Source organism: Nicotiana tabacum, chromosome 18 (genome assembly GCF_000715075.1).
Source record: "Nicotiana tabacum cultivar K326 chromosome 18, ASM71507v2, whole genome shotgun sequence".
NCBI classification, from domain to species: Eukaryota; Viridiplantae; Streptophyta; class Magnoliopsida; order Solanales; family Solanaceae; genus Nicotiana; species Nicotiana tabacum.
The window spans coordinates 154020251-154092339 of record NC_134097.1 but is presented as its reverse complement, the minus strand read 5'-3'; the positions used below and the strand labels follow the sequence as shown (position 1 = coordinate 154092339).

At 39.9% G+C, this 72089-nt stretch overlaps 1 long non-coding RNA gene across 1 annotated transcript; it reads left to right on the top strand.

Annotated features, from left to right (window-relative positions):
* Positions 1-43204: 43204 nt before the first annotated feature.
* Positions 43205-56883, top strand: LOC107808122 (uncharacterized). The gene is made up of 2 exons (XR_012702411.1): positions 43205-43888; positions 52349-56883. It is a non-coding gene; the product is annotated as an uncharacterized LOC107808122 (long non-coding RNA).
* Positions 56884-72089: the final 15206 nt, after the last annotated feature.

Here is a 72089-nt window from a genome sequence, read left to right as displayed (position 1 = left end):
ACTGTGAAAAGACCTTCTGGTATCTTGGATCACGTGTTGATACAGGTTGGAAAATTTGTGCTCCCTATAGATTTTATGATTCTGATTGCAAGGTGGATGAAGAAATTCTCATAATTTTGGAAAGGCTATTCTTAGCCACATGGCAAGCTCTCATTGATTGTGAAACTGGGGAGCTCAAGATGAGGTTGAACAATGATGAGTTAACATTCAACGTGTAGAAATATATGAGGCAACCAAGTGAATTTGCCAATTGTTCTCTTATTGATGTTGTGGATGTAATCGTGGAAGCGGATGATGAGACATTGACTATTGAGGATCCTTTTGCTGCATGTCTTGTAAATTTAGATGAGGTGAATGGGGAAGAATTGGCAGGATGGGTGCTGGCTTTAAAGGGCAGAGGGTTTTGGGATAGCACACTTGAATTCGAGCCCCTGCACTGAGAAAACAAAGAAACTCCTCCAGCCAAGCCATCCATAGAAGAACCACCAAAGCTGGAGTAGAAGCCACTGCCCACCTATCTCAGGTATGCGTTCCTAGTACCTAACTCTACTTTACTTGTTATTATCTCATCTAGTTTGTTAAATGTGCAGGAGCAATAGCTTTTACAGGTACTCAAGGAGTACAAGACTGCCATTGGGTGGACCATGGTAGATATTAAGGGGATCAGCCCGGCATATTGTATGCATAAAATTCTGCTGGAAGAGGGGCACAAACCTTCCAGGGAGCACCAAAGAAGGCTGAATCCAACCATGAAGGAAGTGGTGAAGAAAGAGGTGATTAAGTGGTTGGATATGGGAATCTTTTTCCCTATCTCTGACAGCAACTGGGTTAGCCCGGTGCAATGTATTCCTAAGAACGGTGGTATGACGGTGGTCAAAATGATAATAATGAGCTGATCTCTACAAGAACCGTCATAGGCTGGGGAATTTGTATGGACTACAGGAAATTAAATCTGGCCACTATCACGCCCCCCTTTCCCTTTTTGATGGGAAAGTATGGGTTTCGACATTTATGGGGGTAGTAACTCATTTCCTTTTGGGAATTGGGTATTTGAAGAGTCGCCACCTAACGAATTATGGTGCGTTAGGGCACCTAGAGCGATTAACTCTTAGATTGGTTTGCATTACCAGAGCTTTAGGGTAAGGGCTCGAGATAACCTTGAGGGAAAGGTGTTAGGTACCCCTCTTGGTCCACAATGGTGGGTCCCGGCCGAACTTATACTTATGAATTAGTCCTTTAGCAGATAAGTAGTTGAAACAAATAAATAAAGCATGTTTGGCATTGTATGACTAAAATAATAATACATAGAATTTGAACAAGTTGTGTGCATAAAAAGAAAGTAAATTTTTTAAGCAAATGAGATTTGGAAAGAGGGGACCTAGGTTGGTTAGCCTATAGGATCACCCCACTCAATGCCCGGTAAACACTCCTCAATAAGGGGCTACACGTGACATTAGCGCATAGTTATCATATCACATTCTACCCAAGTCCCTCCCCTTGGTCATAGCCTAAAGCGTTCTAATAGATTTGACAATGTTCTATGCGTTCACTACCCATCCCATCCTTGTGTTCCTGGAGGTATTTTAGGACCTCTAAATTTGGGCAGTTCTAGACAACCCATAAGGTGTTTTAAAAGGAGAAAATTCTAGGCGACATGCAAGAACAATTAGGTCTGCATATAAAACAAGTTAGAGGCTCACAGTTACCTCCTCGAATATACTACATAAATGCACGTCTTCAAACAACATTCAAAGAGAACAAATCCTAGAACATGATATCTAAGCGAGCAGAGGATATAAAGTACCGAATTAGGCCAATTTGTAAAGGATCCTATTTAACTTGCCTACTTATTAAACCTGTTAAATCTGAACAACTTTAAGTAGCAGAAACAGTATCAGAGTTGCAGAATTTAAAATCGCCCTATAGGCTTGCCTAAACGCAGAACAGTGATATCCTAAGAGCATAACTACGTTGATATAGTAAAGCAGTGAACAATTTTAAAACAGACTCTTGAGTTCCTATAGGCATGTTGTCTAGTGATAGTGAAGGTAGTACTTGAAAGAATTCGTTTAAGGAAAACAAACCATTGATTAGGCTAGTTTTGAAGTAAAACTATCATGAGTTGAACTGACTTATTGATTTTTTATTCTATAGGCAGAATTTTCTGATTTTTAATTCCGATAGGCATGGTATCTAATTGTTAAGAACTGATGTTAGAAACTTATAGGCATGATATCTAATGAAAACAAATGTAAATACCCGTTGTAACAGAACTGAACCTAATTACATTCTATAAGTATGGTATCTACTTATGAAGTTAATTTTTAAAACCTATACACATGATTTCTATTATTGGAACCAGCTAAACCCTATAGGCATGATTTCTAGCATTGTAAGGCAAACATAATAAGTATAAAATCCTATAGGCATGGTTTCTACCCATATTACCCCACAGATATGTAACTACCCACCCCTTTTCACTAATCACCCCAATATTCGCTTACAAATAATTATTACAAACCAGATGAATGAATTACATAAATAGATAAAATAAAAGAAGAAGTTACACTATAGGGAGCCTGCCATAGGCCCAAATAATTTTACCAAGCCTCCAATAGCCTCAAATGCCAAATTCCATAGACAATATCATTTTCTAGGTGCGTTAGAGTTCCCTAAGGATCTCAAGGATCCCGGGCAGTGCAAACACCTAGAATTTTTAACCAGAACTGAGTAAGTACAATGTGGAAGTGATAACTCCAATGCATCAGAGTTCAGAGGGATCTCATAGGGATCCCAAGGTAGCCATACACTGGAGGGGCAAAACTTAAGGATCTAAGAATGAAGTGAGAGTGCTTGACATGGTTTTGGAAAGATTTTAGCAGGAAAGTAGAGTAAAAAAGAGACTTAGTTGAAATAATTTGTAAACAAGAGAGTTGTTTAGTAAAACAGCTTTGAAAAAAAAAATAGTTGTGTAATTAAACAAATAGCAGGTCAGTCAAACAAGTTTAGCAACACTCAAATAACAGCCCTTCACACAGGGGAATGGGAACTGGGGACACATAGAGCACATAGTATACATGAGCATAGCAGTTCTTGTGGGGTTTAAGGGATTGGGGGATAACTATTGGTACCAACACAGTAGGAGTTTTAGAAACAATCATAGAATCAGCCATTTAAAGTGACAGATTAGTTTTGCATATCAAACTGGATAACATGTAAATAAGCATTCAAAACAGGGTAAAATCATGTTGAGATAGACCACTAGAAGGGGGTAGAACATGTTCTGAAAGTCCCCAAGAAGGTTAGACTAGCATGCTAGATGAAGCAGTAATGTAAACATGTCAGTTGTATGTTGAACAACAGAACTATAGATTGAAACAAATTAGAAACATGATAAACTGAAGCAGTAAAAAAACATATTGGTTTTGGGACTTGGATTGAAATAAGAACATACCAATAGACAGATAGTGAACACAAAGTGAGGAATAAGAGATCACAATAGTTAGCCTTGGCTTGCAACCGGTTAACTCAGAAAAATAGCCAGTAACCAAAGAGAGAGCAGAAAAGTTTTGAGTGTGAGAGAGTTTTGAACTAATGTGTTCGTGTGTTTGTGTTAATGAGAGAGGATGTATATATAGAAGTTCGAAATTAGGTAAAATAAGGCAAGAATCACAATTGTATAGTAATTATGGAAATCAGAACCAATTAGAGCAAAATCAGTACAAGTACTCCCATAATTTAAGGGAATCAATTCAAATGGTAAGAACAAGTAACAAATAAGGAAAGAAATCAATGTATAGACAAAGAAATAATTCGAACATAGTAGGCATAGAGTAAACCATTAGGGCTAGGTTCAGAAAAACTCTAATTAAGGAGATAGTCAGTAAGAATCAAGTACCAATGCAGCCAAAGTAAGGGATTCAATCAAATTGAGTAGAAAGGTAGGGATCAAAGGTCTAAAGGAAAGTGTTCAAATTAGACCAAGAAACAGGGAATTCAGAATCAATCAAAGAGAAAGTCATGCGTCAGTGTTTAGCATATAAATAAAGTAAGACATAGATAGTCAAGAGTCGACATAAAACTCTAGCAAACATGAGAGTCAAACAATATTGATTCAATGAGAAAGAGGCAAGTTTTGAAAAGTCAAGATGAACACAAACACATAGAATCAGTGTAAGTTTAGTCTAAGAGTCTCAGTAGAAATATATCAATGCAAGATAGTCACAAGCGATCACAAAAACTCAAAAAAATGAGGACTGGTCAGTCATGCTAATACACAGAACCAAACAAAAGAACCTTGAAAATTAGGGCTTTCAACATAGACGAGTTAAAGATGTAGTAAACTCATAGAATCAATCAAGTCATGCAAGAAATAGAAGTTTAAACACAAAGAATAAGTTAAACAAGGTTTTAAAAGAAGTTCTGAAAACCCTAGTTTTAGAAGAAGACGAAAAACACTTGAAATCACATGATTCTTGTAAAGAACCTTGAGGATAATGTAAAACATTCAAGAAACAAACTCAAATCATCCTAGATCTAGACAAATCTAGGAGGTATAGAAAAGAAATTAAGGTTTCGAAAGAACCCATATAGAGATGAAGAAACATGTCCAGAAATCCAAGGATCGTAGCAAATATAGAATGATCTTGCTTGAAATCACACTGGAATAGCCAATAACAGGCAGGAGATGAACCCTAGATGCAAGTCGGCATGGCCATGGGCCCTTGAAGACCTTAAAGAATGTAAGCATGGCATGAGAGAAGCCATTGGAGGCTTAAGAGACGATGAGAGGTCACCGGAGATGACCGGAGATGGGAGGTCGGCGGTTGGAGATTAGGGTTATGCTGAAAGTTTTTTGAGAGAGGAGAGGATCTTAGGGCGCCAGATGTAGAGAAATGATTAGGGTTAGGGGGTCGTTTGGAATTAAAAAAGGAAAGAACAAATGATGGTCGTTGATATTTTAGATCAACGGCCACGATCTGATGGGTTTTGGGTCGGGTAGGAAGTGTCTGAGGCCTGGGCGGGTTATTTAATTAGGAATTGGGCTGGGCTATTGGGTTGAATTTAGGTTAAAATTGAAATACAATTTGGCTAAGTTTTAAATAGTCAATTTAACTCAATATAATTTATAATAAATTATAGATAATTTCTAAAACATAATTTAGAGTACTAAAATAATTTAAAATAGATATTTAATATTTTAAAAATATAAAATATCATTTTATGCATATAAATATAATTATGCGTTAATAGGGCTAGTATTGCAAATATATGCAAATTAGTCTTTTAAAAATGCAAACGCAATTATAAAAAATGCAAAAAAATACTTATGCACTATTTTGGCCTAAATATATGATTTAGATGGCTAAACTACCACAACAATAATTAAAAGGACAATTATTGGAAATTTTATAAGTAAAAGGGAAAGAATTAAATCATTTTAAAGACTTTAAAATTATAGAAAAATTATAAAAACCATGTGCATGCTTATATATATATATATATATATGCTATTTTGAAAGTATATATGTCTATAAAAATATATAGGGAAAATGGGGTATCAACAGCCACCTGGAAAGACCACTTCCCACTTTCCTTCATTGATCAGATGCTTGACAGACTGGCAGGGAGGTCCCATTTCTGTTTTCTGGATGAGTACTCAAGGTACAACCAAATCTCCATTACACTAGAGGACAAAGAGAAGACCTCATTCTCATGTCCATATGGAATTTATGCTTTTCGGAGGATGCCTTTTGGCCTATGCAATGCACCCGTCAAAAACAACATATGTCTTAGCTGGAGATGTATTTTCGGTGTCTAATGACCTAATTGATAGTGATCTTGCTGTGTGCATATATTTACGGATGATATCGTCATGTCATATGTGCCTGTGTTCAAAGAAAAATTATAAGTTCTGTGAGGGGGAGGTTGGTTCGTGCTTCATCTGCTAGCCTTCGCTTTGCTCCATCCTGAAAGCCTTTTGAGTTCCCCTAAGTGACACCCGACTGTTACAGAAATAGCGTTTTCGAAAAAATATGCAATTATTGATAAAAAATAGAGTTATTTAGAAATATGTTGATATATTAAGTGATTTTTGATGACCCAGTGACTATAACATATCTCAAAGGTATTGCAGCACAGTTCGGTAGATGATCTATGACTGTTTGCGGATAATAGGCCTTGCTGAATCTTCTTCGGAATTTTGAGATCCTTCTCAAAATTCTGCCCCAGTTTCTTAACTGACTTTCTGGCATGCGATGGCGTTGGCTGGACTTGCTCCGGAATTTTGAGGGTCTTCCTCAAAATTCTGCCCGAGTTTCTGGGCTTAGGGGAAATGTGAATTTTATTATGATATGAGAGAACCCATAAGGTTACCTACGTATCCCCTCTTAAATGGGAATCAGGTCAAAAGTAGTTCAATTTCATTAGAAGAGAAATGTAAAGTAATTTAGGCATAGTATCTTTTGACTGTGTCTGAATTGAATGGTTTTGGCCGGACTTCTCCGTCCATTTCTACAAGTACGAGTTCTCCTCCTGTTAGTACCTTGTTAACCATGTATGGACCTTGCCAGTTGGGAGAGAATTTCCCTTTGGCTTCATCTTGTTGTGGGAAGATCTTCTTCAGCACCAGGTGGCCTAGTGCGGACTGTCTCGGTTTGACCCTTTTGTTGAAAGCTCTAGGCATTCTATTCTGGTAAAGTTGGTTGTGACATACTGTGTTCATCCTCTTTCCATCGATAAGGGCCAATTGTTCATAGCGACTCCTTATCCACTCTGCATTGCTGAGTCCCGCTTCCTGTATGATTCTTAAAGAAGGAATCTCCACCTCGGCTGGGATGACAGCCTTGGTACCATAAACCAACATGTAGGGAGTTGCCCCGGTTGATGTGCGAACCGTGGTGCGGTATCCCAATAAAGCAAAAGGTAACTTCTCATGCCATTGTTTGTTGTTCTCCACTATTTTTCTCAGTATCTTCTTGATGTTTTTGTTGGCGGCTTCTACGGCTCCATTCATCTGAGGTTTATAGGCTGTGGAATTCTTATGCTTGATTTTGAAAGCTTCACACATAGTTTTCGTCAGATCACTGTTGAGATTGGCGACATTATCAGTAATAATGGACTCAGGAACTCCAAATCGTCAAATAATATGATCCTTGACAAAATCTGCGATGACTTTCTTGGTTACAACTTTGTAATATGCAGCCTCTACCTATTTTGTGAAGTAATCAATGGCTACCAGAATGAACCTGTGTCCGTTTGAAGCAGTGAGCTCAATTGGACCAATAACATCCATTCCCCAAACGACGAATGACCAAGGTGAGCTTGTTGCATTGAGCTCGTTTGACGACACTTTTATCATATCGGCATGCACTTGACATTGAAAGCATTTGCGGACATACTGGATGCAATTCGTTTCCATGGTCATCCAAAAGTAACCTGCCCGGAGTATCTTCATAGACAAGACAAAACCATTCATGTGAGGGCCACAGGTCCCAGCATGCACATCCTCAAGTAGCTTAGAAGCTTCCTTTGCGTAAACACATCTTAGTAAACCCAAATCGGGATTTCTTCTATACAAGTTCCCTCCGTTGTGGAAGAAGTGATCTAATAATCTTTAGTGTGTGCGTTTCTGAGGTGATTTGCATGCTCCGGGTATTCTTCTTTTGATAAGTACTCTTTGATGTCATGGAACCAAGGCTTTTCATCTGCTTCTTCCTCGACATGAGCATAATATGCCAGCTGATTATGGATCCTCGCCAAAATGGGGTCAATGTAATTCTTATCTGGATGTTGTATCATATATGACAAAGTGTCCAATGCGTCAGCAAACTCATTCTGAATTCGGGCCAAATTTCGGAGTTCTATCTTCGTGAACCACTTTCTAAATTCCAACACATGATGCAGATATGGCAATATCTTGGAATTCTTGGTGGCCCATTCTCCTTGTACCTGGTGCACAAACAAATCTGAATCACCGATTGCCAGCAGCTCCTGAATGTTCATGTCGACTGCCATGTTGAGTCCTAGTATGCAGGCTTCATACTCTGCCATGTTGTTGGTACAGAGAAATCAGAGTTTAGTAGACACCGGATAATGTTGACCCGTTTCTGATACCAAAACTGCTCCAATGCCTAATCCTTTGAAATTTGTAGCTCTATTAAAGAACATCCGCCAACCGTCATATGCTTCGGTAATGTCCTCCTCCCCCATGAATGACACTTCTTCATTAGAAAAATATATTTTGAAAGGCTCGTATGCTCCTCCCATCGGGTTTTCAACAAGATGATCTGCCAATGCTTGTCCCTTGACCGTCTTTGAGTAACATAGATGATGTAACTCACTTAATAGTATATGTTATTTAGCAAACTTCCCAGTAGGCATGGGTTTCTGAAATATGTACTTAAGAGGATCCATCCTGGATATGAGGTATGTAGTGTAGGCACATAAGTAATGCCTCAACTTTTGAGCTATCCAGGTCAAAGCACAGCAAAGTGTGTTCAAGCAGAGAATACCGTGCTTTATAAGGTGTGAACTTCTTACTCAAGTAATATATGGCTTGCTCCTTTCTTCCTATCTCATCATGTTCTCCCAAAACATATCCGAAGGCTCCATCTAATACAAATAGATAGAGTAATAAAGGTCGTTCTAGTTCTGGCGGGACCAGAACTGGTGGTGTGGACAGATACTCCTTGATCTTGTCAAAAGCTTTTTGACAATCCTCTGTCCAGATTGTTTCAGCATCCTTCCTCAGCATCTTGAAGATGGGTTCATATATGACTGTGGACTGTGATATGAAGCAACTGATATAGTTGAGACGTCCTAGAAAGCTCAACATGTCCTTTTTGCTCTTAGGTGGTAGTAACTCCTAAATAGCCTTAACTTTAGACGGATCCATCTCGATCCCTCGACAACTGACGATGAATCCCAATAATTTTCCTATGGGAACCCCGAATGAACACTTTGCGGGGTTTAGTTTCAAATTGTACCTCCTTATCCTGTCAAGGAACTTTCTCAGGTCCGCTATGTGATCTGCGGCCTTCTTGGATTTGATAATAACGCCTTCCACATACACCTCAATTTCTTTGTGTATAATATCATGAAAGATGGTTGTCATGGCTCTCATGTAAGTAGCCCCAGCGTTCTTCAGACCAAATGACATCATCTTGCAACAATATAAACCCCACGGTGTGATGAAAGTTGTCTTCTCTATATCTTCTTCATCCATCCAAATATGGTGATAACCAGCGAAACAATCTATAACGGATTGGAGTTCATGCTGGCGCAATTATCGATCAAGATGTGTATATTTGGCAGTGGGAAGTCATCCTTGGGACTTGCTCTGTTTAAATCCTGATAGTCAACACATACTCTGACCTTCCCATCCTTCTTCGGAACTGGCACACTATTAGCTAACCCGGTTGTGTACTCAACCACCATGAAAACTTTGGCTTTGATCTGCTTGGTAGCTTCCTCCTTGATTTTCCGGCTCATGTCTGGTTTGAACTTTCTGAGCTTTTGTTTTACTGGCGGACACATGGGATTAATAGGTAGCTTGTGAACCACTATGGACGTGCTCAAGCCAGTCATGTAATCATATGACCATACGACGATATCCTCATACTCTTTTAGGAAGCGAATGTACTCTTCCTTCTCGGTTGGTGACAAGTGAATGCTGATGCGGGTCTCCTTGACGGTCTCGGCGTCTCCCAAATTTACTGCTTCGGTCTCATCCAGATTGGACTTCGGCTTATTCTCAAAATTTTCAACCTTCCTAACAATTTCCTCGGGTATCTCATCTTTTTCCTCTGAATCACTATTCCCTTGTTGCGTTGCCTCATTACATGTCACAGTCACTGGTTCATCAGGAAAAGTAATAATAACGTTGTAGAAAGGAAAAATATAAAGATAGTAGTGAATAATAAAGGGGAAATGCATTTGATTAAAACTGAAAAATCATCCAAACAAAGAACGGCTCGACGATTCGAGCATTTATTTTGAAACAAGTAAAGCTTAAAAAAAATTACGGGAAATCTTAAATGCCTAGAACGGATATAGAAGTAAATTCTGCCAAGCTACCCAGGGACTCGGCGGGCTCGGGATGGTGTGGCGGTCCAGTTCCTGAGAACAACTCCCTTCTTCACAGTCTGAATAGTGAGGCCTTCTTCTTCCTCCTCCTCCACCTCCTCAATTATGGCACTGCAGTCCATGTCTTCATCATCCAAGAACAAATTCTTCAACCCAGCGAATGCTTCTTCTTCTGTAGTACCCCATATCACATCAGCCTAGTGAAAAGCTTGTTCCAAACGTGGCACTGGCTGCTCAAGAGGGTAATACGGTCCACGCCATGGAGGCAACCAATCCCTGTACTCTTGCCATGTGTACTGGTATCCGAGCCCAAAGGTGGTACCATGATTTTTCAGCTGTATTGGTTTAGTGATACCTTGAAGGTTCTTTCCCAACCCTTTTCCAGGTTCATACCCAGACCATACTAGTATGCTCTCTATTTTGTTACTTCACCACTTATTCTTTTCAACGGTATTGACCCGTTCAATGTGATGATAGGTTTCCCCTCCTAGCCTTCTTCTATGTCCAATGGCCGGGATGGTTTGACTAGTGTAGATGTGGTTACTTCCATCTCCGTGGATGATTACCTCCTGTCAGTTCCATTCAAACTTCACGGCTTGATGTAGTGTGGAGGGCATGGCTCCAGTGGAATGGATCCACGGTCGGCCCAACAGAAGATTATATGAGGCTGGTATCTCGAGCACCTGCAATTCAACGTCAAACCAAGTTGGCCCTGTGAGCACCTAATTTTTGCCCTACATGAAAATAACTCCTAAAATAAACCAAAAATGATTTTTAAGGGATTTTAGAAGTTTTTCTTTATTTAGTTGCATTTCATACATTTTTAATATTTTAAAATCATATAAAAATGATAAAAAAAAATATCACGTTTTAATTTCATGTCATCTTAGGTCCAATTTGCATGTAGGAATTAATTTTATTAAGAAAAATCACAAAAATGATCATTTTTACATATTTAGCTTTTAGTCTTGAGAAAGTAGTGTTTCTATTTAGTTTTAAGTTAATTAGTTGTTTTAATAGATAAACAATTTTAATTTTTTACAACTTAGATTGATTTAGGATTAATTTAGGATTTTATTAGATTGCAAAATCAAAGAAAAAGAAAAATGAAAAAAAAAAAGATTTTGATTTAGTCTTCCTACCCCAAAGTTAATTAGCCCAAATTCATGACCCAATCCCTTCAAGCCCAAAACATTGAGCCCATACCCATTCCCCATTTGACCTAACCTAATTCCTACCCCTATAATATAATGCTTAACTTCTAAAATCAAAAAATATACCTCTAGACTCTAAAGACTAAATCCGCCCTTTTCATAAAGGAGAGCCCCGCCGAGCGTGGCTTCTTCTTCCTCGATACACAGTAAACAAAAAACTGAAGCCACAACCGCTGAACAGAATAGAATAAAGAAGCCCCCTCCCCCATCTTCTTCTTGAGCCCAAACGAGAGAAACAAACCCCTCTTCTTCATCTCGTCTCCATCTTCTTCAAACCCAAAATAGCTATAGACGCATCTCTGGCTACTTCCAACAACGATCCGCTTCTGCTTCTTCCCATTCATAGGAGCTTGCCGGAACATGCACACACGCGGTCACATACAAAAATAAAAATGGGACAGAAATTAAAAAGAGGTCCTTGGTTCTTAGAATCTTTGAAAAATCAGAAAACTAAAACAAAACAAAAAAAGATATATGTCCTTTCTTTTTTATCTCGATTTTAATTTTCTAAAAACCATGGATTATGGTTGATGTCGTCTGAGGTCGTGGTTCGAGGTTGCCAGTTCGAGGTTCGTCGTGATCGAATTTGAGTGAGCCGATTTCAGTCAAAGTTTCTTTCGTTGGTTCCGATTTAAGGCTATTTTTGCATCCTTTTTTCGTTCAAATTTCGTTGTCGGGTCTTGCACACAGTCAGTTCGAGCATATCTCTGTAATTTTTTATTTTACTCATTTAAAAGAAGCAATCCCAGGTTCAATTCTTATCACTCTTACTTTTATTTCTGCGTCAACTTCCAATGTGATATGAACAACATGATACTTATCCATTGTCTCCTTATTCTTCGTTTAAATTCTGTTGGAATTATTATTCGCTAGAGTTGTTTGGGTGTTTCATGTTTGGATTGTTTGAATAATGTATATATCTCTATGGGCCATGAGATTTGTGATTGAAACAGAATTAAAAATTAGCTTGAATTGACATTCATCCATTCATTTAGTTTGTTTTATTTCTACTTTTCTCCCATAACCGCTAATTGTTTTAGGCACGACTTAGTCTATTATCACGATTATGTATACATTCGCGTAACATAATTATGAATTTCGTTCTAAAAATAAATCGAGGTATGCGTTCGCGCAACTTCGACTAAATTTTCTTAATTAATTAATAAATCGTGATTAATTGTGGACACGTACACGTGACATGATTTTTTATGCGCCAAATGAAATGAGTACACGTACGTGTGACTCAATTCTTTAATTATGAATAATTAAGAAATTAAAAGCGGTAAAAAGGTAAATACACATAGGTCCTAAAATGAGTAGTTAAACAACTTAAGCCAAGTATAAATTGCTAAGCGACCGTGCTAGAACCACAGAATCCGAGAATACCTAACACTTTCTCCCGATTTAACAAAATTCCTTATCTAGAATTTCTGGTTTGCAGACTTTTAAATAAAGTCAAAAATTTCCTTGATTTGAGATTTAAAATAAATCGGTGACTTGGGACACCAAATAAACTATTCCAAGTGGCGACTCTGATAAATTAATTAATCTCATTTCGATTAATGTCACTTTAATTGGGAAAACTCCCATATACCCTTTCGGGTGTAAAAATGAGGTGTGACAGCTCTAGTGACTCTGCTGGAGATAAGAACACAGAATCTCTGGTTCAGGGTTCAAGACTTCGAGCTTATTAATGTGATATTTGGCTTTATTGTTGATATTACTGTATTTTGTGTAACTAATATGCTAAATGTTGATTTTTACTGCTTTGATATTGTTTGAATTATTTATAAATTGTTGCAAAACCCTCTTCTCCGTGTCTCTTCTACAAAATAGTGCACACGTTTGCGTGGCCCACTAATCTATTAGAAGATATACCAAATAGAACGAGGCCGGGCAAGCAACAATGCTGGGCAGACTTTCGTGCTCCCGGTACGTTGCCCCCTCTTCGACTCGAGTTTGTCCACTCGGGTAAGCCAGGTTTAGAATACAACCCCAAGTTTAAACTTAGAATAACATAACCTCATGCCGGATCCATAGTATGAATGTTTTATTTGCATCACGTGCATTTGACCTTGGGGACTTAACACAGGGGTTGGGTCCGTCTAGGATAGGTGTACCCAAAAATAAAAGACCGTCCTGATGCATCCTACGTGCTATATGAATATTTATTTGTTAAGGATTGCATGTCAACCGGATAGGAAAAGAAAATCAAGAGAAAAACCAAGAGTGAGGTAGGATAGAAAATTCATCCAGTTTTAAAAATTCCGGTATTTGAAAATGCCTCAAAACTCTGCTAAACTTTTTGAAAAGAAAGAGAGGAAAGGAAAAAGTATTTCAAGAAAAAAAAAGAGTGAGTCAAATATCTTGTTTTTCCAAATATGTCAAAAATGACCGAACTACGCAGATTTGATTCTCACCGGATGTGGGATACGTAGGCAACCCAATAAGGTTCGGTCTCAATTTTTACAAAAAAATAATAATCAAATAAAGTGTAGTTTAGGGCTTTGGTCAAAAGAATAAGCCGACCCAGCTTTGGTTGTGTCTTAAGTCGTTCTTGCCGGGATAGCCTTAGATTATCTTTCAATTGTCGAAAGGTTATTTTCGTGAAGAACGGGCAAGTCTGTCAGTAAGGTGTCTTTTTCCATAAAATATCTTCCCCCGGCCTCAAAATTTGTTTGGAATTGTGAAGGGGCCACGTTTACAAAAACAACCACTTTTGCTAAAGTAGCATAGGAGGGTCATTGTCCGTTGATTTTGTTTTAGAAATTGAAAACTTGTTTTACAAAAGAATTCCACAAGAGTCAACCCTAACCTTAACCCTCCATAGGTACAAATGAATACCGTCCGGAACCCGTCACAATTGGTCATAGAACAGGCTCAGCTTCAGCTCCGCATGTGGTGGAATGATTTACATAAAGATGGTCAGGATTGGGTAAAAAAGCAGTTGGGTGCCCTTATAGACATCATGAAAATCGAACCCTAGGAGGATCTAATCAAAGCTTTGGTAACCTTTTGGGATCCTATCACAACGTGTTCCATTTCTCGGATTTCGAGCTCACCCCTACTCTGGAGGAAATGGCCGGATATATTGACTTTGGCCAGGACTTGAGGAAGCAACAACTTATATTTCTGAGGGCTCCCTCTGTGCACAAGTTCTTTGATCTTCTGAATATAAGTAAGCAAATGAAGAAGGCCCATATAAACAAAGGATTTTGTTCCTTCTACTTCTTGTACTTCAGGTTCGGGCACTCAGCTGGGTTTGAAACGCATGAAAAGGGATTAAACAACAAACAAGATAAGAGCCTCTGGCAAATTCATCGTCGGTTCGCTTTCATTGTGGCATTTTTTGGGATTATGATCTTTCCGAATGCATAAGGGACAATAGATAGTCATATGGCCAGAATTGCACAAATCCACACTACCAAGAAAGATCACACACTTGTCCCGTTAGTGGTGGTAAACATTTATTGTGTAAATCCGAGGCTCAATTCTTTGAGGGTTGTAACATTCTTCTTCAAATGTGGTTGATCGAACATCTCCACTATCACCCCAAGTTCATGAGTTATGGTTCGGACGGGAACAACTTCATCAAGCATTATGAGGAAAGGGTGGAAGACTACAATTCTCCAAAAGGGTTGGAAGCTTGGATTTCCCACTTAAGGACTCTAAAGGCAAGTTAGATTGAATGGACTCTAGGATGGCTTCCGATAACGGAAGACATATACATGACAGCTTCAAAAGGCTACTTGATGATTATGGGTCTAAGGAGTATCCAACCATATGCACCGCAAAGAGTTCTAAGGCAACTGGGAAGATATTAAGTGGTACCCGAAGATGTAGATTTGAGTACCCAAGTCATTGAGCTACACCTAGAAGCAACACTACCTGAAGCTTTAGTCCAATAGGATTGGAATGGTTGTCGATATCTGAAAAGTGACACCCAGGTACCAGATCTTGCGAGAGGAGAAGTGGATCCAAATTATGCTGCGTGGTTTAAGAGAAGGTTTTGTGCGAGTAATGAGCCGGAGCCCGAGCCTGAAAGGCCCGCTAAAAGAACTCATGTTCAGGCTTTTGATGATAAAATCCGGGAAAGGTTGGCCTGGGGAGAGAAGGAGAAAAAATATTAAGTCACCATTTACACTTTGGAAGAAAAATTGAGAAACGTCGTATTCAATAATGATATACAGGCGCAAGTAGGTGAAGGTTAAAGGAGAAGGTTTGCCTAAGTAAATGAAGCTCTTCCGGCCCAAATTTGGAGAATGAAAATAGCAGCTGAGAACCTTGTCAGAAGCAGAAAAGATGAAAATCTCATCTACAGCCTTACACAGAAAGTACGTGACTATGAGGACGATTTGCAAAAGACTGAGGCCGAGCTAACAAAAGCCCGAACAAAGTTGGCTAGAAATGTAGAAGAACGAGCAAGTTTCGTTCATCAGTTGAAGGAAAGATATGACAGATGGGTCATGGGCTGGAAAAAAGAGCTTAATAACCTTAAGGGTGAAATGACTAAACAAGCCAAGAGCTTCAAAGCCAAAAGGGAACACTGCTACGCTTTGATGGCACAACTTAAGGAAGACCTACAACATTTGCAAGAGCAGAATCATACGGACACCCAGGTTTTGGAGGCCAGATCTCAACAGATTGGGCGGTTGTTACAAGAGAAGGGCATCATCAGGGAAAGTGTTAGAATAATCGCCGACTGCATTGTGATGAAGTGCAACGAGTGTGAGGACATGACCATGTCTATGTTCTTCGCCACAGTAATGATCTTTGTTCGCCAGATAATGGATGATCTCTATCGCCTCTAGGAAGACATGGCACGTAGGCTTGCTGCAAGACCAACTGGTGTACCTAGGGCAGGATTGGAGGCACTTATGTACTCCTGATTATTTTTTTTTCTTTTCGAGTCTGTATTTTCATTCCTAGAGTCTATTTTAAATCTGTTTTAGTTTTTCAATTCTTAAGTGTGTATGATCAAGTCTTTGTAATAGAGAAAAATTAGAAGTTTTTGTTTTAATGAAAAATTTGAAAAAAAAAACAAAAAATTTGTTTATTTATTTATCCTTTGAACTATATGATGATCTGATTCATGTTGCGTTGTGATACATAGACAATCCCCATTGGATCCGGTCATGATTTTAAATAACTCGAATAAAAGAGGAAATAAGAAAAAGAGAGAAAACAATGAGAGAGTGCAAAGAAAAGAGAGCAAATAATAAAAACGCCAAAAAGAAAGGAAAGATGCAAAGGATTGGGAGATAAACCAAAGCCAGGATGAGACACACAACTATTGCAAAACATGTAGAAACACATTTAATTGTTTAGGTGCATTGCATTCCCCAATGTGCGATACCCTATGTGTTAATTGTCTCAAACTAACCGGTTTGTTGTGTCTCCTATTGAGATTAGGTTCTGTTCTTTAAGGTGGTTGGTTTTGTGGTAACCTTGATTTGCACCCATACTTTACAAGGTCCAAAGGAAGTGTCGAAATGATGTCAAAAATTCAGCTACCCCCTTAGATGATAGCCCGTTGTCGGTGATCCCGACGTCAGAGTCAGCAACTACTGAAGAGAACAAGGCACTGCACCTCTGCATGTTGGAAATGTGGGAAGTTTGGTCTAACGGTAGAGAGCCGACTAGTGCAATACCCAGTTTCCTTAAACTGATTCCTAAAATGAGTGGGACCTCCAACATCCCCATAAATTACCCGACCACCCATTCGGATACCCCACTATCTCAGCCCATTTCACCAGAACGCCTTCTGAGGTTTTTCCCCAGGCTCTGGTTTCGAGAGTGTCTTCTAACATATTCATCGCACCACCAACTTCAGCTACGATACAACCAACCTTGCCCAGGCCATGTTTTGAGCCATCATCCTTTACTTTCCAAACATCGCCCTATCCATCGGACATGGCTCATTTCACCACCAATTCTTACCCTCAACAACCTCAATATAAGTTTACCGCAGGACAAGAGAGAGCTATAAAGAATCCCGAGCAAGAGGAAATCACTCAGAAAATGAGAAGCATGGAACAAAGCCTCAAGAATATACAAGCTTTAAGTGGCCAGAAGAGCGTATCCTACGCTGATTTATGTATGTTCCTGCATGTTCATCTGCCCATTAGTTTTAAGACTCCCACGTTTGAAAAGTATGATTGACACGAGGACCCCATAGCCCACTTCAAGAGGTATTGCAATCAATTACGAGGGGCAGGCAGAAGAGAAGAACTCCTAATAACATATATCGCTGGCACATATGGGATGATTTGGCTCGAGATTTTGACAGGCAATTTCAGTACAACATAGACATAGCTCCAGACAAAAATTCTCTATCTAATCTCAAAAAGAAGTCTTCGGAGAGCTTTCGAGAATATGCTATCAAATGGCTTGAACAAGCTGACAGGGTGAAACCCCCAATGGATGAGACCGAGATTGTCAGTGTCTTCCTGCAAGCCCAAGAGGCTGATTACTTCCAAAACATGATGTCCGCTATGGGCAAGCCATTCGCGGAAGCCATAAAGATTGGGGAAATGGTAGAGAATGGTTTAAAAACGGGTCGCATCCTGAGCCAGTTAGCTATAAGAGCTACTTCTCAAGCAATACAGAGCAGGTCAGGGGGAGCGACAAACCGAAAAAAGAAAGAAGAAGTGGCAATGGCGGCTTCAAGTCTGAGAAACCCCCATTAGCCCCAAGGTTACTTCCCTACAAACACCCCGCAACATTATTATCCTTACCATGATGTGGCTTATGCTATGACTCCCCAGCCTTATACGGTGATGTATGCCCAGCCATAGGCTCGACCACCATAATAGTTTAACATAAACCGAGCACCACCTCCTAGAAATAACCCTCCTCATTAATCTTCATATAATCCTCGTATCCCACAAAATAATTTCCCATATAATGCTCGTGCCCATGATCCACCTAGCAGAACAAATTTCACACCCATTGGTGAGTCGTATTCCAGCCTCTTCCCAAAGTTGGTCCAAATGGGTCTGTTGCAGCCCGTACCTCTAAATAGGGAAAATCTAGAGTTGCCCTACTACCGACATGGTGCCCAATATGCTTCATTCAGGGGAAAAGGGCATGACACTGAGGATTATTAGACCCTAAAAAGAGCGGTTGAAAATCTAATAGAACAAAAATGGGTATTGGTAAGGGATGAAGAGGTCCCCAATGTAACCAACAACCCATTACCAGCTCACAACAATAGGTCGGTTATTGGGATGATTTGTGAAGACAAAGAGTTTGACCCGACTTTGAAAGCTATCATTGTTATTGCCGATGTTGAAAAGAAGCCCAAAGCGGTAGCAAAGCAAGATAATGATGAGAAGAAGAGAAAACCCATTCCTCAAAGCGTTGAAAAGGTCGTGGAAACCAAGACTTGGGCAGTTCCTACTAAAGATGCCATTCTATATGTTCCCAGGGCACCTAGGAAAGAACAATTTGTGTTGAGTTCCGCCAAAAGGTTTGAACAAAACAAGGTCATGCTGATAATACCGAAACTGTACGTACCAAAGGGGATTTATGTGGCACGGGGGCTGGCAATTTCACCCAGGCTGACTGAGCCCGTGGTTATCAGTTGCGCACCACAGTAGCCCATAAAGGATCCCATTATCGTCCCCTGAAACTACAATAAAGCGGTAGTGACGTACAAGGGAAAAGAAATCACGGGGGAAGTGAATGAAACAGACCCGTCGGGGAAGTATCTCAATCTAGAAGAAGTTAACAATGCCAAACAGAAATGTTTTCCACTTAAAAAGCTAGTCAGTGCTGAAGAGGTAGAGGAATTCTTCCGAAAGATGAAAACTATGGACTACGAAGTCATTGACCAACTTTGGAAGTCTCCTTCCCAGGTCTTGCTTTTGTCTCTACTCATAAGCTCGAGTGAACATCAGAAAGTGCTGATAAAAACCCTTAATGAGGCATATGTTCCGGCCAAGACCACTGTTGAGCAATTGGAAAGGATGGCGGAATGATTCTTTGAAGTCAACCAGATTTCATTTAGCAGAAATGACTTGCCCCCGGAAGGGACCGCCCACAACAAAGCTCTTCATTTGACAGTTAAATGTGAAGGTTACTACGTGAAAATATTCATGATAGATGGAGGATCTGGGGTTGACATCTGCCCTCTCTCAACTTTGCAAAGAATGAAAATTGGGACTGAGAGAATCTAGCCCAACAATGTTTGCGTTTGCGCATTTGACGGCATCAAGAGAGACACAATAGGGGAGATTGATTTGATCTTAACTATCGGTCGTGTGGATTTTGAAGTGACATTTCAGGTCTTGGCATGGACGACACCTCCTACAACTTTCTCATAGGAAGGCCTTGGATCCATGCGGCATGGGCTGTACCTTTTACTCTACACCAAATGGTTAAGTTTGAACACGAAGATCAGGAAATTGTGGTTCATGGAGAAGATGAGCAATCAATTTACAGGGACCCGTTAGTCCCATGTCTGGAGGCTAAAGAAAGTAGCGAGAACATAGTCTACCAAGCTTTTGAGATTGTGGTCGTAGACCAATGTGAGGAAGGAACCCCGTGTCCTCAACTTTTTTTGTCCAACGTATCAATTATGGTTTCCAGTGAGATGATCAGGCATGGCTACAAGCCCGGGAAAGGGCTCGGGGCATTTTTGCAAGGCATTACAGAGCCCATCACTTTTACTGCCAGTAAGAACTTCTTTGGTGTCGGTTTCCAAGCTACAGAAGTCGATGTGAAATGGGTTAAAGAACGTAAGAATGACGGGTGGGTTCTACCTCAGCCGGTCCCACATCTCGCCAGAACTTTTGTTAACCAAGGTACATAGAAGAAGAAGATGAGGCCTTCACGAAGAAATTGAGGACATCTGTGGGGCAGTGAGGAAAATGTTATATGAGGCTCACATGGTCCAACCGGGTAAAGGCTCGAGGTGAAATATATGGGGCCCAATGCCAATCTTCAAAATTGGAAGGCTACTCCGTTCCCAGTCAGGTGAGAATCCCGGTAGTCCAGTCTTGCCACCTTTCTGCATTCCGAGTTATTCCAAGGTGTAACTCGAATTTTCTTTTAGTTTATTGTCTTTAAAATTATAATGTAAACCTTTCTATCTTCAATGAACTAACACACTATCTGATTATGAAATAATGAATCAAGAACCAGAATACGATGAAGATGAGGCTTTTAGGGAAATAAATTGAGAATTGGAACAATTTGAGAATAAGACTAAGCCAAACTTAAATGAAACTGAGCCAGTTAATTTAGGTAGTTCAGAAGAGGTCCAGGAAACCATGATAATCATTCACACTGATGAAAGAACTAGGGATGCATTGATCCAACTTTTGTTCGAATTCAAAGACGTGTTTGCCTGGTCCTATGATGATATGCCAGGACTGAGTGTTGATTTAGTGGTGCACAAATTGCCAACTTACCCCGATCATCCCCCTATCTAGCAAAAATAGAGGAAGTTCAAAACTGACATAAGTGACATGATCAAAGAAGAGGTCACCAAATAGTTAAAAACGGGTGTGATCCGAGTGGTCCGAACACCACGTGGTTGGCTACTGTGGTCCTAGTGCCAAAGAAAGATGGGAAAACCCGAGTGTATGTTGATTATCAAGATTTGAACAAAGCAAGCCCCAAGGACAACTTCCCATTACCAAACATCCACATCCTTGTTGACAACTGTGCCAAACATGAGATACAGTCTTTCATAGATTCTTATGTTGGGTATCATCAAGTCCTAATGGATGAAGAGGATGCAGAAAAGACGACCTTCACCACACCTTGGGTACTTATTGTTATAGGGTCATGCAATTCGGTTTGAAATATGCCGAGGCAACTTACATGAGAGCTATGACCGCCATTTTCCATGACATGATGCACCAGGAAATTGAGGTGTATGTGGACGATGTGATCATTAAATTAAGAACGCAAGACGACCATGTGCGGGATATAAGAAAGTTCTTTAAGCATCTGCGTAAGTATGACTTGAATTTGAATCCAGCTAAGTGTGCATTTGGAGTACCATCTGGGAAACTTTTGGGGTTTGTAGTCAGTCGGAGGGGCATTGAGCTAGATCCAACAAAGATAAAGTCTATTTGGGATTTACCCCCTCCGAGAACCAAGAAAGAGGTTATGAGTCTGTTGGAAAGGTTGAATTACATCAGCAGATTCGTTGCTTAGTTGACTTCTACATGTGAACCCATATTTAAGCTGTTGAAGAAAGATACAGCGATAAGATGGACAGATGAGTGTCAGGAAGCCTTTGACAAAATCAAAGAATATTTGTCGAATCTGCCAGTCTTGGTCCCGCCAGAAACTAGAAGGCCTTTATTTTTATATTTGATAGTCTTGGAGAATTCCTTTGGGTCTGTTCTCGGGAAACACGATGTGACCGGGAAGAAAGAACAAGCCATATACTATTTGAGCAAGAAGTTCACTAGATATGAGGCCAAATACACTTTGTTGGAAAGAACTTGTTTCGCCCTAACTTGGGTCGCTCAGAAGCTTAGGCATTACTTGTTGGATCATACCACCTACCTCATAACCTGGTTGGACCCATTAAAGTACATATTCCAAAAGTCGATGCCCACGGGAAGGTTAGCAAAATGGCAAATCCTGCTCACCGAGTTCGACATAGTTTATGTCACCCGCACAACAATGAAAGCTCAAGCTTTAGTAGATCACTTAGCTGAGAATTCTATTAATGACGAATATCAGCCTTTGAGTAGTTACTTTCCGGACAAGGAAGTAAATTCAGTTGAGGTAATTCCAGAGGATACTAATGCTTGGAAAATGTTCTTCGATGGAGCTGTGAATGCAAAAGGTGTCGGGATTGGGGCAATTTTGATCTCACCCACCGGTCAGCACTATCCGACCACAACCCGGCTTTAGTTTTTCTGCACAAATAACACTGCCGAGTATGAAGCCTGCATTATGGGCATGAACATGGCAATCGACCAAGAAGTGGAAGAATTGTTAATCATGGGAGATTCAGACTTGATTATCCAACAAGCCTAGGGAGAATGGGAAACTCGGGATGTCAAGCTTATTCCATATAGGCAACATGTGGAAGATCTGAGCAAGTGGTTCAAATCCGTCGAGTTCAGGTACATCCCTCGATTTCATAATTAGTTGGCTGATGCACTAGCCACTTTGGACTCGATGTTACCATATCCAGGAAATGTCCACATTGACCCACTGGAAATCCCAATTCGAGAAAGACATGGTTATTGCGGCGCAGTTGAAATAGAGCCTGATATTCAGCCATGGTGTCAAGATATCAAAAGATTCTTGAAAACAAAAGAATATCCCGAGCAAGCGAGTAGAGACCAAAAGAGAACCATTAGAAGGCTTGCTAGTGGTTTCTTCTGGAGCAGCGAAGTTTTGTATAAAAGGACTCTAGATCTGAACCTTTTAAGATGTGTGGATGCCCAAGAGGCCGGAAGAATCATGAATGAAGTGCACGCATGAGTGTGTGGTAACCATATGAATGGATACGTCCTTTCAAAGAAAATCTTTCGAGTAGGCTATTACCGGATGACTATGGAAAAAGATTGCTTCAATTTTGTCTGAAAGTGTCATCAGTGTGAGGTACAGGGTGACCTGATTCATGCACCACCTTTAGAACTGCATCCTATGTCAGCACCGTGGCCATTCGTTGCTTGGGGTATGGATGCCGCTGGACCAAATTGTGAGCTCAAATACAGCTTTTCAAAGCTAAATTAATTAAGTAGTGACCCATTGCTGGCCCAAAGCTCCTTTTTAAAAGTGATTTAAAAGCCTATCCCTTCACACTTTAAATTTGTCTTTGATTAAAAGATTCTTAGTTTGAACTTCAAATTAGGATTAAAATGTGAGTATCCTTAGTCTTGCTTAAGTGAAATGCAAACCTTGTTAAAATAAAATTGAGGTGTGCCATCTTTCATTTAATCACCTATGGCCCTCATATCAGTATTACAACTTAGATATTAAATCATCATAAACACTCGTAGTTTGCTTTAGGCTCGACTTAGCCTATTATTATAATTATGTATACGTTCACGTAACATAATTACGAATTTAATTCTAAAAAAATAACTCGAGGGATGGTTCGCACAACTTCAACCAAACTTTCTTAATAAATAACAAAGCGTTATTAATTATGGACACGTTCGTGTGACATGATTCTTGACGCGCCAAACGAAATGTGTTGTGATGACCCAGTCAGTCGTCTCATGAGTTACCGCTCAGTTTTCCCTATTTCTGCTTCTTTACGCTTTGTTTATCCGTGTTATGAGGCATCGGGTTAGTCAGATCGAATCCGGAATGAATTTGGTAAGGTTTTAGACACTTAGTCTCTTTTGAGGAAACTTAAGTTGGAAAAGTCAACCGGATGTTGACTTATGTGTTAAAGGGCTCGGATGTGAGTTTCGATCGTTTGGTTAGCTTCGGAAGGGGATTTATCACTTAGGAGCGTGATCGGAATGAGTTTCGGAGATTCGTAGTAGATTTAGGCTTGAATTGGCGAAGTTGATATTTTGGCGATTTCCGGTTGGTAGGTGAGATTTTGATATAGGGGTCAGAATGGAATTCTAAGAGTTTCAGTAGCTCTCTTATGTCATTTGGGATGTGTGTGCAAAATTTCAGGTCATTTGGACGTGGCTTGGTTGCGTTTTTGATCAAAAGCGGAATTCGAAAGATTTTAGAAAGTTTAGCTTGAACCGATGTGTTTTAGGTGATTTAATGTTGTTTGAGGTGTTTTGGTGATTGGAATAAGTTTGAATAAGGTATTGGGTTATGTTTGTACTTTCGGTTGAGGTCCCGGGGCCCTTGGGATGATTTCGAATGGCTAACGGAGAAGTTGGAATTTTGTTTTAGCAGCTGAATTTGCTGCTTCTGGTATTTTCGCACCTATGGGTTGGGGACCGCAGGTGCGGCGCCGCATAAGCGAAGAGTTGGTTGCAGAAGTGAAAAAAGCTCAGGTGAGATGAGACCGCAAAAGCGGTAAGGTGACCGCATCTGCGATGTCGCAGATGCGGAAATGTGGTCGCAGATGCGGATTTGGCCCATTAAGTGATATCTGCATAAGCGGAGGAAAGACCACACTGTAGTGTAAGCACGTGATTTTCGACCCTCCCCGAGAATTTTCACATTTTTAGCGTGAATATGTGAAATTGGGTCCAACACGGTCATTTTAACTATTTTTACTTTATTTCGGCGCAAAAAGAAAATTTCAAAAAATATATATAAATTTTAGTTTATGTATCTCTCATAAACTTGAAAAATACAAAAATTGTACTTTATTTTGGTACTTTATATAAATTCGAAAATTACAAAAATATAGTTCTATTAATGTTTGCAGTCATTATAACTTTGAAAAAATACAAAAATATTACGTCTTTATTAAAGAACGAAAATTACAAAAAAATAATTTTATTAATATTCTATAGTCATTTTTAACTTTGAAAAATACAAAAAATATTACTTCATATTTTATCTTAATATTTAAGAAAAACGAATATTACAAAAAAATATAGTTTCATTAATATTTTGTAGCTATTTTAAATCTTTAAAAAAAAATATATTTAAAAAGAGATAGTTTTGTTTAAATACTAGTCTTATTTTTGGTAGTTATTTTGCTTACATAGGACTAGTTAAGCAACGTGTTCCTATTTCTCGGGTCCTGGCAAAAGAATAATATTCGGGTTTAAAATACCCGGTTTTAGGCCTAATTTTCGGACCTAGCCCACAATAAACCGTGTCCAGGACACGTGGGGAACCCCACCACGCGTGGGGAACATATGCCTTGAACCCCACCACGCGTGGGCTCATTTCTCTGGGAAAACCATGTCAAATACACGGACTAACACATTTTGAAAGGGGGGGATTTTTGAGGACTTTTGATTTTTTTTTTAAAAAAAAAAAGAAGGAGGACTGTTCCTCCGTCTTCTTGCTGAAGAAAACGAACGGAAACCCTACAAAAAAAAGGGCAAAAAACCAGTCCAAAAGAAAACCCTACTGGACGAACCCCCCCCCCAACGAAAAACCTAACAAGAACCCTACTGCAGGACCTTGCCCCCGTCACCTTCCCCTCCATTCCCTACTCTCCGTCAACAACCAAACACCACCATTAAACCGCCCCGTCAACCTCCCGCACCAGTCCGTCGACCACCAAACTGCTCAAACGACCATAACCATCGCTGAAACCACCCTTTCCGACTTCTTCAAGTCAAACGACCCCCACGTCCGCTGCTATCACGCAGCAGCTGCTGTTGCTTCCTCGTCGGAACAGCTGCAGCGTCAACGACCCACCACCACTGACCCATCTTTTCTGTCCAAGCAGCCCGCCACTAGCAACCTCAATTACCACCATCGTTGTCCGGCCAGCTGACCTCTCTCCGTCTCGCCTGCGTCGACCAAACACCACCACCAAACGACCACCAAACCCCCAGCTCGACCCAACACCACGTCCAAACCCCCCAACGCACCAGCCCCGTTGTCACTGCCCAGTCCGTCACCCCCGGCGACCACCAGCAGTCCACCATTTCTGCTTCGTCTGTCGTCACCCACACACCACAACAACACGATCAGTTGAACCTCCATAATTGGTTATTCACGCTACTGTCCAGCATGTTGGTTCCCTGCGTTCCATTTTGTTGTGCGATCTCTTTTTGTCATTCAAAGTGTCATTGCATCCCAGCCCGTTAGTTTGAGTCCATTTTTGGAGATCGTTTGTTGAGGTCTGTTCGGAGGCGAGTATCGAAGCTTCGAGGTTGTTGTCCGAGGTTTCGTCGCAGGTCCAATGCATCGGACGATAATATCAAGTAGGTCATCTCTGTCCGTGTCCTTCATATCTGCTGTTTAGTAACATGAACATGCGTTTGTTGAAATATAATCCTAGTTCATCGGATAGTACGCGAAATTACGCGAGACATATATACATGATGATTGTGAATTGCTATATTTGATAATTAACTCCGTATGGTATTGAAATTTGGCCGTGAATGTCTCTTCCGTTGTTTCGTTATTTTAAGTAGCTATTTGACATTTTGTTTCTTCATGTTTAAATTGTTGTTATCCAAATATTTGTCGTAATAGAAGTTTGCACATATTCCGAAAGGTGTTAATTATTTAGTTTGTCTTAATAGTTGTTTATACATGTGGTAGGAATGTTGAAATTATAGTAGCAATTTTAATTCCGCGGAAAAATACTCGCTTCATCAAATAGGTTCAATCTATAACCTATGATCTCGCGAAGTAGCAAAAAAGGACATAGTTATTTTAGCCTTGTCCTATTTCTAAAAAAAAGAGAAAAATAAATAAATAAATAAAATGAGACGAGCCTCGCCAAAAAAAATACAAGCTGCGGGGCCCTCCAAATGTATATATTAAATACTTAGATTCCGGGATGGGTCATTTAGTAAATTTCACGGCCCTACCCCAAAATAATAATGCGCTAGTTGCTTTAGGCGCGCCTTTAATAAAATTATCTCCCTAAACTCGGGTGCACATTTATGTGACCCAAATCCAAATCTCAACGGAGTCGAAATATGTCTCTAGTCACGGGCGCATTGATTGTGGCGTGGCCCCAGATGCATTTCCATGACGTTGCAAATTCTTAAAAAATAAGAATGAGATGAGCCTCGCCGAATAAAAATACAAATTGTGGGGCCCTCAGTAAATACTTGTTTAAAATTACTTAGAATTCAGGAGGGTCGTTTAGCGAATTTCGCGGCCTCCGCAAAAAATAATAACGCGATAGTCTCTTTAGGCGCGTGTTTAATAATTTACTTTCTTAAGCTCGGGTGTGCATTTCATGCGACCCAAATCCAAATCTCAAAACATCAAATAAAATGCGTTATGGATTGTGGGTGCATTTCATGTGATGCAGTCCAAAGACGTGTTTTAAGCGATGTTCACATTCTCCTAAAAACAATAATAATAAAGCGGTTAAAAGATAAATTTGCACATAAGTTCATAGTGTATTAAAAATCAGATAAATAAGCCAAATATAACAGTTGAGCGACCGTGCTAGAACCACGGAACTCGGGAATGCCTAACACCTTCTCCCGGGTTAACAGAATTCCTTATCTAGATTTCTGGTACGCAGACTGTAATATAGAGTCATTATTTTCCTCGATTCGGGATTAAAATTGGTGACTTGGGACACCCTAAATCTCCCAAGTGGCGACTCTGAAATAAACAAATAAATCCCGTTTCGATTGTCCTTTAATTGGAAAAAACTCCCTCTGCGCCCCACGGGCGCGGAAAAAGGAGGTGTGACAGCTCTGGCGACTCCACTGGGGATATTTACCCAGAACCACTGGTTCAGGGTTAGAAATTCGAGCTTAGATAAATTGTTATATTTGGCTTTATCTGATTTTTTACATGTTTTGAGCCTGATGTGCTAAATGTTGCTTTTACCGCTTTGATATTATGTGAACTGTATATAAACTGTGCCGAAACCCATATCCTTTCTGAGTCTTCTAAATCATGAAGAAGGGTGTACTTCGTATGACTTCTTTTCTGTATAGTGTCGAATCCCAATTTAGAACGAGGTTCGGATAAGTTGCTAAGCCGGTGAAGCTTCTGTATTCCCGGTACGCTGCCCCCCTCGGCTCGAGCTGTCCGCTCGGGTAAGCCAGGTCTAGAACAAACACCCAGGTTCTGAACCTAGTATAACAAAGCCACATGCCGGATCCCTAGTAGGAACGTTTATTTGCATCATGTGCATTTGACTTAGGGGACTCAACACACGGGTTGGGTCCGTCTAGGACAAGCAACCTGAAAATAATAGACAATCTTTCGGCATCCTATGTGCTACATGTTGTATTTAGTCAAGGGCGAATGGGTCATTTGGTCATTTCCAGCATGATGTTATTTTAATCAAAGCATGGGGAACATTTGTGGAATCCAAGAAGCCTTGGAATTCCCTATGTCCCCCACGCTTGCTTTTTGGGAAAACACATGGGGAACATTTGTGGAATCCAAGAAGTCTTGGAATTCCCATATGTCCCCCACGCTTCATATGTTGGGAAAAGCGCATGGGGAGCATTTGCGGAATCCAAGAAGTCTTGGAAATCGTTATGTCTCCCATGACACATTTTTGAAAGAAATAATAAATAATAAAAAAAAATTACAAATAAAACAAAGCATGAAAATTCAAAAAGATTTTGTATGTTTTCATTATTTTCCACAGATTAAAAATAAAATCGTGAAAAAGAGGAGAAAATAACAACATAGAAGTCCGAGTAGAGTCGAAACTCTGCCGAAATTTTAAAAATGAAAAAATGTCTTGTTAGTTTGTTATATTAAAAGCAAAGGAAAAATAAAAAAAAAAATCACCATTGTTCTGTTTGTTTTTTAAAAAATATTAAAGAAAATAGTTTGTTTTGCCATTAAATGAAAAAGAGTTTGTTTTTTTTAAAAAAAAAATGTTTTATTTTGTTTGTCTATGAAAATGCCAGAAATAAAAATAATAAAGAGTTTTATTATTTGTTCCAAAAATAAGTATATATATAATCCAAAAAAAAAAATCAAAAGAAAGTTCAAAATTCAAAAAAGATAAAATAGATAAATAAAAATCCGAAAATATTTTGATTCTTCTTTAGAAAATTCAGAAAAAAAAAACATTTTAGAAGCATTTCTTTTATTAAAGGTAAAATTCCAAAAAATATTTTCTTCTTCTTCTTTAGAATAAAAAAAAAGCAAATGAAATTCAAAAATATATCTTAGAAGTGTTTCTTTTAAAAAGAAAATCAATCAAAAATAAAAAAATATACTTCCTTTAAAATAGTTTATTTGACCGAACTACGCGGGTTTGATTCTCACCGGATGTGAGATACGTAGGCAACCCTCATCGGGTCCAACCCCACCTTCTCAAAAAAAAAAAAAAGAAGGAATGTTTTATGTTTTTCGTTAATTTGTTTGTTTGTTATGAATGAAAAATAATAGTCTATTTGATTGTTGTGGAAAAAATAACAAAAACAAAAAATATAGAAAATGGAAAAGGGTCCTCTCAAAAATAGTTTATTCACCCGAACTACGCGGGTTTGATTCTCACCGGATGTGAGATACGTAGGCAACCCTCATCGGGTCCAACCCCACCTTTTGCTAAAATAGCCAAAAACAAAAAAAAAATAATAAAAAAAGAATAACATGTCAAATTTTAATTTTGTCATAAAGAAGTCGGGTGACGTTGTTTTATCAAGACATAGCCGAATGTTCCCGAGAGGGACGCCGGAAGGCTGACTTGGCATAAACAGCCACCTTTGGGTCATTTTGAGATATGGACCCACACAGCCTTAAAAAGCTTCGTCCCCGAGACGTCGAAAGGCCGTGTTTGCAATACAAGGTTTTTATCATAATTTGAAAAAAAACAAAGAGTCAACGGTCGGGCGAATGCCGTTTGGATGTTTAGTCAAAAAAATATGAAAAAAAATAAAATAAGCCGAGCCAGTTTCGGCCGCGTCTTAAACCGTTCTTGCCGAAATAGCCTTAGAGTATCTTTCAGTTGTCGAAAGGTTATTTTCGTAAAAGAATGGACAAGTTTGTAAAAGTGTCATAAAATAATCCTCCCCGGCCTCAAAATTCATGTGAAATTTGGAAGGGGCCACATTTGCAAAAAATAACCATTTGGTTGCATTTGTCGAACAGAGAAAAGGAGCTGGAATTTTGTTTTTTGAGTTTATAAATCTTTTGATTAAAATAGGCGGGTTGTTTGATTTTCAAGTTGGTAGGTCATCTTTAAACCTTTGAAACCCAGTTTGTTTTAATATGAAAAGTGAAAAGAAAAATGTTCATTATTGTTTATCTTTTATTGGTCCGAACTACGCAAGGTCTGATTCACGCGAGGACGTGATACGTAGGCAATCTCCATAAGATTCGACCACCACTAAAAAAAAATAAAAAAAAAATATATAATAATAAATAAATAAAAGAGAGTGTGGAAGATTTTTAGGGGGCACAATTGTCTAACTGCTTAGGTACATTGTATCTCTGATATATGATTGTCTGTCCAATGCCCTAACACTAACGTGATGACTTCCCTTTGATGTGTCCATATAAAGAGAGTGGTTGGTTGTGGTAACTCCTCCTTGCAAAGCAAAATCAAAGGACAATGGCTCAGAACCGCAGAACCGAGTGGGTCAGTACTGATGACCGACAACAATTGGTCGAACTGAACAACGGGTTGGTAGAAGAAGTGAAAATGCTGAGACAGCATGTGGCAGACATGTATCAGGCATGGATAACAGGAAAAGCACCACCCCCTCCACCGCCAAGTCTCTTGAACTCGGTCAATTCCCAAGCACCCAACACCATAATGGAAGATCCCCCATACTCTCCATCCCAACCCACTTATGGCAGCCTTCCCAGCTACCCGAGTAGCTCCATCGCTCCCCAATGCTTCTCCGCTCCCCAACACCACTTCTTTCCCCGCCATACTTCACTTTCCAGGCACCCGGCTCCACAAAATGCCTACCCACCTACACAAGCCTACCAAAAGCCACCTGGATCAGGTTTCCGGCCCTGTCAACATGCAAGAATGAAGAGGTTGCTGAAACGAGGAAGTGCTCTCGCCCCCATCGGGTTATCTTATGCCAGTCTGTTTGAAAGGCTAAGGCATGCTGGTTCGATTGAGCCACTCCCCGCATGTACTATAAATCCGCTTGCAAGGAGCTTTGATCCGGCAGCACGATGCGCCTACCACTCCAATGTCATAGGGCACAACATTGAGAGCTGTCATAGCTGGAGAAAGGAAGTAGAGAAAATGATCCGAGAAGGGCGGGTTGCAATTAATAACAGTGACATGGGGCACTCGAACCTCCTCGAGAATTCTCCGACGGAGGTTGATGAGGTTGAAGCTGGTAATGGTCTCGGCAGTATTGATGCAAAGCTCAGTGGCTAAAATGCCAATTCTGATAAAGTGGGAGGACGTTTTGTTCCTGGGTCAGCAAGAGAGAAGCTTGTGGTGGCTCATTCTGTTGTCATTTCTGTTGTTCGGATTATTAGGGTGATGAGTCGGATGATGTCTTGTCCAGTTGGTTTTTAGGATTTTGTTCTGGATTGTTTTGTTTGTTTTGTTATTTAAACCATTTCACCGGTAGTCTAATACCAAGTCCGGTCTTTTATTATTTCCAGTCATCTTTTTGTTTAGTCCTTTTACCATCTTTTGTTCGATGCCGATTCTAGGGACATAACATGCGCACCCAGTTTGGGCCTAATCTTAAAAGTTAATCCAAACCCTGGAGAGGTGATCAGAATAGTTAAAGGAAAATAAGAACGGTTGAGATCATACAGAGCTCGAGTCATGTGGAACTGGGGCAAGTTAAACGCAAAGAAATCCATTAAAGAAAGATTCGCCTAAATTGGCATGAGGGTCGTTCACAATAATGAGAATGAGAGTGGCGCCCAACGGTGTCTTAGAAGTGACAAATGAACAAACAGAGGTTAAATATAATTGTCAAGTCCGGCACCATCGGAAAAGACTATAAATCTATTGTTTAATTGTGTTGTTTGCACTTGGCATGTGTTGAAGACTGGAATGACGAAGGCATTTTGTTCTACTATCCAAACACTTTATCCTTCGTTAACCCCTTTGGAGCCTTATTTATTTTCTTTCGTACCCCTCGTTCGGAATTAGTAGCAACTAATAAAATTCGCAAGCATGGTGGGTAAGAGAAAAGAAAGAAAAGAAAACAACAAAATGGGAAAAGAAGAATGAAAGAAAAAGAGAGAAAAAAAAACGACAATAGAAAATGAGAAAAGAAAAAGAGAAAAGAAAAATGATAACAAAAAGCAAAAAAGGGAAAGTCAAATGAAAAGAGGAATTGGGAACTACGTTTGACCTGATTCCTCAAAGAGGATACGTAGGCGCTTCACGGCTCGGTCATAGTTTTGAAAAATGAAAAAAAAAACAATCAAAATATCCCCAAGCAAGAAACTGGGGCAAAAGTTGCGTTTGTTGTAAATAAATCTAATTCCGAAGGTTGTAATTAATAACCCGAAATCGATTCATTTTTGAGCCTTTAATACCCTTTCTTTCTAGCCCTATCCAAAACCCACATTACGGTCCAAAGAAAGACCTTCTGACCAGTCTTCAAAAGATGCCAAGTCAGACAAATAAGATTCTTACCGGCGAACATAACATTCTGTTTCCACAACAGAAAGGACTCTAATCTCCAACAAAAAGAGTCATGCCGGCAACACTCCAAATTCCCAGCTGGAAAGTGATAAAACGAGAGAGTCTTATTGGTGAAAACCTTCACAGGAACCATAAGGCGATGAAAGCTGAGAGAAAACCAAAATGAGAGAGACTTGATAGTGAAAACCCTTCGGGCACTACAAGTCGAATAAGATTGAGAATCAGATGGGGAATCGCCAATTGAAGATCTTGAAAGATGATTGACGGTAGAGGATAGGCCCCATATGCACGTCATGGCCATTAGAGTCGGTATCTGCGTTTGATAGGTTTTTATTTATAGTTTCTTTTGTAAAAGAGTCATCGTTTCCTTTGTCTTTTATTTTGTTTCTGTTATCTTTCTCCTTTCATAAAAAATTTCCCCAATAGAGTCTGTCCGGTCAGAACAAGTATGAAATGACTTCAAAATATGCCATCATCTTTCCAAGATGAGATCTGACTAGTATATCCAAATGGTATAGTCAGCAAGGAACAAGCGCGAGGCCAGTGTCAAAAAGATATCCCCAGCAAAGGGAATTGACAGAAGGATTGACGAGCGTCAAGAGGGATATCCTTGCCAAAACCAAGGTTATAAACCTCAAAGCAAGGAGAGCAGTGAGCATGATTTGGCAAAATCAATGCTAGACTAAAAGGTCGGGGAAAATGCCAGTTTCCAAGCTATGCCACAAAAGAAGAGGGATATCCCCCAGCAGGAAGGGATTATCCCTAGCACATAATATCATCCCCAACAAGTTGTGCAACGCAAAGCAAGGAAGGAAAAAAGGAAAAGCCATCCCATTGGGAGTATCACAACCAACCACCATGTTTTAAACTAACAATTTTGTTTGATTTGAAACAGGTAAGGGAAATGGCATTGAGGCAGAAACGCATGCCACAAGGGATATTATCAAACTGGGGCAGAAAATTTTCCTTCCATTTAGAAAATTTTCTGGAAGTCAGGTACCCCCAGCTGATAACATTTTACCCCCCAACAGGTAAGTAAATCAAGGGAGGTATTCTTTGAAGGGAGAAGCTATGCAAAAACAAAACAAAAATAAAAAAGGAATAAAGAAAAAAAAAAGAATAATAATAAAAATGGGGAAGGTAGAAAAGGAAAATTCATCCCAATCCCCAGCAAGTATTCAAGGTAAGACATTTTCAAGTCTTAAGGATCTGTTGGGTTCATCCGCCCTCAAATAGGATCTGTTGGGTTAATCCGCCCTCAAATAGGATCTGTCGGGTTCATCCGCCCTCAAATAGGATATGTTGGGTTAATCCGCCCTCAAATAGGATCTGTCGGGTTCATCCGCCCTCAAATAGGATCTGTCGGGTTAATCCGCCCTCAAATAGGATCTGTCGGGTTCATCCGCCCTCAAATAGGATATGTTGGGTTCATCCGCCCTCAAATAGGATATGTTGGGTTAATCCGCCCTCAAATAGGATCTGTCGGGTTCATCCGCCCTCAAATAGGATCTGTTGGGTTCATCCGCCCTCAAATAGGATATGTTGGGTTAATCCGCCCTCAAATAGGATCTGTTGGGTTAATCCGCCCTCAAATAGGATCTGTTGGGTTAATCCGCCCTCAAATAGGATCTGTTGGGTTAATCCGCCCTCAAATAGGATCTGTTGGGTTAATCCGCCCTCAAATAGGATCTGTTGGGTTAATCCGCCCTCAAATAGGATCTGTTGGGTTAATCCGCCCTCAAATAGGATCTGTTGGGTTCATCCGCCCTCAAATAGGATATGTTGGGTTCATCCGCCCTCAAATAGGATATGTTGGTTTCAGTCTTTACTTTTAAGTGTTGAAATTGGGAGCCCGCCCAGATAACAGAGGCATAAATTCAGTCTTTTTATTTTTAAGTGTTGAAATTGGGAGCCCGCCCAGATAATAGAGGCATACATTCAGTCTTTTATTTTAAGTGTTGAAATTGGGAGCCCGCCCAGATAACAGAGGCATACATTCAGTCTTTTTATTTCAAGTGTTGAAATTGGGAGCCCGCCCAGATAATAGAGGCATACATTCCACGTCTTACCCATAGGAGATGCATTTCCTCCTAAGTTTTAGTTTTACCCATAGGAGATGCATTTCCTCCTAGGTTTGTTTCAGTTTCACCCATAGGAGATGCATTTCCTCCTAAGTTCAGTTTTACCATAGGAGACGCACTTCCTAAGTTCATTTCACCAATAGGAGACGCACTTCCTAAGTCAGTTTCACCATAGGAGACGCACTTCCTAAAGTTCAGTTTCACCATAGGAGACCGCACTTCCTAAGTTCATTTCACCCATAGGAGACGCACTTCCTAAGTCAGTTTCACCATAGGAGACGCACTTCCTAAAGTTCAGTTTCACCATAGGAGACGCACTTCCTAAGTTCATTTCACCCATAGGAGACGCACTTCCTAAGTCAGTTTCACCATAGGAGACGCACTTCCTAAAGCAAGTTTCACCATAGGAGACGCACTTCCTAAAGGTCAGTTTCACCAATAGGAGACGCACTTCCTAAGCAAGTTTCACCAATAGGAGACGCACTTCCTAAGAATAGTTTCACCCAGTAGGAGACGCACTTCCTAAGAACAAGTTTCATCAATAGGAGACGCACTTCCTAGATTCATTTCACCCACAGGAGACGCACTTCCTAAGTTTAGTTCTACCAGTAGGAGACGCACTTCCTAAAGCAAGTTTCACCAATAGGAGACGCACTTCCTAAGCAAGTTTCATCAATAGGAGACGCACTTCCTAAGCAAGTTTCACCAATAGGAGACGCACTTCCTAAGAATAGTTTCACCCAGTAGGAGACGCACTTCCTAAGAACAAGTTTCATCAATAGGAGACGCACTTCCTAGATTCATTTCACCCACAGGAGACGCACTTCCTAAGTTTAGTTCTACCAGTAGGAGACGCACTTCCTAAAGCAAATTTCACCAATAGGAGACGCACTTCCTAAGCAAGTTTCATCAATAGGAGACGCACTTCCTAAGTTCAGTTTCACCATAGGAGACGCACTTCCTAAGTTTATTTCACCAATAGGAGACGCACTTCCTAAGTTTCAGTTTCACCAATAGGAGACGCACTTCCTAAGTTTCAGTTTCACCAGTAGGAGACGCACTTCCTAAGTCAGTTTCACCAATAGGAGACGCACTTCCTAAGCAAGTTTCACCAATAGGAGACGCACTTCCTAAGTTAATTTCACCGATAGGAGACGCACTTCCTAAGTTTATTTCACCAATAGGAGACGCACTTCCTAGGTTCAGTTTCACCAATAGGAGACGCACTTCCTAAGCAAGTTTCACCAATAGGAGACGCACTTCCTAAGCAAGTTTCACCAATAGGAGACGCACTTCCTAAGTTAATTCCACCGATAGGAGACGCACTTCCTAAGTTTATTTCACCAATAGGAGACGCACTTCCTAGGTTCAGTTTCACCAATAGGAGACGCACTTCCTAAGCAAGTTTCACCAATAGGAGACGCACTTCCTAAGTTAATTCCACCGATAGGAGACGCACTTCCTAAGTTTATTTCACCAATAGGAGACGCACTTCCTAGGTTCAGTTTCACCAATAGGAGACGCACTTCCTAAGCAAGTTTTACCCAGTAGGAGACGCACTTCCTAAGAACAGTTTTCCCAATAGGAGACGCACTTCCTAAGCAAGCTTCACCAGTAGGAGACGCACTTCCTAATTTGATTCATTTTAAGTTCGACCATAGGAGACATCATTCCTAGTCCAGTTTTTTGAAGTTTACCCGTAGGAGACGCACTTCCTAGTCGAGATTTTATTCATAGGAGACGCACTTCCTAGTTTCTAATCACTGAAGTTTTCACCCTTAGGAGACGCACTTCCTAGTTTAGCTCAGTCCGATTCAACCATAGAAGACACACTTTCTAGTTTGAGTCATTGAGGTTTTTATTTTAGCAGACACATTTGCTAGCAAGAGTTTTGGTTTTACTCCTAGGAGATGCACATCCTAGCCTAGTCTTTAGTTTACTCTCATCATTGCATCAGTAGTGTAAGTGAGTTACAATTTTGCTAACGACTCACAAACCTTCCCAGTACAAACTGGGTTAGGAAATTTTGTCTGTTTTGTTTGTTTTGATTGTCAGGGACCCGCCTGTAGAACGGAGAAAACATTTTTCAAAATCAAGCAGTGACCCACTGGAGAGCAGAAGGATTACAACAAAAATCCCCAGCACTCAATCCAAGATAGAAGCAACAAGAATCTCGCCCCAAGAATGCGAGTCAACAGTCTGAGAGGGTCAACAAAAGCTAGTCACAAAAAAAAAAAAGAAAAAAAAAGAAGAAGAAAAAGAAAAAGAGAAAAATGAATGAATCCGAAGCACGGATGTGGAGAACAAATGTGATCTGCTCAAGAACTAGCGCCTACAAAAGTATCAAGGTTCAAGTCCAAAAGTCTGTATGAAGCACCATTCAAGACTCAAGACCAAGTTTCAGAAGACTTAAGAGATAGGAATCCTTGTAACTAGTAGCTGATAGGCTTAGTTAGTCTTTTTCAGTTTTCATTTTTGTTGTAATGACAGGACCGCGGACCGGAACCTCGACGGAACGGCACCTCGATCGGCTCTCCACCTCGGTACACTTCACTATCTCTCTCATTCCCGAACTACACGTGGCCTGATTCCTGTATAACCAAGGATATGTAGGCAGCTCAGGTACCAGGGCTCGGTCACATTCCCTCCCTTTCCTTAAGTGTAGTCCGTCCAAGTAATGGTCGGGTCAAAAACACGTCCAGTCGTTCTTTGTCGGAAAACTCTTCGTGTTTCCAGTCAAAGAGGGGCAGTGTAAGCACGTGATTTTCGACCCTCCCCGAGAATTTTCACATTTTTAGCGTGAATATGTGAAATTGGGTCCAACACGGTCATTTTAACTATTTTTACTTTATTTCGGCGCAAAAAGAAAATTTCAAAAAATATATATAAATTTTAGTTTATGTATCTCTCATAAACTTGAAAAATACAAAAATTGTACTTTATTTTGGTACTTTATATAAATTCGAAAATTACAAAAATATAGTTCTATTAATGTTTGCAGTCATTATAACTTTGAAAAAATACAAAAATATTACGTCTTTATTAAAGAACGAAAATTACAAAAAAATAATTTTATTAATATTCTATAGTCATTTTTAACTTTGAAAAATACAAAAAATATTACTTCATATTTTATCTTAATATTTAAGAAAAACGAAAATTACAAAAAAATATAGTTTCATTAATATTTTGTAGCTATTTTAAATCTTTAAAAAATATATATATTTAAAAAGAGATAGTTTTGTTTAAATACTAGTCTTATTTTTGGTAGTTATTTTGCTTACATAGGACTAGTTAAGCAACGTGTTCCTATTTCTCGGGTCCTGGCAAAAGAATAATATTCGGGTTTAAAATACCCGGTTTTAGGCCTAATTTTCGGACCTAGCCCACAATAAACCGTGTCCAGGACACGTGGGGAACCCCACCACGCGTGGGGAACATATGCCTTGAACCCCACCACGCGTGGGCTCATTTCTCTGGGAAAACCATGTCAAATACACGGACTAACACATTTTGAAAGGGGGGGATTTTTGAGGACTTTTGATTTTTTTTTTAAAAAAAAAAAGAAGGAGGACTGTTCCTCCGTCTTCTTGCTGAAGAAAACGAACGGAAACCCTACAAAAAAAAAGGGCAAAAAACCAGTCCAAAAGAAAACCCTACTGGACGACCCCCCCCCAACGAAAAACCTAACAAGAACCCTACTGCAGGACCTTGCCCCCGTCACCTTCCCCTCCATTCCCTACTCTCCGTCAACAACCAAACACCACCATTAAACCGCCCCGTCAACCTCCCGCACCAGTCCGTCGACCACCAAACTGCTCAAACGACCATAACCATCGCTGAAACCACCCTTTCCGACTTCTTCAAGTCAAACGACCCCCACGTCCGCTGCTATCACGCAGCAGCTGCTGTTGCTTCCTCGTCGGAACAGCTGCAGCGTCAACGACCCACCACCACTGACCCATCTTTTCTGTCCAAGCAGCCCGCCACTAGCAACCTCAATTACCACCATCGTTGTCCGGCCAGCTGACCTCTCTCCGTCTCGCCTGCGTCGACCAAACACCACCACCAAACGACCACCAAACCCCCAGCTCGACCCAACACCACGTCCAAACCCCCCAACGCACCAGCCCCGTTGTCACTGCCCAGTCCGTCACCCCCGGCGACCACCAGCAGTCCACCATTTCTGCTTCGTCTGTCGTCACCCACACACCACAACAACACGATCAGTTGAACCTCCATAATTGGTTATTCACGCTACTGTCCAGCATGTTGGTTCCCTGCGTTCCATTTTGTTGTGCGATCTCTTTTTGTCATTCAAAGTGTCATTGCATCCCAGCCCGTTAGTTTGAGTCCATTTTTGGAGATCGTTTGTTGAGGTCTGTTCGGAGGCGAGTATCGAAGCTTCGAGGTTGTTGTCCGAGGTTTCGTCGCAGGTCCAATGCATCGGACGATAATATCAAGTAGGTCATCTCTGTCCGTGTCCTTCATATCTGCTGTTTAGTAACATGAACATGCGTTTGTTGAAATATAATCCTAGTTCATCGGATAGTACGCGAAATTACGCGAGACATATATACATGATGATTGTGAATTGCTATATTTGATAATTAACTCCGTATGGTATTGAAATTTGGCCGTGAATGTCTCTTCCGTTGTTTCGTTATTTTAAGTAGCTATTTGACATTTTGTTTCTTCATGTTTAAATTGTTGTTATCCAAATATTTGTCGTAATAGAAGTTTGCACATATTCCGAAAGGTGTTAATTATTTAGTTTGTCTTAATAGTTGTTTATACATGTGGTAGGAATGTTGAAATTATAGTAGCAATTTTAATTCCGCGGAAAAATACTCGCTTCATCAAATAGGTTCAATCTATAACCTATGATCTCGCGAAGTAGCAAAAAAGGACATAGTTATTTTAGCCTTGTCCTATTTCTAAAAAAAAAGAAAAATAAATAAATAAATAAAATGAGACGAGCCTCGCCAAAAAAAAAATACAAGCTGCGGGGCCCTCCAAATGTATATATTAAATACTTAGATTCCGGGATGGGTCATTTAGTAAATTTCACGGCCCTACCCCAAAATAATAATGCGCTAGTTGCTTTAGGCGCGCCTTTAATAAAATTATCTCCCTAAACTCGGGTGCACATTTATGTGACCCAAATCCAAATCTCAACGGAGTCGAAATATGTCTCTAGTCACGGGCGCATTGATTGTGGCGTGGCCCCAGATGCATTTCCATGACGTTGCAAATTCTTAAAAAATAAGAATGAGATGAGCCTCGCCGAATAAAAATACAAATTGTGGGGCCCTCAGTAAATACTTGTTTAAAATTACTTAGAATTCAGGAGGGTCGTTTAGCGAATTTCGCGGCCTCCGCAAAAAATAATAACGCGATAGTCTCTTTAGGCGCGTGTTTAATAATTTACTTTCTTAAGCTCGGGTGTGCATTTCATGCGACCCAAATCCAAATCTCAAAACATCAAATAAAATGCGTTAGGGATTGTGGGTGCATTTCATGTGATGCAGTCCAAAGACGTGTTTTAAGCGATGTTCACATTCTCCTAAAAACAATAATAATAAAGCGGTTAAAAGATAAATTTGCACATAAGTTCATAGTGTATTAAAAATCAGATAAATAAGCCAAATATAACAGTTGAGCGACCGTTCTAGAACCACGGAACTCGGGAATGCCTAACACCTTCTCCCGGGTTAACAGAATTCCTTATCTAGATTTCTGGTACGCAGACTGTAATATAGAGTCATTATTTTCCTCGATTCGGGATTAAAATTGGTGACTTGGGACACCCTAAATCTCCCAAGTGGCGACTCTGAAATAAACAAATAAATCCCGTTTCGATTGTCCTTTAATTGGAAAAAACTCCCTCTGCGCCCCACGGGTGCGGAAAAAGGAGGTGTGACATGTAGAAGCGGCTATTGTGCCGCAAATGCGGAACAATTGGGCAAAACACATAAGTTATTTTATTTCGCGAATTTGAGTTATTTCACCATTTTTTACTTCGACTTGGGAGCTTTTTGGGAGATTTGAAAGAGGGATTTCAAGGAAACTTCATTGAGGTAAGGAATTTGGACTTAAAACTCGTTCCTATGCTATTATTCTATGGATTAGAGCTAGAAATTATTGAAATTAAAGGGTGAAATTTGGGGAAACCTAGGGTTTAGTATTGGAGACTTATGATTGAGGATTTGATGGATCATTTGAGGTCGGATTTCTGAACTTTTGATATGTATGAACTCGTGGAGAGATAAGAAATCTATTGGTGTAAAAATTATTGAATTCCAAGACATGGGTCCGGGGGCCGGTCTTGGTAATTTCGGGATTTGTGCCCTTTATTGATTGTTTTCGCTTGGGCTTCGTTCCCTTAGCATATTTGACGTCCTCGTTCTGATTTTGGATAGATTCGACGCAAGTGGAGGCCGATTCGAGGGGCAAAAGCATCGCGAGCTAGAGATTTGACCGGTTTGAGGTTAGTAATGATTGTAAATGATGTTCTGAGGGTTTGAAACCCCGGATTGCACATCGTAGTGCTATATTGAGGAGGCACACGCTTGATGACGAGCGTGGGTTCGTGCACTTTTGGGGATTGTGACTTGGTCCGTCTCGATTGATGGTTTTACCGCGTATTTAACTGAGATCTATTTGTTATCATTATTATTTGGGCTGAATGCCATATTTGGGTCTTGTGCCAACTATTTGAACCCTTCGGGCTTTTTATTGATATTTCCTCACTGTTTTGACTTTACACTTGAACTCAGTCATGTTATTTTCCACTGTTTTTCATACTCAGCCATGTTTACTCAGTTTTAAGACTTAAGTGGTATTTTAAATGATGTTTGGGCTAAGAAACATTGTTTTACTATTGCCCGAGGGGCTTGTGGAGATTTTTGACTGAGTAAGGCCAAGGGCCTATATTGTGAGGAAACACTGATATTGATTTGAGTCCGAGGGCCTGAGATATGTACACCACAAAGTGGCTTGATTGATATGAGGCCGAGATCCTAGTGATGATGCCACGAGATGGCTTGATATTGCGCTTGGGCCGTAAGGGGCCCCTCCAGGAGTCAGCACACCCCCAGTTAGCGCGGGTACCCATTGTGATGTGAGATTGAGCCCAAGGGGCTGGTATTGTTCTGAGATGTTGCCCGAGGGGCAAACTTCTATTTGTTTACTTTACCTTAATTGTCTATCAATTACCTGCTTACTTGTTGAAAAAGGATTGTTACTTAATTTTTCACTGGTTTACTACTCTTAAATGGTTTTACTGCTTCATTATAGAATGTCTTGTGCCTTATATGTTTTCTTACTTTCAGTCGTTATTTACATTTGTTACTCACTGAGTTGGAGTACTCACTTTACTCCCTGCACCCTGTGTGCAGATTCAGGCGTAGCTGGTTCCGCTCCCGAGTGTTGATCCCTCCAGCTTCAAGCGGATATTTGGATTTCACGAGGTAGCTGTTGGCGTCTGCAGCCCCCTGTCTTTACTCCTTAATCATCTCTATCTCTTTTCAGACATCTGTACTAGCTTATAGACTTAGCAGACTTGTATTATGACTTATAGATGCTCATGACTAGTGACACCCCGGTTAAGGTTGTGTATGGGTGTTCTTCCGCGTATTTATGTTATCATCTGTCATTTTTGACTTATTTTATCATATGTAGATAGTTCTTGATGCTTAACTGTTAAAAAATTGGAAAAATGGGAAGTGTCGGCAGGCCTTGTCTTCACGAGAGGTGCCATCACGACTGGGTTCGGGTTTAGGGTCGTGACATGAGTACACGTACGCGTGACTCCTTTTAAGATAATTTTAAAATTACGAATAATCAAGCAATTAAAAGCGAAAAAAGGTAAATGCACATAGGTTCTAAAATAAGTAATTAGACAACTTAAGCCAAGTATAAATTGCTAAGCAACCATGCTAGAACCATGAAACCCGGAAATGCCTAACACCTTCTCCCCGGTTAACAAAATTCCTTACTTAGAATTTCTGGTTCGCAGACTTTTAAATAAAGTCGAAATTTCCTCGATTTGGGATTTAAAATAAACCGGTGACTTGGGACACCATAAATTATCCCAAGTGGCGACTCTGAAAAATTAAATAAAATAATCCCATTTCGATTAATGTCATTTTAATTGGAAAAACACCCTTATATACCCCCTCGGGTGGTAAAAAGGAGGTGTGACAGCACCTAATTTTTGCCCTACATGAAAATAACTCCTAAAATAAACCAAAAATAATTTTTAAGGGATTTTAGAAGTTTTTCTTTATTTAGTTACATTTCATGCATTTTTAATATTTTAAAATCATAGAAAAATGATAAAAAATATCACGTTTTAATTTCATGTCATCTTAGGTCCAATTTGCATGTAGGAATTAATTTTATTAAGAAAAATCACAAAAACGGTCATTTTTACATATTTAGCTTTTAGTCTTTAGAAAATAGTGTTTCTATTTAGTTTTAAGTTAATTAGTTGTTTTAGTAGATAAACAATTTTAATTTTTACAAATTAGATTGATTTAAGATTAATTTAGGATTTTATTAGATTGTAAAATCAAAGAAAAAGAATAATGAAAAAAAGAAAGAAAAATTTTGATTTAGTCTTCCTACCCCAAAGTTAATTAACCCAAATTCATGACCCAAATCCCTTCAAGCCCAAAACACCCATTCCCCATTTGACCTAACCTAATTCCTACCCCTATAAAAAAAGGACCCAATACCTAGACCTTTAAGAAATCCGCCGCAACAATACAAAGAAAGGACCCCCCACGTCGTCTTCTTTTCCAAGGGACCTAGACCAGAAGCAACACCGAGAACACCCAAAACCAGACCCACCAGCGAACAATCAACGACCAACCCTCACACACCTTGATATCTGCCGTCCATTTCCACCCAAATACGCCAGACATCATATCTCAAACCTTCCAACGATCTTCCATTGAATCCGACGAGCTCAGCCAAAACCGGCGACGACTACTGCTCTTCTTTCTTCGTCGTTTTTCTCTTTTCTCTGTCACTGCTGCATCGGAGGGTGCCATATCTGGCAAGAAATACGGCGGACAACCAAACAGTAGCCAAAGATCAAACTCCAGCCCACCCAAAAAAACAAAAAAGGTAGTCAGACTCCAAACAAAAAAATCACACAAGAACAACATTAGCTTCTCTTTTTTTTTGGTCAAAAATCAGACTTCGATAGGCAAGTAAAATGAAAATGGATTATGCTTGAGATCTGGTCCGCGTTCGAGGATTTGAGGTTCCCCGTATGTTCGAGTTTTGGTCTACGAATTCCTGTTGGCTTATTCCGATTTTTCGCGAGTCCCGGCGTCAGGTTTTGCTAGTGTTTCCAAACGGATAATCGTTAAAGGTTGCTGAAGGTCCATCTCTTTTTTCCTCCTTAATATTATTGTTCTAATTATTTGTGAAGGTTTGATTTATGCTTTTATGGACTATAACATGCTTGCTTTACTTTTTCTTAGTTATCTGGGTTTGTTTGCTACATTTCCATGACTTGATGTTGAATTGTTCTTTTGATGATGTTGCTGGATTGGAAATGCAGTTAGATAGGTTTTGAATTGGTTTTATTAATAAATATAAAAAATGGAATTGTTCGAAACACCGTAGGGTTGGATTGAAAGAACAAATGATATTGAGCTTCAAGATTTGGATCTAAAGAGCATATTAGAAACATTTTTTATATATAGTAATTTGAGCTTATTTGGATTATTTTTTCTTTACTCTTGCTTTATTACTTTGTTCGCCAATGGTATGCTTAGGTCTGCTAACATTTGGGTAGGAAAACCTTTAGGACGTTTATCATCGTTGATTGTGTACACGTTCGCGTGACACGAGTCGTAGAAAATGCTTTAGGCACGACTTAATCTATCATCGTGATTGTGTACACGTTCGCGTGACATAATTGCAATCTTAAAATCAAAATCGGAGTATGCGTTTGCGCAACTTTGACCAAACTTTCTTAATATTAATAAAGTGTGATTAATTGTGGACACGTATGCGTGACATGATTCTTGATGCGCTAAATGAAATGAGTACACGTACGCGTAACTCCTTTAGATAATTTCAAAATTACGAATATTTAAGCAACTAAAAGTGGTAAAAAGGATAAATGCACATAGGTCCTAAAATGAGTAGTTAAACAATTTAAGCCAAGTATAAATTTCTAAGCAACCGTGCTAGAATCACGGAACCCAGGAATGCTTAACACCTTCTCCCGGGTAACAGAATACCTTATCTAGAATTTCTGGTTCGCAGACTTTTAAATAAAGTTGAAAATTTTCTCGATTTGGGATTTTAAAAATAAACCGGTGACTTGGGACACCAAATAAATTATTCCAAGTGGCGACTCTGATTAAATAAATAAAATAATTCCATTTTGAATAATGTCACTTTAATTGGAAAAACTCCCTTATATACCCCCTCAGGCGGTAAAAAGGGAGGTGTGACATCTCTGGCGACTCTGTTGGAGAAGAGAACCCAGAACCTTTGGTTCAGAGTTCAAGAATTCGAGCTTGTTAATATGATTTTTACTTGGCTTTATTTATTGTTGATATTACTGTATTTAATGTGCTAATTGTCATTTATATACCGCTATGATATTACTTGAACTCTATTAAACTGTCTTCTTACACCTCCCTTCTGAGTCTTCAAAAAAAATGGTGCACACGTTCGCGTGGCCCACTTTTTCTGTTATAAGTTATACCAAATAGAACGAGGCTGGGCCAGCTGTCACGACCTTAAACCGGACCCGGTCGTGATGGCGCCTCTCGAGAAGACAAGGCTAGATGACTTAACATTCCATTTAACAATTAAAAATACATAATTTAAGTCTTTAACACAATTAAATCATCAGTTAAGCAGTGAAATAGTACAATTTGCGGAAATAAAACCAACACAGCCTGACATCGGAGTGTCACCAGTCATGAGCATCTATCATAGAAGCTACAAGTCTGAAAGAGTCTACAAAAATTATTACAGAACACTAACAAGAGAAAAGAAATGAGATAGGGGGAGAAGCACGAGGCTGCGAATGCCGAGCAACTACCTGGTAAACTCCGGAATCTGCTAGAAGCTCTCACCCCTCGCAAGCAGGACCTGAATCGCCTGAATCTGCACACGGGGTGCAGAGATTAAAGTGAGTACTCCAACTCAGTGAGTACAAACAATAAATGTAGGCTGAGTAATAAGAAATCACGTAAAGGCACATCGACATGCTATAAAAAAGCAGTAAAAGCCAGTAAAAACAATGAAGCAATAAAAATATGTGAAGTCACTTTAGTTCAGTTTAAACTTCTTAAAAATGCCTTTTTAACAATTAAGAAAGTAAATGACAGGCAACTAGGAAAGATAAATACATAAAGAACCACTCGTCGTGCACAATGTCAACACAATTCGCCCCTCAGGCAACATCATAGAACAACACCATCCCCTCGGTCTATATCTCACATCACAATGGGTACCCGCACTTACTGGGGTATGCAGACTCTTGGAGGGGCCCCTTATGGCCCAAGCGCAATATCAGTCATCTCGTGGCATAATCACATAGGTTCTCGGCCTCATATCACAAGTCACCTCGTGGCATACAAATCTCAGGCCCTCGGCCTCAAAATCATAATTAGGTGTTTCCTCACAATATAGGCCCTCAGCCTTACTCAGACAGAATCTCACAAGCCACTCGGGCAACAGTAAAACATGATGCTAAGCCCAAAATATCATTTTAAGTGTTAAAGTAGAGTGAACATGGCTGAGTTATGAAAATAGTAGAATATAGCATGACTGAGTTCAAATATAAAGTCAAAACAGTAAGGAAATATCAGTAAAAATCCCCTAATGGTCCAAATAGTTGGCACGAGGCCCAAATATGGCATTCAGCCCAAAGATGATGATAGCAAACAATTTTCAATCAAATATGCGGTAATACAGTCATTCGGGATGGACTAAGTCCTAATCCCCAACGGTGCCCGACCCCACGCTCGTCATCTAGCATGTGTGTCACCTCAATATAGCACAACAATGTGCAATCCAGGGTTTCATACCCTCGGGACAACATTTAAAATCATTACTCACCTTAATCCGGTCCAAATTCTAGCCCGCGATGCCTTTGCCCCTCGAATCGGCCTCCACTCGCATCGAATCTATCCAAAATCAGAATCACGACGTCAAAATATGCTAAGGGAACAAAGCCCAAGCGAAAATAATTAATTTATAGCATAAATCCCGAAATTAACCAAAACCCGACCCCCGGGCCCACGTCTCGGAATTCGATAAAATTTACATCAATAGATTCCTTATCTCTCCACGAATTAATACATATTAAAAGTCCCACAATCCAACCACAAATAGCCCCTCAAATCCTCAAGTCTAGGTCTTCAATACCAAGCCCTAGTTTCCTCAATTTTAACCCTTAAATTCCATTAATTACAGCTCTAATCCATGAAATAATACCATAGGATCGATTATTAGACTCGAAAATCTTACCTCTAGATGATATCCCTTGATTCCCTCTTTAAAATCTCCCAAAAAGCTCCAAAATCGACTTGAAATGGTGAAATAGCTTAAAAATCGCGAAGGAAATAATTTATACCTTCTGGCCTAGGGATTTTGCATCTGTGGGCAATTTCCTTCTTCTGCGGTACCGCATTTGCGGCCAATGAACCGCTTCTGCAGTTTTCACTAAAGCGACCAAAATCGCATCTGCGATGCTCACTCCGCACCTGCGCCATCGCAGGTGCGGTAACCCAACCGCTTCTACGGTCACAACGTACCTCACCTTCCTCCGCTTCTGCGCCCAATCGTCCGCATATGTGGCGTCGCACCTGCGGTCCCCAATCCGCAAGTGCGGCAACAATAGAAGCAGCAAAAATCTGCAGCTTACCAAAAACTCCAACTCTCCGGTAACCATCCGAAATTACCCCGAGACCCTCGGGACCTCAACCAAAAACACAAACATACCCCATAACCTTATTCAAACTTATACCAATCTTCAAAATACCTCAAACAACATTAAAACACCAAGATCACATCAAATTCAAGCCTAAGATTCCAAAAATCTTCCGAATTCCACTTTTGATCAGAAACCCAACCAAACCACGTCTGAATGACCTGAAATTTTGCACACACATCCCAAATGATATGACAGAACTACTGCAACTCGCGGAATTCCATTCCGATCCCTATATCAAAATCTCACCTATCAACCGAAAATTGCCAAAATACCAACCTCGCCAATTCAAGCCTAAATCTACTCCAAACTTCCAAAACTCATTCTGATCATGCTTCTAAGTCCCAAATCACCTTCTCAAGCTATCCGAATCATCGAAACTCACATTTGAGCTCCCAAATACATACGTCAACATTTGGTTGACTTTTCCAACTTAAGCTTCCTCAAGAGAGACTAAGTGTCTCAAACCTTCTCAAAACTTTTCCGAACCTGATCCAACCAACCCAATCACACCTAGAACTGATAGACAAAGCAATAAGAAGAAAAAATATGGAAAACAGAGAGGTAACTCAAGAGACGACTAGCCGGGTCGTCACACCAGCACCAAGGTCGGGTAGACTTTCGCGCTCCCGGTACGTTGCCCCCTCTTCGGCTCGAGTTGTCCATTCGGGTAAGCCAGGTCTAGAACACAACCCCAAGTTAAACTTAGAATAATGTAACCTCATGTCGGATCCCTAGTAGGAATGTTTATTTACATCACGTGCATTTGACTTTGGGGACTCAACACAGGGGTTGGGTCCGTCTAGGACAGGTGTAGCCAAAAATAACAGACCATCCTGATGCATCCGACGTGCTATGTGAAAAATAATTTGTTTCGGCTTGCAGGTTGACCGGCTAGGAAAAGAAAATCAAGAGAAAAACCAAGAGCGATGTAGGAAGGAAATAAAGCCCGGTTCTGAAAAACCTGAGTATTTGAAAAAAAAATCCTGAAACTCTACTGAAATTGTGAAAAAAGAAAGAAAAAAACAAAGTCATTTCAAAATGAGCCAAAATTTTCAAGTATCATGTTTCCCTGTTCCGTCAAAATTGACCGAACTATGTGGGTCTGATTCTCACCGGATGTGAGATATGTAGGCAAACCTCATCGGTTCCGACCCCAATTTTCAAAAATCCAAAAATATTTTCCTTTAGTTCCTTCTTTAGAAATATTTCCTTAGAAAATTCAAAAAAAAAGTTTCTTTTAAACTCAAAAAAAATTAGTTTCCTTTTTTTTCTAAAGTCTTTCATACGGAAAAATGAAATTAAAAAAAAAGAAAAAAATCATCAAAATCCAAAATATGGGTTTCCTTTATTTTGAAGTATTTTTCCCAAAAAAAAAGAATCCACAAAAAATATTCTTCTCTTCTTTAGAAGTCTTTATTTTGTAAATGTCCATGAAAAAAATTGAGAAATAAAAATTCAAAAATATTTTCGCTTTTCTTTAAAAGTACTTTCGTAAATTAAAAAGAGTGGAAAAAAAAGAAAGAAGAGAAACTCAGAAATCCGAAATGTTTTCTTAAAAGTCCTTCTTTCGAAAATCTCCAAATCAAATCAAAATTTAAAAAAAAAACAAAAATATTTTTCTACCCTTTTTAAGAAGTCTTTTCCCAAAAATTCAAAAAATAATTAAGAAAAAAAAAATTGAATTAAAAAAAAATCTTTTCCTTGTTTAAAAGTATTTCTTTCAAACAAAAAAATTTAAAAATTGAAGTCCAAAATTATTTTCGTTTTTCTTCAGAAGTACTTTTGTAAATTTAAAAACAAAGAAAAACTCAAAAATCCAAAATATTTTCTTAAAAGTCTCACTTTCGAAAGTTAAGAAGCAACATCCAAAATTCAAAAATATTTTCTCTCTTGTTTAGAAAAAGAAAAAAAAAATAAAAATTCAAAAAAAATATTTCCTTTCTACTTTTAAAATTCTCAAAGTTCAAATCAAAAGCAAACGAATTTTTAGAAGTCTTTCTTTCAAAAAGTCAAAATCAAAAATCCAAAAAAAATATTTTCTTTCTTCTTTTAAAGCATTTCTTTTGAAAATTCCAAAAAAAGAAATACAAAACAAAAATTCAAAAAAATATGTCTTTCTTTTTCTTAAAGCTTTTATGGTCTGAGTATTATCAAAGTAAAAAAAAAAAGAGTTAAGCTTCCTTACTTCATTCTCAATCTTCCCGAACTACGTAAGATCTGATTCATGCGGTGTCATGATACGTAGGCAATACTCATCGGATTCAATCATAGCCATAAAATAAACTGAGTGAAAAATAAGCTAAAAAAGAGAAAGAAAAATTGAGTTGAAAAAAAAAAGAATAAAGAAAAGAGCGAAAAAAGGAGCGACAAGAAATAAAGAGTGACAAAAACAAAAAGAAAAGAAAAGAGAGTGCCAAAAAAAATAAGAGAGCGATAGAAACGAAATGAAAAAAAATCAAGAGTGACTAAAGAGAGGCAGAAATCAAAGAAAAGAGGTACATACTGAAAGGGTTAGTTAAGGCTGGGATGAAACATGCAAGCATTCAAACACATGGTAGAAACATTTAACTGTTTAGGTGCATTGCATCCAAACGTGCAATTTCCTATCTGTTAAGTGTCTCAAAACTAATAAGGTTGTTGGATGTGCAAACTAGTCAGGTTTTGGTGGTTGGTTTGTTGGTAGTCTAGCCTCCCCTCCTTCACAAGATCCAAAGGCACAGATGGCCTCCGCAAGCAATTTACCAATCATCAGTCCTGAGGATGGCCCGTCATCGACTATTTTGCAGCAAGAATCAACAGCTGCTGAAGAGAATAGGATGTTGCGTCTCCGCATATTGGAAATGTGGGACGTCTGGTCTAATGGTAGGGAACCGCCAAGTGTAATCTTTGGGTTCCTTGAGTTGATCTCCAAGTCAGGTGAGGTTATGAATGCCCTTGTTCCTGACCCGCTCATCCCATGCGGGCACCCTCCGATGCCGTCAAATGTTCTTGGCATGCCTTCTGCAGTTCATCCCTAGGCGCCAGTTTCTAGGGCACCTCCAATATCGTTCTCTGCAACACCTGTCTGTATCAGTGCACAACCAACTTTACCACGGTTATATGTTGAGCCTCCAATGTTCACCTTTCAGGGTCCACAGTTTCAACCAGAAATGACATATGTGACCCCATACTCATTCACTCAACCTCCGCAATATGACCCCTCATGGGAGCAAGAAAAGGTTGTTAAAAATCCCAAGCAAGAGGAAATGGCTCGGAAGATGAAGAGCCTGGAACAAAAAAGCCTGAAAAACATGCAAGGTCTGAGTGGCCAAAAGAGTGTCTTATACTCTGACCTTTGTATTTTTCCCCATGTCCACTTGCCAACTGGCTTCAAGATGCCAAAATTTGAAAAGTACGACGGGCATGGAGACTCGATCGCTCATCTGAAATGATACTAACCAGTTGAGGGGTGCTGGTGGAAAAGAGGAGTTGCTAATGACCTACTTTGGGGAAAACCTCATGGCCTATTTTGGGGAAAACCTCACCGGAATCGCTTCTGAGTGGTATACGGATCAAGAAATTACCCATTGGCATGTGTGGGAAGATATGGCTCGAGATTTTTTCCGCCAGTTCCAATATAATGTGGACATCGCTCCCGACAGAAACTCCTTGTCCAATTTGAAAAAGAAAACCGCGGAAAGCTTCCGCGAATATGCCGTCAAATGGCGTGAGCAAGCTGCCAGGGTAAAGCCACAAATGGACGAAATTGAAATGGTCACGGTCTTTCTGCAGGCCCAAGAGGCAGACTACTTCCATAATATGATTTCCACTATGGGAAAGCCGTTTGCTGAGTCTATCAAAATTGGGGAGATGGTAGAAAGTGGGCTAAAAATGGGTCAAATCTTGAGTTATGCTGCTTTTAAAGCCATATCACCAGATGTTCAAAATGGTTCAGAGGATTTGATAAATGGAAACCGGAGAGAAGAAGCAGCCATGATGGTTTCAAGCTCGAGGGGGGCCCACAGGTCACTCAGCCAATCATATGTGCCTCCTATGGTCCCACCACACTATTATCTCCTTCAAGGTGTTGCTTATGTCGTGGCACCGCCTCCCTATGCGGTGATGAACACGCAACTTTACCCGCTGCCACAACATTATCCACAAAATCGAGCTCCACCTCCCAAAAATGCCCATCCTTACCAAGCTCCACATAATCCCAACCAAATGTTCCCCAGTACAATCCTCACCCAAGAGAGCCTTTCAGAAAGAATAAGTTCACCCCTATTGGTGAATCATATTCAAGCTTGTTCCAAAAGCTAATCATGCTAGATCTATTGCAGCCAGTGGCCCCGAACCGGCCGAACCCCGAGTCCCCTTCGCACCGTGCTGATGCTAAATGTGAATACCATTCTGGAGCATTGGGGCACAGTACAGAGGACTGTTGGACCCTCAAAAGTGCAATTGAAGATTTGATTGAAGCTGAAAGAATCATTCTCCGGGACGAAGAGGCTCCTAATATGATGAACAATCCTATGCCTACTCTCACAAATGGGCCAGTAGTCGAAATGATATTTGAAGATGAGGAATTTGATCCAGCATTAAAGGCTATTGCAGCCATTACCGAGACAGAAGAAAAGCCAAAAAATGGTTGCCAAGCCTGAAAGTTCCCTAATCAAACGGGAGCCTCGGTAGCCAATCTTGCTATCCTTTCTGCGTCCGGATTATCTCAGTGTGTGATCCGAATGTTTTACTTTATTGTCTTACTTTCCAATCTAAACCCTTCTATCTTAAAAAAAAATCAAAAAATCAAATGAAATTAATATTTCTTTGTCCAGGAATGCCTTTTTTCTTAATCTTGTCATTTTTCTTATTCTCTTTTTAGTTCTGTTAAATGCAGATTTCAATAACATGACATGCTTGCGGACTTCATGCTCAGATCCTGAAATGCTGTCAGACCTCGAAATAATGAATCAAGAATTAGATGGAAATGAAGATAAGTTTAAGGAAATAAAACAAAGAGTTGGAACAACTAAAGGAAAATTGGCTCCAGATTGGAAAGATCCATATATAGTAGTTAACAAGAGTACTGCCAAAGAGAGCGTTGTACCTGGGAAACATCGAAGGAAATGTCCTTGAAACTATTGTCAACGCAGATGCAGTCAAAAGGTACTATGTTTAATCCTCCATATAGTATTAATATTCTCCGGCTGGGATGACGAAAACTTTAATTCTCGCTACCCAAACACTATCCACCCTTTGCAAGCCCTTTGAGCCAGTTACTCTTCTTTAATTACCCTCTTTGGAACTTAAAAAAAATTGAAAAAATGAATTGAAAAAAAATGAAAAAAATGAGATGAAACAAATGATGAAAATGAAAAAGGAGAAGAAAAAGAAAGATACAAAAAAAAGGGAAGAAAAGGCAAAAGAAAATGAAATGAAAAATGAAAGGGGGGGGGGAGGAAAAAGAAAGAGAAAAGAAAACAAAACAGAAGAACATCAAAAATATCCCTGAACTACATTCGACTTGATTCCAAAAGGATACATAGGCAGCCTCTCTCTGGTGGTACAATCACACCAAAATAAAAATCCAAATTTCAAAAAAAGTTGAAACTGGGGTAGAAGTTACAATGGTTCGGCGATGGTTTTGCCTGAAAGGTTCCAAAGTTGTAATTCAATCCAAATTCTTTTTAACCCAAATCCTATTTAAGTCCTCCCAAATCCTGTTCAAGTCCTTCCGATCAATCGGTGAGAATGTTCAAGAATCAGAGAGTACAACTACTTGGATTCGATGCAATCAAAATGAGAGAAATAAAATGAGAGAGTCTTATTGGTGAAAACCCACACGGGCACCGTGAGACGACAGTAAGCAGAGAAATAAAATGAGAGAGTCTTATTGGTGAAAATTCACACAGAGACCATGGGGCGATGGTAAGCAAAGAAATGAAAAATGAGAGAGTCTTGTTAGTGAAAACTCACAAAGAGCACTATAAGGAAATGGTGAGAAGAGAAATGAGAGAGGTTAGCTGGTGAAAACCCGCAAAGGGCGCCCCTGATTGAAAAGAGGATTTTCAGCCATTGACATTGACGCAGTCCTGGGAAAGGTTTCTCAGTTTCAAGGCAAAAGTTGTGATGAATTTCTAAGAGCCGGATGGTTTGCACAGATCAGGCATCCAGTCCAAAAAACATGTCATGTTCATTAAAGTCCGCATGTACTCCAGATAAGTCCTTATGTTCTTTCCCAGAAAGGGATACCTTTTGTTTAAATTCATTGTCCATTCTATTATTTGTTTTTCTTTGAATCTCTTTCAGTCTAACTCTATTCCAAAACTAAGACAAAGAAAGGATGTCAAGACTAATTTACCGGGTTCTCATTTGACACAAGCTAATGTGCAAGAAGACACCCCTCCTCGGCAAGGGCATCAAGTCGACTTTGACGAGCCATGGTGGCTAATGTTTTGAAATTGAAAACTCTTGGAAGGAGAAAATCAAATTGAAGTTCCTATAAAGGAAAATGAAGTTGAAAAGGTTGGATCCCACATGGCTAACCATCCCGGCAAGGATTTGAAAAAGCCAAGGTACCCCAAATGCTCCGAAATTGAAGTAAGAAGAAAAAATCCAGAAATGAAGGCCTACGAAGGCGAAATAAGTTGGAAAAGGTTAAGTCCTACGCGACTAGCCGTTGCAACAAAGTTTGAGGAGCCAAAAGTTTCCTAATGCTCCGAAGTTAGAAAAAAAAAGAGTCAGAAGGGAAAGGCCTAAAGAGGCAAAATAAAGTCGATAAGGTTGAGTTCCACCGATCAACCGTCATGGCAAAGTCTGGAAAAACCAGAGGTTCTCCCGGGCATGAAATGAAATTGGTCCTCAGGGAACAAGCAAATACAGTTGAGATTTTCATCAAAGAAGCCGGGCCGAGATCAAGTGATTGAAACAATCAAGGCCACAAAACCAACCACCGTTTCAAATTAACAATTGTTCTTTGTTGAAAACAAGAAACAGGTGCAATCCAAAGCAACATTGCAAGAAGCAGGTGCAAACAAAAAGAAACTACGTAAGGACTAGAAATAGCTATGCAGCAACAATCCAAAAAGGGAAGTCCCCTCTAAAATTCTTTCTCGCATTTACTCATTCTATTAAAAAAAATAATGAAAAAAATCAAAATAATGGTAGCCTAGGATCCCAATCTCTAGCTACATTTTCCCAACATAGGGTCTCATTCCCTAATCGCTCCCAGCATAACCTGGTAGTCTTTTCTATTATAGGGTTCCACTCTCTAGTTGATCCCCGGCATAACCCGATGATCTTTTTTCTTTTCCGGCATAATCCAATGACTTTCCTGGCATAACCCGTGGACCTCCCCGGCATAACCCGAGGACCTTTTTTATTTTCCGGCATAACCCGATGACTTTTCCGACATAACCTGTAAACCTCCCTGGCATAACCCGAGGACCTTTTTATTTTTTTATTTTTTATTTTTTTATTATTTTCCAGCATAACCCGATGACTTTCCCGACATAACCCGTGGACCTCCCCTGCATAACCCAAGGATATTTTTTCTTTTCCGGCATAACCCCTTGACTTTCCTGACATAACCCGCGGACATCCCCGACATAACTCAAGAACCTTTTTTTTCTTTTCCAGTATAACCCGATGACTTTGCTGGCATAACCCGTGGACCTCCCTAGCATAATCCTTGGACTTTTTTCTTTTCCGGCATAACCCGATGACTTTTCATGCATAACCTGTGGACCTCCCCGGCATAACCCGAGGACCTTTTTTTTTACGGCATAACCCGAGGACCTTTTTCTTTTTTCGGCATAACTCGATGACTTTCCCGACATAACCCGTGGACCTCCCCGGCATAACCCGGTGACCTTTTTCTTTTTCGGCATAACCCAATGACTTTCCCAACATAACCCGTGAACCTCCCCGGCATAACTCTAGGACCTTTTTCAGCATAACCTGATGACCTTCCCTGGCATAACCCAAGGACCTTAACAGCGTAACCTAGTCATTTTTCCAGCATAACCTGGTAATCTTTCAAACTTGGGGCCTCCGATCCCCATTTGATTTTATTTTAGATATAGGGTCTCCACTCCTTAATCACTTTTTCTCAGGGATACACAATCCCGATTTTATTGCTTTCAATAAAGAAGTAGTTTAGATTTTTGTTACAATAACTCATGAAACTTTCCTAGTGAAAACTGGGCAGAAAAATTTTGTTTGTTTGTTTGTTTTGGTGTCTGAGCAGGTTTTACCTCAAGGCACGGTGTTCGAGACGATCAAAACAAGTAGTCTCAATCCAGAATAAAAGAAAAAAAGAAAAAAAAAAAGAAGTGAACTCAAAGTGCAGAAGCAGAGAAAAGCTGTGGAATGCTCAAGACGTGAATGAAGTCACAAACTTTGCATGTCCCGCTCTGATCCGAGAAGTTGAGAAAGGAATGAACCAGTACCTGCAGCTAACAAGCGTCAAGATTCATATCAGAGTCCGCATGAAGAACCAACCAATACTCAAGATCAAGTTTCAGAAGATTTATAGATAGGAATCTTGTAACTCGTAGCTGATAGGTTTAGTTAGTCTTTTTCATTTTGATTTTGATGTAATAACAAGACCGCGGACTGGAGCCTCGACGGAACCTCACTCGACTCTCGAACTCATCACTCCATCGTCCTTTAAGAACTAACCTAATTCCTACCCCTATAAAATAATGCTTAACTTCTAAAATAAATAAAAAAGACCCAAGACCTAGACCTTTAAGAAATCCGCAGCAAAAATACAAAGAAAAGACTAGGAGACCCCCCACCCCCACGTCGTCTTCTTCTCCAAGAGAAATAACCTGAAGCAACACCGAGAACACCCAAAACCAGACCCACCAGCAAACAACCAACGACCAACCCTCCCACACCTTGACAGCTGCCGCCCGTTTCCACCCAAACATGCCGGACAACATATCTCCAACCTTCCAACGATCTTCTATTGAATTCGATGAGCTCAGCCAAAACCAGTGACGACTACTGCTCTTCTTTCTCCGTCGTTTTTCTCTTTTCTGTATCACTGTTGCACCAGAGGGTGACATATCCGGCAAGAAATCCGGTGGATAACTAAACAGTAGCCAAAGATCAAACTCCAACCCACCCAAAGAAACAAAAAAGGCAGTCGGACTCCAAACAAAAAAAATCACACAAGAACAACATTAGCTTCTCTTTTTTAGTCAAAAATTAGACTTCAATAGGCAAGTGAAATGAAAATGGATTATGCTTGAAATCTGGTCTGCGTTCGAGGAGTCGAGGTTTCCCCTATGTTTGAGTTTTGGTATGCGAATTCCTGTTGGCTTATTCCGATTTTTGTCAAGTCCCGGCATCGAGTTTTGCTAGTGTTTCCAAACGGATAATCGTTAAAGTTTTCTGAAGGTCCATCTCTCTTTTCCTCCTTAATATTATTGTTCTAATTATTTGTGAAGGTTTGCTTTATGTTTTTATGGACTATATCATGCTTGCTTTACTTTTTCTTAGTTATTTGGGTTTGTTTGCTACATTTCCATGACTTGATGTTGAATTGTTCTTTTGATGATGCTGCTGGATTGGAAATGTAGTTAGATAGGTTTTGAATTGGTTTTATTAATAAATATAAAAAAACGGAATTGTTCGAAACACCGCAGGGTTGGATTGAAAGAACAAATGATATTGGGCTTCAAGATTTGGATCTAAAGAGCATTTTGGAAACGTTTTTTATATATAGTAATTTGAGCTTATTTGGATTATTTTTTCTTTACTCTTGCTTTATTACTTTGTTCGCCAGTGGTATGCTTAGGTCCGCTAACATTTGGGTAGGCAAACCTTTAGGACGTTTATCATCGTTGATTGTGTACACGTTTGCGTGACATGAGTCCGATTTAAAACTGAATATCCGTAGAAAATACTTTAGGTGCGACTTAATCTATCATCGTGATTATGTAAATATTCGCGTGACATTTATGCGTTCGCGCAACTTTGACCAAACTTTCTTAATATTAATAAAGCGTGATTAATTGTGGACACGTACGCATGACATGATTCTTGGCGCGCCAAATAAAATGAGTACACATACGCGTGACTCGTTTTGAGATAATTTCAAAATTACAAACATTTAAGCAAATAAAAGCGGTAAAAGGGATAAATGCACATAGGTCCTAAAATGAGTAGTTAAACAATTTAAGCAAGTATAAATTGCTAAGCGACCATGCTAGAACCACGGAACCCGGGAATACCTAACACCTTCTCCCGGATTAACAGAATTCCTTATCTAGAATTTCTGGTTCGTAGACTTTTAAATAAAGTTGAAAATGTCCTCGATTTGGGATTTTAAAAATAAATCGGTGACCTGGGACACCAAATAAATTATTCCAAGTGGCGAATTTGATTAAATAAATAAAATAATCCCATTTCGAATAATGTCACTTAAATTGGAAACACTCCCTTATATACCCCCTCGGGCGGTAAAAAAGGAGGTGTGACAGGCCCCATCTACAAGTAAAGGTTGATTTCCCCGATTGTGGCCCTTTGGGACCCATCGAAAGTGTTCACCTTCATGCTTCCTACCCGTACTTCATGGAAACCTTTGTCCAACCTTTTCAGAGTGTCCAATGGACAAATATTTAGGCTTGAACCTCCATCAACCAAGACCTTGGCAATGAACTTGTCTTCAAATTGTACCATAAATGCAATGCTCGATTGTGATTCAGCCCCTCAGGTGGTAGCTCATCTTCGTGGAATATAATATTATGACTTTCCAATACTTGCCCTACCATGTTGGCTATTTCTCCGCCGGTGATGTTATCGGGTACATAAGCCTCGCTCAGCACTTTCATCAAAGCGTTCTTGTATGCCTTTAAATTCTGTAATAATGACAAGATAGATATCTGAGCAGGGACTTTGTTCAGATGGTTAACAACAGAATACTCCTTTGCTTGTACATTCCTCCACGAGTCATCTGGCCCGGTCTCAATGATAGGCTGCCTAATAGTGGAATCCTTACTTGATCCTCCCAAATGTTCCGGTGTATAGACTCTTCCAGTTCTAGTCATTCCTTGAGCGGCGTCAGATTCCTCTACCTTGGCCTTCCCTTTTCACCAAGCCTCGGCAACATAATCCTAGTGTATTGCTTTTGAGTTGAATGGGGGTGTGGTTGATACTGTCATGGTGAAAGGTGTTACCACTTCTACTTCAAATGGAGCGGGGGTGGCTGTAGGCGGAGCCACCTCCACCTCGAATGGAACTAATGCAGTTACCTCCACCTCGATTGGTGCCTGAGTATGTACCATAATTGGAGTAAGTATGACTACAACTTTAAAGTTATCGCCTTCTCGAATAAGCCCGATCAACCTCTCAGGGTGGTCCCATTCTTCATTCGTCTCTATCACATGTACACTATCACCTCTATAATCAAGAAGGGATTGTTGCGGACGTTAGGTGCGGCTTCCTTCGCTTGTATGACCTTGTTGTTAATTAATGTCTGGATCTTATCCTTCAATGTTCGGCACTCAGCAGTGGTGTGCCTTTCATACAGGAATAGCACGCACACATTTTGTTCGGATTGACCCATTGGTATGGATTTTCTAATGCGATAGCGGGAACAAGAGTGATGTAACCCATGACTTTCAACCTTTCATACAATTGGTCGATGGTCTCAGCAATGGCAGTGTATTGTCTGGGTGGCTTGCAGTCGAAGTTGGGTCTTGGTCTTGGATAATTTTGGCAAACTGGTGGTGATTGGAAGTGGGATGGTTGGGAGTTATAGGTGTGATAGACAGTAGCTGGTTGGGAATATCTAGGAGATGAAGGATAATATGTAGGCGGTGATGCTTGGTATGTGGGTGGAGGTGCTTGATATATGGGAGTAGGTGTTTGATATATAAGTGGAGATTTTGGGCCCTGGGCCACCATTACTGCCCCAACATCTCTCTTCTTTGATATTCTACCTGATTATAATGCCTTATTTGTGGCTTTTAGCGCCTCAAAGTTTGTTACCATCACGCTCTTGATTCCTTCTTCAATTCTTTCTCCAAGTTTGATGATGTCATAGAATTTGTGATTTTCGATAACCATCAACCTCTCAACGAGTAGCATATTCACGGAAAGTCTCAGTAGGTTTCTTCTTAAGGTTCTGAATGTAGAAAACATCTAATATGTTCTCTGTGTTGAACCTGAATCGGTCTATGAAATCTGATGCCATACTTACCCAATTGGACCATTTCTTGGGATTTTGGCTAATATACCAAGACAAAGCATCCCCATTAAGACTCCTCATAAAGAGCTTCATCTGAATCTTTTCAACTTTCCCGACCCCAATAAGCTTGTCACAATAGGTCCTTAGATGAGCCCTAGGATCACCTGTGCTGTCGAACATCTCAAACTTAGGAGGTTTGTACCCCTCTAGCAATTCTACATTTGGCTGTATGCATAGGTCTTCATAGTTTAAACCTATTATTCCTTTGTCGCCTTCAACACCTTGAACTCAACTTGTTAACTTCTTGAGCTCTTCAGCCATGTTTTTTAATGAGCAGGTCCTTCTCAGATGATTTCAGTGTATATGAGATTGGTTGGGTAAAGTGAGGTACAGTTTCCACATATATAGGGTTGCTTTGATGGGTGCCAGGGACTTGGGTGTAATGATGGTCATTGGTGGAGTTTTGGGGATCGGAAATGGGTTGTGGTGTGTTTTGGGGAGTGTGGTAAGTGGTGGTTGGTGGGTACTGAATTGGTTGATGGTGATGTTGTGGTGGAGTTGGTATTGGCAGTGGAGTTGTATATTGATTTGGTGCGGGAGGATTTTGGTTTTGTATGTTCTGAGGAGGTGCTGGTTTCTTTGTGTTTAATTAGTGGATGTCGGGGACATTGAGGGTGAGTGACATGTTTTCCAAGTTGCAAACCTGCTCAAGTTCTCCTTGCAATTCCAGTATCTTTTGCTCCAGTCTCAAGACTAGATCATTTGGGGCCAGAGTACTACGACCATCTAAGGTTTCTGCATTTTTAACATTCTCCTTTCAGATTCCACTTAAGTTATCCATTTTTGCTTTTCATCTACCTTTTGTGTTGCTTGGAGGGGGAAGAGGTGGAGGGCCTCTAGATCTGGTGTGGTATGCTAACGAGGTCAGTATGATTTCACCAACCTAAAGGGATGGGAATAATAAAAATAAGAAGAAAAAAAACAAAAAAGGTAACAAGTCAGTGAGTATCCTGAAATATTTGCAGTATGTAAATTCATGTCTTACTTTGGGAACCTCGTTGTGCCCGAGGTAGGCCTAGCGACAAATAAATTTGGAAAACTTTTAATGCCAATAAATGCTTTATTTCATAATATAAAAATAGACGAATCCCAAAACGACACTAAGATAAGAAATAAGTCACTACTGGCAATTGGCCATATTATATTTTTAGGAAAAAGCAAATAAATCTAGCCTATTTGGTCCCAGAAGAACCTTTCCCAGATTTGATCTTCCAGACTCCGTCATATAGATCCCCCAGCTCACGCATCCCCAACAGCAAGTAGGTTCTGGCCAGATGTCCTCCTTCAGCTCCTTCAGCGTTCTGGCAATTTTCAATCTTCTTTATGACTTTACCTTCCAGCTCCACGATTCCTCGCTCCAGATATTCCAATTTCTTGTTGGAAGTAACTGCCATTTCTTTCCATTCCTCTATCAACCTTGAATTCCTCTCATGTATTTCCCAGTGTTCATTTTCAGAGTCGTGGACCCTTTTGTGTAGCCTATTGTATTTGACTTGAGCTTCAACTTCTTCATCTATGATTCTATTCCTTCGACCGGCCCCTGGTGTCATCATTCCTTTCAGATTGTCCTCTAACCATGCCGGGTAGAGAGGCTCGCACCCTATATGATACCTGTCTGGCTCAACGATCTTCTTTCCACAATGATATTGCAGTACCACATGTGCTGAGCTTGGAACTTGTAAGGGACGTCGTCGTCTTGAAAGTCATCCCTGAAATGACTCATCTTGACAACCCTTGGTACAACCTATTTCCTGCCTGCTTGCCTCATAACTCGGATAGGGACATATGGGTATATCCCTCTCAACCCGATCAACACCAAGTGCGGAGCATCCTTGGATATAATGATGAATTCATCTGTTGGGAACCATTTAAACATCCATTGCACTTGTTTGTCGGTCAGATTGTCGAAGAACTCTACCCATTCTTTTGCACTTTCTGGCTAAGCAAATCTATCTGGAATGTAAGTCATCCTCTTGGGGCGATGGAAGGAAATATGGTCGTTCCAAGCCTTTCACAGAAATTCTTGGTGATAGCGACCCTTTTGGAAATGCTCCAACAACCATAACTGCAGCAACAAGTTACAACCCTCGAAATGCTTGACCACTCTTTGACAGCGCTCCAGAGCCCTGTAGATGTCGGCTATGATCATGGGGACTATGGTATATGTCTGTTTGTTAATCCCTTCCATCAAAGTCTTAGCGACCATGGCCAACCTAGTGTGGATTCTTCCCTTTTTCATTGGGAACACTATCAGGCCTAAGAAGCATACAATGAATATAAACACTCTACGGTGGATGTGACCCAGAGAAGTGAGAGAGATCTCATCATGGTAGGTACAGAAAGACTTGTTATGGCCATACCTCTCATACAGGTATTCGAAAGGTATGTAAGATTCCTTCAAGCACACTAAGTCAACATTCTTATTCAACCCTATCATCTTTAAAATTCCCCTGCTAGTACGGTTTTCTGGTACCAATAACCTGGGACTATCCCAAGTCAACCTCGCAAGCCCTCCAATTTCTTTTAAGAGTGGTGTCATTTCTATGTCGCCAAAACGAAACACATCCCTTTCGCTATCCCAGAATAAAGTGGCAGCCTCGATCAATTTGTTGTTTGGCTCAATATCTAGCAAGTAAGGTAGGTTACCAAGGTACTTTCTCACATGTTTCTTGTCACTTGAAGAAAGGTCCTCCCACCAATATAGCAACAATGGTGGGATGTTGCTAACCATACCGAATCTGGGGACCTCGTGCCTCATTTTCTGCAAAACAAAAGGGTTAGGCCTTACCCCCACCAGACTCGACTATTTATACATTTATGATCAACATGTCGGCATTTAGTTCTCCAAATTAATGCACAGAACATGGTTGTGTCCATTGTGATTATGGAAAATCCGATGGAATTTTGGATAAGGCTTATCTTAAAGGATCATTATGTGGACAACATATTGATCTGACTAGGTTTGATCATGATGCATGCACAATTTTAACCAGAGTAAGGCTACTATAGGGTGTTAGACCGGTACCCTCAAGCAGACAACTTGAGGGGGAAGGCAGGGAACCGTCGAATGCACCACTGATCGACTAGTTTTACCGCAAATAAGCATTTTCGAATTTAAGGGTAGTAAATAGGAGGAGCGCAACCACTCATTAAAGTGTTGCTATAGGATTTAATACTCACGAATGGAATATGATGTGGAGCATGATTTATGCGGCAATTAATAACATGTAGTCAAGTATTTCAATGTAGGAAAAATAAATATAGTATTTAAATAATTGAAAGACAGTTACAGGAAAAGGAAAACAAAGAGACAAGTCAGTTTCAGAGACAAAGAGTCATAAATGCTTAAAAGGAAACAGACAGCTAAATTCAAATAAGGGAGAAGGATATGGGATAAAGCATGCTTGGACTAATTCATAAAATAAGTTCGTTATGGTAATAGCCTAAAAGGTATCCCCAACAGAGTCGTCATGCTGTCGCGCCCCCCTTTTTCCCTTTTTGACGGGAAAGTCCGGATTTCGACATTTATGGGGGTAGTAACTCATTTTCTTTTGGGAATTGGGTATTTTGAAGAGTCGCCACCTAACGAATTATGGTGCGTTAGGGTACCTAGAGCGATTAACTCTTGGATTGGTTTGCATTACCAGAGATTTAGGGTAAGGGCTCGAGATAACCTTGAGAGGAAGGTGTTACGCATCCCTCTTGGTCCACAATGGTGGGTCATGGCCGAACTTATACTTATGAATTAGTCCTTTAACAGATAAGTAGTTGAAACAAATAAATAAAGCATGTTGGTCATTGTATGACTCAAATAATAAGACATAGAATTTGAACAAGTTGTGTGCATAAAAAGAAAGTAAAGTTTTTAAGCAAAGGGGATTTGGGAAGAGGTTTCCTAGGTTGGTTAGCCTATAGGATCACCCTACGCAATGCCCGGTGAACACTCCTCAATGAGGTGCTACACGTGATATTAGCGCGTAGTCATCATATCTCATTCTACCTAAGCTCCTCCCTTTGGTCATAGCCTAAAGCGTTCTAATAAATTTGATAATGTCTTATGCGTGCACTACCCGTCCTTTCCTTGTGGTCCTAGAGGTATTTTAGGACATCTAAATTTGGGCAGGTTTAGACAACCCCTAAGGTGTTTTAAAATGAGAAAATTCTAGGAGATAGGCAAGAACAGTTAGGACTGCATATAAAACAAGTTAGAGGCTCACAGTTACCTCCTCGAATATACCACATAAATGCATGTCTTCAAACAACATATAAAGAGAACAAATCCTAGAATATGATATCTATGCGAGCACGGGGTATAAAGTACTGAATTAGGCCAATTTGTGAAGGATCCTATTTAACTTGCCTACTGATTAAACCTGTTAAATCTGAACAACTTTAAGTAGCAGAAACAGTTTCAGAGTTACAGAATTTAAAATCGTCCTATAGGCTTGCCTAAACGCAGAACAGTAATGTCCTAAGAGCATAACTACGTTGATATAGTAAAGCAGTAGACAGTTTTAAAACAGACTCTTGAGTTCATATAGGCATGTTGTCTAGTGATAGTGAAGGCAGTATTTGAAAGAATTCATTTAAGGAAAAAAAACATTGATTAGGCCAATTTCGAAGTAAACTATCATGAGTTGAACTGACTTATTGATTTTTTTTATTTTATAGGCAGAATTTTTGATTTTTAATTTCTATAGGCATGGTATCTAATTGTTAAGAACTGATGTTAGAAACTTATAGGCATGATATCTAATGAAAACAAATGTAAATACCCGTTGTAACAGATCTGAACCTGATTACATTTTATAAGTATGGTATCTACTTATAAAGTTAATTTTTAAAACCTATAGACATGATTTCTATTATTGGAACCACTTAAACCCTATAGGAATGTTTCTATCATGGTAAGGCAAACATAATAAGTATAAAATTCTATAGGCATGGTTTCTGACCATATTACCCCACAGATATGAAACTACCCACCCCTTTTTACTAATCACCCCAATATTCGTTTACAAATAATTATTACAAACTAGATGAATGAATTACATAAATAGATAAAATAAAAGAAGAATTTACACTATAGGGAGCCTTACATAGGTCCAAATGATTTTCCCAAGCCTCCAATAGCCTCAAATGTCAAATTCCATAGACAATATCATTGTCTAAGTGCGTCAGATTCCCTAAGGAACTCAAGGATCCCAGACAGTGCTCATACCTAGAATTTATAATCAAAACTGAGTAAGTGCAGTGTGGAAGAGCCAGCTCCAGTGCATCAGAGTTCAGAGGGATCTCATAGGGATCCCAAGGCAGTCACACACTGGAGGAGCAGAACTTAAGGATCTAAGAATGGAGTGAGAGTGCTTGACATAGTTTTGAAAAGATTTTAGCAGGAAAGCAATGTAAAAAAAAAAGACTTAGTTTGAAATAATTTTGTAAACAAGAGAGTTGTTTAGTAAAACAGCTTTGAAAAAAAATAGTGGTGTAATTAAACAAACAGCAAGTCAGTCAAACAAGTTCAGCAACACTCAAATAACAGCCCTTCACACAAGGGAATGAGAATTGGGGATACATAGAGCACATAGTATACATGAGCATAGCAGTTCTTGTGAGGTTTAAGGGATTGGGGGATAGCTATTGGTACCAACACAGTAGGAGTTTCATAAACAATCATAGAATCAATCATTTAAAGTGACAGATCAGTTTTGCATATCAAGCTGGATAACAAGTAAACAAGCATTCAAAATAAGGTAAATTCATGTTGAGACTGACCACTAGGGGGGGTAGAACATGTTCTAAAAGGCCCTAAGAAGGTTAGACTAGCATGCTAGATAAAGCAGTAATGTAGACATGTCAATTGCATGTTGAACAATAGAACTATAGATAAAAACAAATTAGAAACATGATAAACTGAAGCAGTAAAAGAAACATATTGATTTTGGGACTTGGATTAAAATCAGAACATACCAGTAGAGAGATAGTGAACACAAAGTGAGGAATAGGAGAGCATAATAGTTAGACTTGGCTTGCAGCTGGCTAACTCAGAAAAATAGCCAGTAACCAAAGAGAGAGCAGAAAAGTTTTGAGTGTGAGAGAGTTTTGAACTAACGTGTTCGTGTGTTTGTGTTAATGAGAGAGTATGTATATATAGTAGTTCGAAACTAGGTAAAATAAGGCAAGAATCACAATTGTATAGTAATTATGGAACTCAGAACCAATTAGAGCAAAATCAGTACAAGTATTTCCTTAATTTAAGGGAATCAGTTCAAATGGTAAGAACAAGTAACAAAATAAGGAAAGAAATCAGTATGTAGACAAGGAAATAATTCAAACATAGTAGGCATAGAGGAAACCATTAGGGCTAGGTTCAGAAAAACTCTAATTAAGGAGATAGTAACTAAGAATCAAGTACCAATGCAGCCAAGGTAAGGAAATCAATCAAATTGAGTAGAAAGGTAGGGATCAAAGGTCTAATGGAAAATGTTCAAATTAGACCAAGAAATAGGGAATTCAGAATCAATCAAAGAGAAAGTCATGCGTCAGTGTTTAGCATATAAATAAAGTAAGACTTAGATAGTCAAGAGTCGACATACAACTCTAGCAAACATGAGAGTCAAACAATATTGACTCAATAAGAAAGAGGCAAGTTCTAAATAGTTAAGATGAATACAAGCACATAGAATCAGTATAAGTTTAGGCTAAGAGACTCAGTAGAAACATATCAAGGTAAGATAGTCACAAGAGATCATAGAACTCAAAAAAATGAGGACCGGTCAGTCATGCTAATATACAGAACCAAACGAAAGAACCCTGAAAATTAGGGCTTTAAACATACACGAGTTAAAGATGTAGTAAACTTATAGAATCAATCAAGATATGCAAGAAATAGAAGTTTAAACACAAAGAATCAGTTAAACAAGGTTTTAAAAGAAGTTCTGAAAACCCTAGTTTTAGAAGAAGACGAAAAACACTTGAAATCACATGATTCTCGTAAAGAACCTTGAGGATAGTGTAAAACATTCAAGAAACAAACTTAAATCGTCACAAATCTAGGAGGTATAGAAAAGAAATTAAGGTTTCGAAAGAACCCATATAGAGATGAAGATATCTGTCCAAAAATCCAAGGATCATAGCAAATATAGAATGATCTTGCTTGAAATCAGACTGGAATAGCCAAGAACAGGTAGGAGATGAACCCTAGATGCAAGTCGGCATGGCCCTGGGCCCCTGAAGACCTTAGAGAAAGCAAGCATGGCATGAGAGAAGCCATTGGAGGCTTAAGAGACGAGAGAGGTCACCGGAGATGACCGAAGATGGGAGGTCGGCGGTTGGAGATTAGGGTTAAGATGAAAGTGTTTTGAGAGATGAGAGGATCTTAGGGCGGCGGATGTGGAGAAATGATTAGGGTTAGGGGTTATTTGGAATTAAAAAGGAAAGAACAAATGAGGGACGTTGATTTTTTAAATCAACGGCCAGGATCTGATGGGTTTTGGGTTAGGTAGGAAGTGTCTGGGGCCTGGGTCAGGTTATTTAATTAGGAATTAGGCTGGGGTATTAGGTTGAATTTCGGTTAAAATTAAAATACAATTTGGCTAAGTTTTAAATAGCCAATTTAACCCAATATAATTTATAATAAATAATAGATGATTTCTAAAAAATAATTTCATGTACTAAAATTATTTAAAATAAATATTTAATATTTTAAAAATATAAAAGATAATTTTACATATAAACGTAGTTATGCGTTAATAGGGCTAGTATTGCAAATATATGCAAATTAGTCTTTTAAAAATGCAAACACAATTATAAAAAATGCACAAAAAAATACTTAAGCACTATTTTGACCTAAATATAGGATTTAAATGGATAACTACCACAACAATAATTTGAAGGATAGTTATTGGAAATTTTATAAGTAAAAGGGGAAGAATTAATTTATTTTAAAGCCTTTAAAATTATAGAAAAATTATAAAAATCTTGTGCATGCTTATATATGCATATATGTGCTATTTTGAAAGTGTATATGTCTATAAAAATATATAAAAAAAAATGGGTATCAACAACCACCTGGAAAGACCACTTCCCACTTCCCTTCATTGATCAGATGCTTGACAGACTGGCAGGGAGGTCCCATTTCTGTTTTCTGGATGGGTACTCAGGGTACAACCAAATCTCCATTGCACCAGAGGACAGAGAGAAGATCTCCTTCACATGTCCATATGGAATTTATGCTTTTTGGAGGATTCCCTTTGGCCTATGCAATGCACCCGCCACATTCCAAAGGTGCATGATGGCTATATTCACTGACATGGTCGAAGACATAATAGAGGTGTTCATGGATGATTTCTCAGTGGTGGGAAACTCATTCGACGAGTGCCTTACAAATCTGACCCGAGTGTTGAAAAGATGTATTGAGACTAACCTGGTGCTTAATTGGGAAACGTGTCATTTCATGGTACAAGAGGGCATAGTCTTGGGACATCGGGTGTCAAGCAAGGGAATCGAGGTGGATTGTGCTAAAGTTGGCATGATAGCAAAGCTGCCATCCCCCTTATCAGCCAATGGAATTAGGAGCTTCCTCGGGCATGCCGGATTCTACCGGAGATTCATAAAAGACTTCTAAAAAATTGTCAACCCTCTCTGTAAGTTATTAGAAAAAGATCAACCTTTCATGTTTTCTGATGATTGCAGGGTAGCATTCGAGGATATGAAAAAGAGGCTAGTCATAGCACCCATCATTGTTGCCCCCGACTGGGAGCAACCATTCGAACTCATGTGTGACGCCACTGACTATACAGTGGGGGCAGTGCTGGGACAGCGAAAAGACAAGCTAATGCACCCAATTTACTATGCCAGTAGAACGTTGAGTGGAGCCCAGCTAAACTACACTATGACTGAAAAGGAGATGCTGGTTGTGGTGTTTGCATTCGACAAGTTCAGATCATACCTTATTGGCTCTAAGGTAATTGTATATACTGATCATGCAGCCCTCAAGTACTTGATTGAGAAGAAGGAGTCCAAACTGCGCCTGATTCATTTGGTGTTGTTACTGCAAGAGTTTGACCTGGAGATTCGTGACCGTAAGGGCACATAAAACCAAGTCGATGATCATCTATCATGACTTGAAGGAGCTGAAAACTTAGTTGAGGTAGTGGATATTCTGGAAACCTTTCCAGACGACCAGCTACTCGCTACAAGCCTTGAGGAAGTGTCATGGTATGCAGACTTTGCAAATTACCTGGCAAGTGGTATAGATCCCTATGACCTTTCCTCTGTGCAAAAGAAAACGTTTTATCGTGACTTCCACATGTATTAATAGGATGAAGCTTATCTGTTTAGAATATGTGTTGACAATATGATCTGGAGGTGTGTCCCTGGGATAGAATAATCTTCTGTTTCGCAGGCATGTCACGCATCGGCATATGGCGGGCATTTTGGAGGAGTCAGGACGGCAGCAAAAGTGCTAGAAGCAGGGTTCTACTGGCCAACATTGTTTAAGGATGCACATAAATGGGTGAAGGGCTGTAATGAATGCCAATGAATTGGGAACATTCCCGTCGCCATGAGATGCCCATGAACCCAATTCAAGAGGTTGAAGTGTTCGATGTCCGGGGAATAGAATTCATGGGCCCCTTCATCAACTCCTTTGGCAATAAGTACATACTTGTTGTTGTGGATTACCTGTCTAAATGGGTGGAAGCTGCAACACTCCCCACCTATGATGCAAGAGTGGTGGTGGGGGTTTTTGAAGAAGAATGTATTCACCCATTTAGGACCCCGAGAGCTATTATCAGTGACAGAGGCACTCATTTATGCAATTGAGTCTTCGAGAAATTGCTAGCAAAGTACGATGTGCACCACAAGGTGGCAACACCATATCATCCTCAGACCAGTGGACAGGTCGAAGTGTCTAATAGAGAGAAAAAGAGTGTACTGACCAAGACTGTGAATGCCATAAGAACTAATTGGGCAAAAATGCTAGATGATGCACTCTAGGCATATAGAACTGCTTTCAAAACACCAATTGGTATGTCACCATACAATTTGGTGTTCGGGAAGGCCAGTCACTTGCTAGTGGAACTAGAACATAGAGCTTGGTGGGAAATGAAACAACTAAATCTGGACATTGAGGCTGTGGGAACAAATAGAGTCATAGAATTGCATTAGCTAGACGAGTTCCTATTTCTTGCTTTCGAGAGCACGAGGTTGTAAAAGGAGAGAATGAAGAGGTTGCATGACAAGAACATTTTTGAGCGAAATTTCAATCCCGGAGACATGGTATTGCTTTATAACTCAAGATTAAGGCTATTTCCAGGTAAACTCAAGTCACAATGGTCTGGACCATTTCGAGTGGTCAAAGTTTTCCCTTCAGGTGCCATAGAGATTACCTCAGAGAAAGACTCTCATACATTTAGAGTCAATGGAAAAATATTGAAATCATATGTGGGCATAGATGAACCAAAGGAAGTGTCAGTGATCCATCTGACTGAACCTCAGAGGTCGAGCGAGCCTTAAATATGCTTATCTGCGTCGTGCTGCGACGTTAAATCAGGCGCTGCATGGGAAGCAACCCATTGATTTGTTGTAACTGTCGTGCCACGACATTAACTAAGGCACTGGTTGGGAGGCAACCCAATGCGTAGTGACTTTAGTATAGTTAATATTTGTTAATTTTGATTTTTGTAAGTACAAACCAATGCAGGTAAGCTTGGGCAAGTGATAAGTCCATCGGACGCGGAAGGAACACTTAAAAAGGTGAAAAAATAATTGAGCCTAAGAGTGCGCCCGAGCTACCAACCGCGCTACAGGACGCGCATATGGGCAAACATTCTGCCTCCGCATCTCGCCCAGCAGCGCGACCGTGCTAATGGCCGCGCTAGTGACCGTGCATATGCCCAAGTACACTATTTCACTAGCTTGGTCGCGCTACGACCGCGCTAGTCCTGTCCCCCTGACACTTTATTTAACTTAACAATTATTTTTGTTATTATTTTTTATTTTGTATGTTTAGTTGTTTATTTCACCCCCCCCCCCCAACTATTCCCCTTTCTCTTCTTCATTCCCAAACCCCAACGCTGAAGTCTCCCCAACCCTAACTCCCTTCTTCTTCAAATTCCCTTCTTCTCCAAATTTCCCCCTTCTCCATTACCAACTAACCCCAACCCAAATTCCCTAGGTTCAACCTACGCCCTCCCCTACTTTTCTTCACTTCTCACCATCTTCTCTCACTATAGGTAAGGTTTTCTTTGTTCCATGGTTTTTGTATTTTCTTTTATAGATTTTTGTTTAATTTCTTCTTTTTATAGTAGTTTTTTGTTCTTCTCAATTCCTAGTAGTAATCTGTAGTGTTTGTGTAGTGCTTGTGGGTGGTAATGTTGGTGGAGTTGTCTTTTAATTTAGTGGGTGAATTTGGGGAAAATTGTGGCGGTATTGGGTTACAACATGTTTGAATTGGAGTTTCGGTATATAATGCCCACAAGGTATTTGTTTAATGACAAAGTGAGTGTAAATGGTAATTGTGACCACTTGTGCGAGTGAAGTCTGAGTAACCGTAGTTGAGTCACAATTTTTTTTGGGTTGTGCTAATGCTATTCATCTTCCAGGTACCATGGCACCATCCAAGAAACGCTGCACCACAGGTGCTTCTTCTAGTGGTCAAGCTGGATCATCCTGGGTGCACGGGTCAGCATCTGCTCGTCCATTTGATAGTAGCAGGTTCATCTCTGCCAAGGCTCAGGACCGTTTTACTAATAAGGTCCCTAAGAAACTGATACTGGAGAGGGGCATAGATATAGGGTCGCTCCAGATGGGCTGCCCTAACTTGTATAATGAGCTGGTAAGGCAGGGGCTACAAATCTTCTTTGAAGAGCCAGACGAGGGAAATGTGATGGTTGTCCGTGAATTCTACACCAATGTAAAAGAACATGTGAATGGCGTAGTAACTGTGCGTAGAAAGGCGGTGGATGCCTCTGTTGAGGCTATTCGGAGGATATACCAGCTGCCCACTCCTGTGAATGAGTATGAAGACTATTATGAAATGTATGGCAGAACACACACGCAGTGGGAGAGGTTCTTTGTAACAATCTGTGTACCCGACAAGGAAATTGTCTAGATGAAGTATGGGCAGAAGTTTCACTCTGCGGCGCTCACCTTTGAAGGGAAGTGCTAGTTGTATATCATCAACAACCGCTTGATCCCGTCTTCCAACACCACAGAGGTGAATGGTCCTAGAGCTGCTTAGATTTGGTGCTTTATGAATGGTCACAACTTTGACGTGGCCAAGCTGATTAATGAGGAGATGTTCACCCATTGTCCGATGAAAAGGTATGGGTTCTTCTTCCCTTGCTTAGTTACTAGAATTTGCTGGGCAGCT